General features: G+C 37.4%; 1 long non-coding RNA gene across 1 annotated transcript; it reads right to left on the bottom strand.

The window, feature by feature from the left end:
* Nucleotides 1–42,417: 42,417 nt before the first annotated feature.
* On the bottom strand, nt 42,418–64,028 carry LOC128911513 (uncharacterized). The gene is made up of 3 exons (XR_008467107.1): nt 63,837–64,028; nt 44,921–45,100; nt 42,418–42,620 (listed from the first exon to the last, which is right to left on the bottom strand). It is a non-coding gene; the product is annotated as an uncharacterized LOC128911513 (long non-coding RNA).
* Nucleotides 64,029–72,089: the final 8,061 nt, after the last annotated feature.

Below are 72,089 nucleotides of genomic sequence, written 5' to 3'. Positions count from 1 at the left end.
TGCGTGGTGAGAACATGATATGTTTTATCAGTGTCTGCCTGCCAAATCTATTCCACATAATATTTTGGGCTACTTTCAAACTAAAGTTCCTAGGAGAGGGGAGAGAGTCTGGTGCTCACATCTTTCTCACTGGTGACCTTTTCTGTCGCATATTTATTAAAAAAAATTCTTTAAATAAAACCAGAACTTCACATTAATAGCATGCATACAGAATTATTTATATTCTAATCTTTTGATAGTATTTAACTGTGGGCAAAGTTGGAATTTTATAACCTCGCTTTCATGAGACAAATGACTCCTACTGGGATGATGTAAAACAGATTGCTGTTTGTTTTAAAGTGCCGGAGATTATATGCTTTCCACTTACTGAAGTGGACAGTGAAGTGAATAAGAGGAGGGTCACCTGGATTTAAAAGTATATGCAAGTTGCAGCAAGGCTAATTCCCAGAAAATTGTTTTTATCTTTAGCAAGACTGGAACAAAACTAGAGCACTCGCTCAATTTTTCGCTCTTTTGTTTTCCTGTATTTAGTAAGCTAAAACCTGTGACTTGTATGATGGTTTAAGAGAGAATAGATGATATAATTTTTGAGGCAAGGACTCTTCAGGGTTCACTATGTATTTCCTGTTTATTATCTCTGTGCTGCTAGAACCCGTCCATAAAGATAATACCCAGTAAGTACTTCTCATCAGAGGGAGAGCAACCTTCATACAAAGAATATTTGTCGCAGCTTTGATCCAGGCCTGCAGACGTACCCTCCCTTGGCAGAAGAGGAGGGGGTTGCACTACATACATATGCATTGTGACGGAGCTGGACTCCCTCTGTGCAGAGACTGTCACAGATCATGCAGCTCAGAGCGGTTGCTCTAATTCATGTTGAGTTTATGGAGGTCAGACTGTGACTGAGAATCAGAGGATTTGTCCTGACATTGCACCTTTCCTGTGTTCTCAGCCAGAAGTGGAGCAGAGAAAAATTGCATCTACGTTAACTGTAGAAGAATTTTCTGAAGCTGTCCTAGAGGGCACTAAATCATCTGTGCTATCAATTTTGTAGAAAAGACAGCTGCAAAGCAGATGTAAGGACTTTAATAATCAAAATCATTAGCTTTAAGCTTGAGATTATTTGAACTACTTTGTTGTGTACTCAAACAGATGAGCAAATAAGGTGAATTATCTAATGAGCGCACAACTTAAATATCTGGTTTGTGTTACTTTTGAAAGACCTGGGCAGGAAGGTGGGCAGGGGAATATAGTGTGCAATTGGTTGACTTAGATAAGTAAAAGTTTGGTCCCATCATTCTGACTGTCCCAGTTGGAGGAGATGAGAGAATAGATGGCTCTGGATAACTATTAACCCAATGTCTCAACCCCATCATGTTACCAGTTGTAAAAGCGAGGTGCAAGCAGTATTTATGAAGTAGAGCTTTAATTCCTTTCTGAATTCTGTGCTGTATCAGAACTCTGTTATTTCTTCTTACGTTAACTATATTTTCAATAGCTACTTACATTTTAAATTAATAAAAACGAAAGCTCTCTCATGATATTATTTGTTGGAAGCCCTGCTTCCTTGTGTATCTTAGCATCTAGGCTTAAGGGAAATAAATAAGCCAGTTAAATACGCTGGAATTTTCCAAATGTGTGTCACAGGACTGGCTTCACTTACAGGAGATGGTGGCTAATTATGACTACAACACAGACAATAATGAGGAAATTATTTCACCCTCTGTTCACTTTCAAAATGGAGACCTTTTCTCAAAATAATGTTTTCCATCTGTTCTGAGATTTCACCAAGCTGCTGGATCAGGGAAACAGAAGTGAGAAGTTTGATGTCTTTGCAGTTTGATGTTCTCATTGTCATGTGAAATGTGGGAGAGTATATTGTGTTAGGCCGAGGAAATCAAGAGAATATACGGTACGCTTGGCTTGTAGGCTATAGTGGGATTAAATGTTTCTGGCTTGTGTTCTCATATGGGATGTATGTTTTTTAGGAGGTGAGAGGGAGAGCAGGACAACTTTCTAAAATGCAGATTTTGCATTAAAATTTTGTGTACCTATCTTTCTCTGTACTTTGGTAGAACTCACACAGATACAGAAAGTACTTTTTTGAAAACACTGTTATAAATTGAGACTTGTGTGGTTTCTTTAATACACAGAAAATATTTGGCAACTTCTGGACACTTACACTATGGTGCAAAATACTTGATTGTTGTTTGTGGCTTACAGGATGGCTCTGTACTAGATGGGAAGTAAGAATGATCATGCTTGTAAAAAAGTTTAAAAATTTTCAAATACCTGTGTCTTGAAAATAGCAATTGTTAATGATTAGTAGAATTAAATCCTATGTAGGAAATAACTGTTTGATGAGTCCTTTTAAAGAGCAAACTGTATGGAGAGGAACAGTTAAATGGATGTATCAGAATTTTGATCTGACACCCATCTTATGTGGACAAAGTATCTTAGATGTCTGGATAGTCATGGCCTATATTGCATTGTATATCACGACTGAAATGCCGGTGTACTTAGAGAAATGCCTTCTAGCCACCCACAGCATTTCAGGCTTCTGTGACCTTATTACCATTTCTCTCTCCATGAAAGCTGGTGATGAAAGTGCACTCAATAGATCTCTCACCATTATCCAGCCTGTTTCCTGTGATCTTCTTAAAAGAGTTAGGGAGAATTCCTAGCTGGGAAATGAATCTTAGGGTTAATGTAGTCTATCTTATCTCAGATCCCACAGGGAGAATAGGCTTTCTGTAATTCAGCTGCAGGTTATCCCTTCTTCGTGCAGACAAGATGGATGGGGAGATAGAACTGCTTGTTAAAAAAAAATGACTGGGGTAGATTTTTGGAAGAAAAGAAAAAATTTGATTCCAGTTGGGCACATGAGCAGAAAGGTTTGGGTGTAATAAATGGGACATTTTTAGAAATGATCGCTTTTTATTTAAAGTAATAGATTCAGAGAAATATGAAATCCACATTATTGAAAGTGATAAAACCACGTTGTCAGGGTCTGAATGTAAAACCAGGTTCCGCCTCATCCCTCAGTCATTACATCTGTTAGCTATCTCCTGATTAAATAAAAGCTCTTTTAGATTTAGTAACTTTGCTCTGGATATTGTGGCATCACTGTGCATGTAATGGTTTTAATAAATTTCATTTATAGAACTAAACAGAAAAGCAATCACTGGCAGAGGGGGCCCTGGCTGCAATATGTTAACTCTTTGGAAACCCATTGTCAGCCAGCACACATATTGAACTTCACCTACAGCACTACAGACAACTGCAAATAATTAATGTGGGTTTAGGTGGTTTTTTTTTTTTCTTTAATTGGAATATATAAAGTATCCCTACAGTGCCTGCAGTTGATCATACACAATTGTGGTTGCTTTCCCTTTACAATTGTGGCAAGAGTAGATAATTTTTAATAAAGGTAGAATCTCTTATGGAAAGTAATTTAGAGCAAATATTAATCCAAGTCCTGTCCTTTTTTTCCAAAAATCTCAAAGGAAGAATCAGGTGCATAAAATCTTTGGAAGATAAGAGCAATCTGAAAGAACCATGTAATAGTAGGCCTATGCTCTAGAGTATGGACCTGACCTGGAGCTGACTGTGAGTGTATAGATTTTTTTCACATCTGTGTGTTAATTTGTTTTCAAGTATGAAACCAAGGCTCTAGATCAAATAAACACTTTTTTGGTAGTAAAAGGCAATTTTTTGTGTGATCCTAGTGAATGGTTGTTAAGTCTGCTTTGTGTAAGTCTACAGAGAATATGTACTGTGCTAATTTTCAGCTGCTTGGCTCTAAACTCAGACTGAAAGGGGACAGATGTGTAAGCCTGGAGGTTGCCAGTTCAAATTCTTTATGTTAGCCAAAGGCTTAGTGTCATGTGTGTACGGAACAAGTTATACTATTATATATTGTGTGCGCTGCAGATAGAAGGGAATATATCCACTAGAGCAGAACCATCATTTTAAAGAGGATCTTCATCATTTTGTGACAGCAGGAAATTGCAAGATATCAGTGACTTTTATTCATAGGTGTCATTCTGTGCTGACTTTGTATGACAATAGCACTGTGAACAACCCTGGGATCAGGCCCATTCTGTGTGTGTCCAAAAACCAGCTATTTTATCAGATTGTTCCTTCAAAAACTTTGGAGAGGCAAAAATCAGAAATTATTCAGAAATTATTTTTAGGGAATATGAAAAGAGAAGGCAACTGGAGTGTAAGAGACTTTGGTGTTCTTTCTTTTTCCTCTCAGGTTCAAGAAACAGGATCTGCACAAAGAAAATCTTCACTTTTACGTCTCCTTTTTCCATGCACATTTCCTCTTTGCCTTCCTTTGTGTGTTGTATTTTCAGGGAGAAGAGAAGGCTTATTTTAAGTAAAATCTACTGCATAGAATTGAAAGGGGAATTTTACCCTTGAATAGTTTGATTATGTGCGTGGATAACATTGATTGCTTTGGACTTGGACACAAAATCTGTACTCAGCCCTTTCTGTGTTACCATGGCACAATAATGCAATAATGAAGCTTAAATGCTGCATGGTACCTCACTGGGAATGATGAAAACACTATACTTGCTTTCGTTATCACTACTGTGTTACACCTTGCTTCTGCTGATGACAACAGATATTTGTGTGGCTTACTTGCATTTAGTTAAGTTATTGGCATGTACTTGTGAGATGGTAGGCTCAAAATGACTCTGCAACAGGAGCCAGCTTCTTGGAGAGTTCTCCGGTGGGAGCTGTGCTGATTATTGAATTATAATCTTAGGGAATGAATAATTTTTTTCCCAAATGAAATTTCCTTCAATATATTTGGGGGAGGGGAGCACTGTGTTCAACAAAAGTTTACCCCTCTGTTGATATTGCTCTCTTTGTACATTGCTTTTGATGAAAGAGATAAAAGTGGCCATGAGAAATGGTGAAGCCAAGTGCCTTTCCATTGGACATCTGTGAGCTTTGGGTTAAAACTGAGCAGCAGAGCGTGACTCAATTTTAGGTAGGGGGCTTGGGGACGAAAAGCAACAGAAATCAGAAGACAGATATCCTTTATCCTTTCCGTGGTCAAGTTTAAATTCCTTGCACCTGGTGTCTTCTCAGGGCTCCTAGAATGCTAAAATACATTGCTTAACAGCCTACCTCACTTTTTGAGTTTGGAAGTCATCCTGTTATCTTTTTAAGAACAGGAGCTTAAAATGGGTTTTACTGAGTTACACACTAGAAAATAACGTTTGTTCTACTCTAATCAAGGTAAGACTTGGAGATGATTACCTAATTTAATTTTGTTGGTTTTTTTTAGAAATCCATGTGCATCTAAAGATCTCTTAAATAAACACTTTTCTCACTTCTTGGAAAAAATAAAAGATCTATCTTGGACTTTATAATTCTCATGTCAGAGGAAAAAAAGATAAACAACGATTAAGCAGAGAAAAAATCGCCTCTTTCCACAGTTCGTGTATATGGATCAAAGGTTCATTTATCCTTCCAATGGTTTATGCCTGCTTTTAAGTCAAAGACAATTTTACTACTGTTTCTGTGGCAAAACACAGGTCCTTTTATGGCAAATGTGACTGAAAGCTCACCAACCTATAAGATTGCACTAGGAGATAAGATTAACTGAAATAGTGCTTCATGGATTAGATACTTTGGCAAATATATGCTGTTCTCATGATTTCCATTACTTTTCTTCTTGCTCTTCCAGTTAGCTCTAAATTGAGCATTCAAGATAATTTTTAGCTTTCAGTTCTTTCATGCAGTTAATATACTTCAATTATGTAATGAATACTGTAGAATCATAGAATCGTTTAGGTTGGAAAACGCCTTTAAGATCATCAAGTTCAACCACAAACCTAACACTGCCAAATCCACCACTAAACCATGTCCCTCAGCACTGCATCTACAGGTCTTTTAAATACCTCCAGGAATGGTGACTCAACCACTTCCCTGGGCAACCTGTTCCAATGCTTGACAACCCTTTTGTTGAAGAAATTTTTCCTAATATCCAATTTAAACCTCCCCTGGTGCAACTTGAGGCCACTTCCTCCCGTTCTGTTGCTTGCTACCTGGGAGAAGAGACCAACCCCCGCCTCGCTACAACCTCTTTTCAGGTGGTTGGAGAGAGCAATAAGGTTTCCCCTCAGCCTCCTTTTCTCTAGGCTAAACAACCCCAGTTCCCTCAGACGCTCCTCATAAGACATGTGCTCTAGACCTTTCACCAGCTTTGTTGCCCTTCTCTGGACACCCTCCAGCACCTCAATGTCTGTCTTGTAGTGCCGGGCCCTACTGTACTACTGGATGGGTCTTACAGTCTAAGCAATAGTTGGTTTTGCACTCTTCCTCTTAGTGGCAAGGGATTTGAAGCAGCAATAAATAACTGGTGGCTTCTCTGGCTTTCAGGAACCCAGAAGGGGCACCAGAGAGAAATTATCACAGCTGTGAGGGACAGTCAGTAGAGTTATTTGAAGGAGAGTTTCTTTGAACAGTGGATCTCCTCTGACTTCCACTTCTGTAGGTGCCAAGCTACTGCTCTAACGCCTGGATATTACTCCAGTGACTGCAATGGCCATAAGGGTCCAGGCTGGGGAAATGTAGTCCAGAGGCTGTATTCACAGTTCTGGATTTTGTGTCTGGGTAAAAGACTATTAATAAGTGGGTAGAAGAGCCTACTTCCTGAATTTGCACTCGGTTATGTGCAGAGCATGCACAGCTTTATGAAATGAAAGAATGAGGCCTTTAATTAACAATTTTGTAAGTATATGAATAAGCTAAAGATGCTTTCAGAAAGTGGTGGATTGAGGCATACGGGAAAGGAATGGAAAAAGAACAGAGTGCACATGCAGAGGTCCTCTAGCAAATCGCAGTACTTTGGATGCCTAGATATGAATTGACTTGAATTCAGTCTGAAAGTGGAGAAGAGAGTCTTTGACCTTTTCAGCTGTTTCATATGGAGTTGCACTGCGACAGGGGTGTCCAGAAAAGATTAGCTGTGCCAAAGAGACATGCGTTGCCTATGGGCAGGGTCAATAGGCCAGCAAAGTCAGTCCAAAGCTTGTCAAGACTGATTACACATCAAAAGCGGCTCTTGGGTGCTATTTATTGCACCTTTTAAACAGTGTTTTATGGTGTGTGTTTCTTGTGCTAATAATACAGAGAGCAACAATGTTGATTGTGAAGTTTTTTATTTCATGACATTGCTAGACTGACAAGGGTAATAAAAGCTTTGATTCGAGGATGCAAATTGTTTTGTAGGAGAAAATATCAGCGAAACAAAATCTCATGTGTTTTGATGTTTTTTTTTCTGGATCAGCACTAAGTTAAGAAAGCAGTCATTAGCACTTTGTTTTATTTCTTTTCATTTTTGTGATTCCTCCTTTTCTGTTTTCATATCTTTCCCTTGTCAGTGCTGTCTAGGTACTGTTGTATTATCTTACTTTGTCCAGGAGGACTGTTAATTTTTTAAGTCACTTAGGAATGCATTCAGCTGGTAGGTTCAACTCAACAGAATAAAATTTTCTTCTCTGTATTTGATATTCTAAATGGGTTTGAATTTTACTAAATGTAATGAAATAACGCATTATAACATAATGCAATAAAACTAAACTAGCAGAGATTAAAGTTTGGTCCTGAAAGTTTGGACTCAATGCATAAATCAAGCATAGTATATTTTTTTTTTTATCGTACATTAGGGTTTTTCCATAAATTTATCACCACATTGCAAAATCTTCACAGGTTCAAAAGACTTTCTAGTGCTGAGCTGCAGGTGAATAAAAATTCCACTGCAAACAGAGAGCCAAAACCAACCATATGCACTTAGTGAGCTGTAGCAGTTCTAGACCTAGGCTCCTGCTTCCCTTGATTGACATCTTTTCTTCTAAAGGGTCAGTCAGATTAAGAAAGTGGTATACGTACTATAAAATTCCCTTATGTTTCTCTTCCACATGACAAATGGCTGTATTTATTGTGCTAGTATTTATGAAATAGAGCATTCTTGGAAATGAAAAAAGAGTTAGGCCATCCAATATTACGTGCTAGTCTGAGCTGCCAGTAGCTCTCTATTAAGTTGTGCCACATGTAACTTAAAAAATTCAGGTCCTTCTGGTTAATGTGTTTGCAGTAGGCATATTTACTTCATCAGAATTGCTCTGAAAGAAAAATTGCTAACATCCAAGTTGAATAATTACTTAAGAACAGATGTAAACAGGCTAACCAACAGTTTCTGCATAAAAGGATTTAGGTTTTTAGTCAATTAGAAATTGAACATGAATCAGCAATGTCATGCTGTTGTGAAGACGGGAAACACAGGGATTTATAAACATATGTATATAATCTGTATGACATGATATAGTCTTGCCCTGCTCGGCGTTGGTAAGGCGTCAGCAGAGAACTATGTATATTTGTGGCCCACGGTTTCAAGAAAATGTGGCCTGATTGGAAATCCAGGGAAGAGTGGTGGTGTAAATAAGAAACCTGTTGAGAAAAACTGAATTTGAAGTCCTTATGCTGATAGCAGCCCTTGGAGGTGTAGAAAGTCTACCACAAGTAATTTCTCTCCATATTTGTGGTGGCAGAAAATGAGGGAGTTAAAGTATCAAGGAAAATCTGGGTTGAAATCTGGGAAAAGCTTCCTGAAGGTGGTTATAATAAAGCTCTGGCCTATGAAGCCTCTCTCATTGTGGGTGTTCTCCAAACAGATTAGAGAAAGCAGTAAGAGGGACAGAAAGATGACATGAGGGACTCCACAGCTTCTTCTAATAATGAGCAGCTCTAGTACTGACGACAGAAGAGCAACTGAGTCAGAATATAAGTTTAATTTGTCAAATGTAGCTGATAATTATTTTAATATTCTTTTCTAATTTATTATATTAGACTCAAGAACTCTGAAATTACTTCCCCAGGTTTTGTGCATCTTTGAACTAAATCATGCAGTTATGAGGCACTTAACTTTCAATGGAAGGGAAACCACTGCTTCTACAGTTATAGCTGCTACTTGCTCACTGGGATTTATTTACCCTTTAAGTACAATACAGTTTCTATCTAGAAACCTTTTTCTTTGATGTTATCTATTTCTGTTGTGTGTTTTATAGAGGAGTTGAAGGTAATGAAGACATTATGCAATGTAAAGTAAGCTTTGCTATAATATTTCACACTGCTCATCAAATTCTGGTATTATTGAAGTCTGGCATCATCCATGTATTTGAGACTAATGTATGTTTTATGTGAGTGAATGTTTTTATAGTCCTTAGGGAGTTACTATTTCTCCATGTCTCTGTATGGCAAGGTGGCTGTGCTCTTCATTTGTGTGTGCTGTCTGTGATGACAGGGTAAACTGGAAAAATAGACTAGCATAAAACCTCGGAGTATTTACTTGTATTTTACAGGAATGCTGAAATGATTATGAGAGTAGATTATAAAGCCTATTCTGAGAGTGCAGTACTACTGAGAAGACCTGTGAGAAGATATTTTTATTTGCTAAGTGTGCAAGAGCGAAGGAGCAAGAAGGTAGTGCTAAGAGGGGGTAGTCTAGATCTGATCCTGTAATTCATAAAACAAACAAAAAAGTTTTTGGTCTGAAGAAATTTTTTCTTTGTTTGTGGTGGGGGTTAAAAAGAAGTTAGCACAACCCACTTCTTAATTCCCCTTTTTAGGATTTGCAGAGGATTCAAGTGTTTTATTACTCTTTTTCTGGGTGTGTCTGGGCAAATGCTGGCTTTCAGTCCTCCTGGTTGTAAATGGTTTCCAGTGCATAATATTATCCAAGTGCCTATTATTTAAGTCAATGAGCTGTCATCGTGTGGTATTTTCTATTATTTAACAGGAAAAGTTTAAAGCCTTCATCTGATGAATTTAAAAAAATGAAAAAACTTCACGGTCTGACTCTGAAATTGACTTTGGGCGAGTTTCCCACCGTGGACATGCTCCTGCTTCATGCTGTCTCTTCCAGCCTGCTGGCTGGGCCACTCCAGTGAGCATCCTCTGCTGCAAGTTACTTCAGTTAGCAGAAATAAGCTAGACATTCCAAGGTAGTGTATTGACCTTAGCAGAAGCAGGGTAGGGACCCAGTCACGCAAGCAGATCTGATGTGTTGGCAGCACTGGTAGACTGTGGTCAGGGGACTCCTTGAAGACCATGGCTATAGATAGAAGAAAATGCTTTTGGGGGGTTGTATCCTTCTCCTTTCACCCTGTTTTTCTTCTATCCTAGGCTGTACAGGAAGGTAATCCTATGTAGTTTAGAGACAGGTTTTGAAAGTCCTAGAAGCTTCCTAAACCAGATATTTAAGAACTGTCCTCTAACTTTCTGCCCAAGGAGCTGTGTTGCTTGTTTTTAGCTTAGTAGGAATGCAGTGCCCTCCTGCCAGCTCCAGCTCAGGAACTCCTGCTCCTGGGAAGTTCCTTGTGCTCCTGAGTTTTGTGCTTGGAGGTGTCAACATTCAGTTTGTCAGCAACTCCACCCAGTTTTAAAATAACCTCAAACTTATCACCTTTTCTTAATATCTCAAACCAGTATTAGTTTCTCTGCATATGAGCAATTGGCTAGTTACATCTGAATATAGCAAGTCAGGTGATAGGGAGATGATAAAGACCAATTGACTCGTGAAGCAGACTGCACTCATTTCTCAAGCAAATGCAACAAACCTGTACATTGACTTATGCCTTATCAAGGACTTTACAGGAGACCCCAAATATAAGATAGCAGTAGGTTTATACGTGTTTCTTTGTTCCTCGAAATTGCTTTTTCTGGCTGCTGTGAAGCTCCCAGGAAGCAGATTTTATGTTGCAGAAGCTATGTAATTTAGCTTCTATGTTACTTACCACACTTAGTGGCTGTGGGCTCCTTAAGGCCCATAAGGCCCATTTTAAAGCGGCTACACTTACTGGCTCTGCCTCATTTCACAGCTGCCATCTGCAGGAGTGTACTCAGCGGCTCTGTGGGGAGAAAGGTGGTATCTGGCTACGTAGTGACGAGTTGAAAGCTTTAAGGAATTAGAGAAGCTCAGGGGAAAAGGCAGTGTACCGAGTAACTTCACAGCTGGGTTTTTTTATTCTGTTAAGCGTTTATCACTTTCTTGAACTGTCATGAACTAGAATTTGGAAGTTTTTAGTGAACAGGACAGTTTGTAGTGCACAATCACAGAGATTGTAGAGAGCAGTCAGGATCAAACATCTTATACCATGATTGTTATCTCATGCTTTCTATCCAGCATGTTGGCAAACTGGCTTTTATTCAAATGAAGGATGGGAAGCCTACTTCTGGAGAAATCACGCAGTAAAATGCTGCCTGGTTCCTGCATTGCCTTTGCACTGTGTAATGCTTAAAGGCCTTCATAGTCATGTAACTGAGTGAGGGGGATAACGAGTAATCTGTTCGGGGCTCTGAAGTATGAAATCACTATTGCTTCCTTCTTTTTCCATTTAATAGCTTTAATAACAAATTTCAGTATTTATTTGATGGGCCAAAACAAGAGGCTGTATGAGGAAGGTTTACTCCAAACTAAAAAGTAAAAAAAATAATGTAACATGCTCCTCTTGAGCAATGACTCATTCTCATGCATTTCATTCACATTCCCTTTAAAGTGTATTTAGAATATTCCTAAAAGTATTGATTTTCTTGTAATTATCAACAGTCAGAAAAATAATTGTTCCTGAAGCCATTTAGATCAGGATTCAAGTGAGCATGATGAGACAGGAAAAACAGATGATGGAAACTATTATTTCCATTTTAGAGATACAACCTGGAGAAAATGCAAGATTGGTAAGCATGAAATACATGCAAGTACATCTTCAGTTTCTCTGTATGCTATACTTTCATAACAGCTATATATCTGTCTGAATTAGGATAATAGCACTGGCTCTTTGGAAAAGCCAAAACCGTCCAGAAAGTGTCAAGGCACTGTCCAAGCAAGGAACAGTAAAGCGTTTTTATCATGAGAGAAATATGGGTACAAAGAACTCTTATTAAACGTGTACAACACTATTATAATAATATAGCCCACTTAACGTTAACCAGTTAAAAGAACTGAAAAAAAGGTAAATACACCTATAATTTATCCTACTTAAGAATGATAAAGGATTTTCAAACTTATCTCTGATTCAGAAAACCTGTAAGCAATGAATAAAACCTATCCTGTGATCACTTCAGTTTTAGCTGTAACACGACTTACATAACTACAGTTTTCTTGAAAATTAAAAATTAAATTTCTGAGAAGTCATGCAACACCTTTGACAGAAGATATGATGCTCTTATGCAAATTCTGTGGTGCTTTACAAATGCCTTATCTCCCCCACCCTTCCAAATCTGGCAAGGTTTTGTCATTGCTTTGAGAGAATATTAATTTTTCTAGGGAGTAAATTTTATTTTCTTTCTATGTGAATGACGCTTGTGATGAATCTAAATAACAGGAAGTGGAACATGGATCTATTTAGCCAATGTCTTTTTTTTTTTTTTTTTTATTATCTGATCCAAACATCAGCATTTCTATTTGCTACTTAAAAATAAAAGGCAAAAGCAAAGGATTGAGTGTGAATCCAGATGCAAGTTCAGGGCAGGGAGGATCAATGTGAATGGTTAGAAAGGCGCTGTCAGATGCTTCTTAATGGGGGACACAATTGTTGGAAAGATCAAACTGGAGCTGAATTTATTTGGCTTTCAATAGGGGATAGTATTTCAGATAGAAACTCCTAATTGGTAGTATACAGTAAAAGTGACACAGTAAAAATGTCTGGCCTGTGTGTTAATTGCTCTGTCTGAATTAATACCAGCCGTATTATTTATTGGAATACAGTAATCAAACCAGCTGCTGACTGTTACAAAGGGGGGCCATTTCAATTAACAGGCATTGCTCCCAAAGGGGCAGTAAGGAGAAGTAAGCAATAGATGTATGCAGGTATTCAGGGAAGAAACTGTATGAGAATGGCTCATTCTTGCACCTGATCGAGATGTGAAAGGATTTATGCTTCGTGGAGAGTTTCAGTGATCTTCGGGGTGGTTTCTCGTATCCTTTGTTGCGTAGTTTACTAAGATTTCTTGTTGGCAGGTGGTCCGTTAGTATTAGCAGCCGATGTCTTTATTTCCCTGTGGAGAGAAATCAAATGCAATAAAGCCTAATCAATCTTGGTTCATCCTTATTTACTGAAATAGGAGCTTAGATTCTCTCTGACTCGTTGAGGGTAGAGAAGTGAATTTACGTCTCCAATTTCTCAGCCATGTAATGTTTGGATAGCAGTACATGCTGCATGTCCCGGGTTTGAGGTGATTCTCATTTACATACACATTTACATATTAAGTGACTGAGAGTGAGAGAGGAGGAGTAGTGTGCAGGGCTTTCCCAAAGGTGGGAGGGTTATTTGCTCTGTATTCCTTCCCTTTGCCACTGAAAATCTCCAAAATGCAAGAGAATTCCTGGTCCACCTAGAATCTCTGTGACTGGATGAATTTTGTGTCTTCTAAATAAGTGAAAAAACTAACGCTACAGTGTTTTGAGGCCAAAGTGAGGTACTCTTTGTCAGCGTAACTGAAAAAAACCCCATGTAAAACCTGTAGCCTCAAAGATGTGTTTGTTCACAGCAACATATATGTCTACGCTGCCAGAGTTTCTTCCTTCCCTTTTGTTTTATGTTCCTGTAATACAATCCTTAGGAAAGTGAATTGCCTTCACAGTTAGTGCTTGAGCAATTTTATATGTTCCTCTTTTATTTTTTTAAATTTTTAAAATTACAATTTTTCTTCTTTAATAGCTTGATTCAGGATCTCAGGATTTTCAAGACACTCTTGTCCTGAGTGTACCATCCCTGAGCATTGTATTTGTGCAGACTGGTGTTCTTCGTTTAGATCAAATATTTTACCCAAAGTATTTTTAGTTGAATGAAACGACCTGCCTCTCTTTTATTGGGTTAGGGGCTTTGCATGAAGGAAAGTTAAAAGCAAATGCAAAACAAACCCAACAACTAAAATTACTAATTTCCCAATCTAAATGAAGACTGTAAAATATTACCATATAAAAGTCCAGTATAAATGTCCAAAATCATTGTATCTAGGTAGTGGTTCATAGGTTAGGTATCTTGACCAAGAGACAGATAGCTATGACGAAAAGAAGACCTTTGACCTTACAGCATATCGTGTTGCTGAAAGAAAAGTGCCATTAGAGAATAGACTTCAGAGAAAAGACAACTGATATTTTGGTGTCTGAAGTTGAAATTTAGTATAATTTATGGGAACTAGGCATTTTGGAACTGAAAAAAAATCCACAAGAATTTGTTTGCAAAGATTCATTTTCTATGGAGACACTAAATCCACATGTTTGGTCTAAAATCATGTGAAAGTCAGTAGTCTAAATATACAAAAAATTTTTCTATCTAGAGTTGGCACTTTGACTCTTATTATGCTATTACATTTAAACATTCATACTCTTGTTGATTGAAATTGTGTTGAAATCCTATACTAGTATTTTCTGTTCCTTCTACAATGGAAAGCTGGCCCAAAGCTGAGGCTTTTTGAGGTTCTATTATTGCAATCAAATTCTTGATGTAATGAAACCATATTAGAGCGCGGGTATGTCCATACATATGTATGTGTATGTTATCGATATACAAAGTACAAGACAGAATGCCTAGTGATGAGGAAGGCAGAACAAGGTTAATTTACAGAATGCCTCTTGTTGCCCTGAAGAGTACCAGTGGCGGGAGTGTGGGTGGAGGTTGATTGGTTGAGGGTTTTTTTTGCAATTTTTCCCCAGAAAGGCTTTGCCTTGGTTCAAGAGATTAAGTATCCATCCATTTGACTCTTGTAAATCACTTAACTCATTAGTAAAATAAGATTTTTCTGAGGAACTGTACTTTTTAGCTACTAAAATATTAGTAAATTTAGGCGTAGAAGAAATTAATGGTTTGAGAGGATATAATCTTTGTTAATATTGTTTATCCCTGTGTTTTTCCAGAGTGCTAAAAGCAGTAGAATTCACAGATGTTTGCATTTTCGTCTTAAAAGAAGCTAAGCTTTAATTATGAGTCAGTTAAAAGTAGAATCCTTTGGCGATACAGATTTGCTCTGAGTGAGTTCAAATATCAAACGCAGTCTGGAACAGCATGCAGTAGGCTTAAGAGCATCTTTATCGTGATGAAATTCAATTTGAACTGTTCCTTATCAGGCTCAACTTGATTGTTTTCCTGTAATTTCTTCAAACCTCGCAATCAATCAAATCAATGGCTTAAAAAACTCAACAAAGTAGTATTTGAGTTATCAAAATATTATCATGAATTTGGAACATAAGAGGAGCCCTTTAGGTTTCATTTGGACTGGATGGATGAAATATCCTACTTTTCTGCTGAATTGCACCTGAATAGAATGGGCCTAAATGGCTACATTAAAGTACTGATTGGTTGGAAAAAAATGATATTGTTGGAAGGTCTTGGTTTGGCAAAATAATTAAGAATTTGACTTGGAGTTAAGTGAGTCTGGTATCGGGAAATTTTGATTTGCCGGTCTGTTGTTGCAGAGCTGGGGAGAAGCTGATACTTAATTCTTAAAAAAAAAAAAAAAACACCAAAACAGTTTCTTCATTAAAAGGGAATGAAAAAACATCATAAAACAAACAAACAGAAAACCTCCCACCAAAAAACATAATAAAGCAGACACACTCTGCTAGTATTTAGTGTAAGTTGAAATTTCTCCTTAAACTAATAGTATTGCTAATGAATTCAGCATATAAAATGATAATCCTGTGGTTTTGTTGTATCAGCCTTCCCAAATTCTAATTTCAATTTATCAATCTGGAAATAATAATAGTAAAAAAGACAAAAATGAGGGTGTTGGGGTTTTTTGTTTTGGTGTTTGGTTTTATTTTCTTTTTGTTGGTTTTTTTTTTTAATGTTAGACTTTTGAGTTGAGAGATTGGAGTTACATTTTCAGTTTCCTGGATGGACAGGAAGATTAAAAATTAGCCTTTTCTTTTATTTTTTTTTAAAAAAAAAGCTCCTATTCTTGCAAGAGTTTTTGTAACATGGCTTCAGGATTTAAGACTTTAAAGCACTTGCAATGCTAAGTGGAAGCTTTCATGAGGCTTGTATTACAAAATTTTTTTTTAGTAGAGAAAAAAGAAATTGATTTATCATATCAAATGCTGTATTCTTTAAACATAAAGTCTTGTTTTCATAGTTTCTTGTTGTTATCCCTGGCACTGGGTTCTGCTTACCTGTCTCATAATCTGTGACAAAACTCTACATAGCTACCATTTATTTCTCAAAAACAGGTGGCAAACTTCTTGGCATTTCAAAATAATCATATAAATTGATCTTACTGTGCATGGACCTAAGTAGGTGATTAGCAGAGGAAGTGAAAATAAAGTATGGAAATATTGAATGGCTTGAAGTACCTTGGACACTTAGCTTTTATGGACAGATTTATGTTCTTTCTGCCAAATTTCTCTTTACAAATTACTAGTATTCTGATTGCATTGAAGTCCTACGGTAGTTACTAAGGTAACTTAGAGGGTCATCTGTAGAAATAGTCCTGGAAGTTTTACATATATTTGTATATTTTAGAGAGTAGGTGTCTTTTTATGATTCCTCTTAGGTTAATTATTCTGATTAGGTTTCGCAATTAGTTGAAGAATAATGGCTTTTCCTTAATGGATGTTTTCTTCTTACTCTGATTTAACCCTCTTCTTTTGAATCTACTTTTTCATCAAAATGGGATGTATAATAAAATAGCAACATAAGTATTATATTCCAGTGCATTTCAGAAGTCTGTGAGCAGATGAATGAGTGACTATTATTATATATTCATAATTTTATTCACTTTGAAAGCAAAAAACTCAGTGTATTAGTTTTCAATAAAATAGCAATAGCTATTATAGCTGTGTTTTAATGATAAAAATATAGACCTCTAAGAATTTTGTTTGGAAGGAATAATTGGTCTACCTAGGAGCTAGGAGAAGGTGATCTGTCTGCACAATTTCTTTCGCAATTCACTTGCTGCCAAGAACAAGAAAAATGTCCTTTTCTCTTTTATAGTAGTATTTAAGTAGATTTTGAGAGTGTTTGGAGCTTTTACCTTGGAAAGTATAACGTACTAGAGAGAAGGGAGTGTTTCTACCTTTGTTTTTTCCTGTTCTGTGTTGTAGAGACAATTTTTCACTCAGCTAAAAGAAGAAAGTAGCTAGTGCTGTGTAAAACCCAGGCATTTTAAACTAAAGCTTTCATCTCCTAATTCTTATAAGCACAGAAGCTAAGCTTTAAAAATGTGGTTGTTTTCCCTCACGTGTGAAGAGGTATTGTTTGACTGTGTCAATGAGAAGTTTTAAATATCTGTCATGAAATGTGCTCAACAGAGTTTCTGCTCTTGTTTAGCTTGTTTGCTTTTTTTTGTCAGATAAATCCGACTATATTACCATGAAGAAATTCAAGGTTTAATAATGTTCCAAAAGGAATCCTCCTGGCTTTTCCTCAGGCAGCCTGACTTTTCCACTACCAACCTGCACATCTTGACTAATCAGACTGTATTGGTTTTACATGAATGAAGGCTGGTTATATGTTTATTAAAAAAAAAAAAAAAAGAAAAAGTTTCCTGAATGACATATGGTTAGTAATGGGAAAAGTATATTTTACTTCTCTAGATCAAATGGAGGGATTTGTATAAGCTTTGAAAAGGAAAGTTATGTTTTCCAGAAGCCACAGATAGTATTTACTGCCATAAGAATGGTTTTATTAATTAGATATATAAGCCAGAGCAAGCTGACCGAAGTTGTGTTTAGAGTTGAAGAAGAGAAGTCCTTGCATATGGGTAATTCGCTACTCTTGCATGGAGCACACTTAAATCTTTAGGCAGGTGATGTTGGGTCTGATGAGTCCCACTCTACCAGCTACTTCATATATTTCATAGGATTTTGCCCTTCTTCCTGAATCCTTTGAAAATAGTAATAGTATTTCACTAATAGTGTGGCAGAATGTTACGTCACAGACAAAAAATTGCAGTGGTTTTTTTTACCATCCAGGTTTAAAGAGACCTTACATTAGATAAGCAGGGGTATTTTGTCTATGGGTGATATTTATTTTTTTTTTCCCTACAGGTACATAATGATGTGTGGGAGCAGAATGCCAAAAGGGGAGTGGGAAGGAGTGCGTAGTGATTCCTTCCATACTGACTCTCAAGTGTGTGGTACTGACTATCCCACAGTAACGACTACATGTTGGACCTCTCTTTTCTGCTTTCTGCCTGCCCTGAGACTTGGCCCCAGAGTCTTCTCACCTGTTTCCCCATTTCTTGACTTATACTGCATACGCTGTATCCTCTTCAAGATCCATTCTTTGTGCAAGATCCCCTCTTTCCTCCTCTGTGGCTGCAAGGTATTCCCCTAGTTCCAAGGTACACAAACCTGGGCATGCTAGGTCTGCTGTGCCCTGTCACAGTTTTTTGGCAATGCCAAAGATTAGTTTCACTGTCACAGAGGCAAAATCTTCTGCCTCTTCAACTGCTTCATGAAAAGAGGGTGGAAAAACAGCAGAGAAGCATTACGGAAAAAGGTATTCCTGTTGCCAGCGTCATGGATGCTGCCATAGCACAGTGGTAAGTGCCTAGAACTTAAATCAGTTTCATTTGGTATCGCACACATTTAGAATTATGATATTGTGTTTTTCCTGTGTTGAACTGTACCTGAATTATTTCGATTCTTTGCTCTCTCTTCATCAGTCCTGCCCAACAGTAATTAAGCTACAGCGGGCCTTTCTGATGGCAGGGGAGTTTAAATATCAGTAATTTGATCTGCCCTGTTTACTGATCTCTGCTGTTAGCTGAGTTGAAAGCGAAATGTTTTAATTAAAACGATTGGCAATAAGTTGGTATAATGCCATAATTTGCACTGGGCCTCTTCTAGAAAATGACTTAACCTCTGCCTCCGTTGCTAAGGCAACTAATGGACATAATTGTAACTGGGTGTATGTAGACAGCAAGTGGAGGGCCTAAAGCTTTTTTAAATTGCTGGGGTATGATGATGCTAAAAGATTAAAATGTGATATTAGAAAAATATATCCAAAAGACTCTTCCGTACTTTAAGTTCAGTCTTCACATTTGATCTTCTGGTACTGTTTCACGTTTCAAACCCTTCCAGTTTGGACTCTAAAACCTTATGATGTCATACTTATTCCAGTTCATTAATGCAGCAGTGTATGTTTAATAAGTTGTGATATAATCTGGAAATGGCAATGGCTATTCTACTGGGATTTTGAATAATGTGTTTGATGGAATCTTATCACCAATCTATATTGAATCATCAAAGAGTTAAGAATTAGATCATACATTATAAAGTATCCTGAATTGCATTTTTAGACAAAAAACATGAAAACCACTTTTTTCCTCATTCATTTGCTGAACTTTAAGGTTTATAATGAACCTGGGCCCTATGATAAAATGGGATATTTTTCTGAAAGAGATGTAAGAGCTCTGAAGAGAGCTTAATAGGTGCCCTTGATGTGATACCTGTCACCGCTGCCCATGTAGAATTTGATGGGGTCTTTTAAATAGTGTTTGGACTCTATACATTCTGATTTGCACTGTTTCCCCCAGTGAGAGGAACATAAAATTGAATGTTTAGTGTGTTGTTCCTCTGTTGGAAAATAATCAGAACTGGAGTCCAAAGAAATTGCAATTCTTATTGAGAAGTAAGAAAGGGTGCACTTTACTCTGTGCACTTTCCTACTGACCTGATCCATCTCTAACATTTAGGCTCTTAAAGATGAAAATAAACAGAATGTAATTAAAGAGCATGACAGTGCAAAATGCTCGTCTTGGAAGTGTAGATTGAAGCTTGTGCAATCACCTATAAAGAGCTAAGGATTCAGTCACTGGAGGTCTTCCTCCTATAGCATCTTGTTTACCTTTCCTATATTTTCTGTACATGTTTGGTGTACTCAGAGGCCAAGACTGTGGAGAATAATGAAGTGCCAGGATGAGTAGCACTTAGCTGTGGAAAAGAGAGGCATCTGAAATATCATACAACGTAATCACATAGCTCATTTTCTTTTTCTTTATTCCTTTAATAGTACCTGGATTCGTGCAGATTAATTTGACAATTTGTGCGATTTATGACTTTATAGTATCATATAGAATGAAACAAATGACAAAAATTCTTTGGTTTTGTGTTTAAAAATATTGCTGGAAAGAAATTTTATTCCAGCTTTACGGAATTCCTAACCCAAATATAACTTGAAAATTAAGATCCCAAGCTGTTAAAAATTAAGTTACTCTCCAGTCTTACATTATTCTTGTTTTCAATGAGAAAAGGTAAGACTTTAACAAAAAAGAATGAAGTAGTTTTACTGAAAACCTTTTAGTGCTATAAGACCACTAATTACTGAAGTATTAACAAGTTGCTTTTAAAGTTATAGACAATATTTTCTATAACTCAGCTAACATTTTAAAAGAAGAAACTAAAAAAATGATTGTAAACATTTAGTAAAACGTTTAAGTTTGGGCCCTAAGTCTAGAACTCTTAAGCACTTGAAGTTATTGAACTTCATGGTAGATGGCTGTCTGACCAAAACGGTCGAACTTGCTTGACCAGTGAAAGGCCCCCATATCAGAAAATCATGTGAGGAAGGTTGCAATCTCATGGTGAAGATTTTAATAAATTCTGGACCTTTGTGGGTTTTTTTCCTCTTTCCATTATTCCCTCATTCCCACCTTATATACGTGTGTGTATGTATATATGTGGAAAATATCTCTATGGAAAAACATGTAATTTATGTTAACATTTAGGAAGCTGAAACAAGAAAGACTAACAAAACTATATTAGGGACATTGAGAATAAAACAAAGTGCTCTCAAAATGTAAATTTTGTAATGCAGTTTCCACTTCTCCATCTTCCACCACACCCCAGCACCTGTCTATAGAGGGTAGAAAGGGAAGTTGAAAGCAGGGAAGGAGGAGGTGATCTCTACAAATCAAGGAGGAGGAAGTGCAAGAAGGAATCCCATTTCATGAGCAGCAGCCTCTTGAGATGAGCAGGTTCTGAAATGCATAGTGGTGTACGTGAGCATGGGTCAGAGATAGGTGGGAAGGGACTTAAAGGCAAATGTCGCATGCACATGCAATTACAGAAGCAGATGAAAGGCAACCAGAAGCAGGAAGTGGGAGGAACGAAGGCTGATCTTATTCCTCATCTCTCTCAGGTTTTTGTTGCAAAATGTGCTGACCAGATAGATGTGCTGGTCAGCAGAGGATATAAATAACACCAGGAAAAGGGCAGACATCCTCACCTCCCCCCCAGAATCCAAAGGAAGCTGCACTGCAGCTGTACCGTGATATGGTGGTGTGACATGTCTCTGGCCTTGCTTGCTCTTAGCTGCCGTTATTGCCTAGTCAGTTAGAGCATGGCCCTACAGACAGTTGTGCTGAAGTAGGAAAAACTGCATGACCTCGCTTCCCCAAGTCTCAAGCCCAGACTTGTCAAAAACCTCTGGAGAAGGATAGCTGAGTCCTACTGCTCAGCCAGTGTAACTGGGCTCCCAGCACCAGATGGGTTATTCAGTTCCTTCACCTACACACGCTATGGTCTACATGCAGTCTTGCCTCACCGAGGAGGTATGTGCCATCTTCTTTTCCCGCTTCTATTTCAGAATACGCGTTTGCAATCACTTTTCTGCTGAGGATAAGCTCCTCTGATATTTATTACATTTTAAGGGAAAAATACCTCAGTTCCCTCCAAGTTGACTTTTGCTAGTAAAAGCCCCAAAAAGCATGAAAAATACTTGTTGATCTCAATAGACTAGTTAATAAATCACCCTTCTATGCGTAACTGTTAGGATAGAAAGTTAACAACTGGTGCAAATATTTATTCTTAAGTTTCTCATGCATGTAACGACATGTGCCTTGTGAATTAGAGAAGGACAATATAAGACAGAATTCTAGCAAAATGGACTTCTAAATGAAAATGTTAAATAGTTTTGAAAAAGAGACAGAGTATTCATTTGCTGGAGATCATGATAAAATTGTTTTTGAAGGGGAAGAAAAACTGAAAAATGAGAATAGAGACAGAAAATTGCAAAAAATCAGAATTCAACTAGTAGAACTACCAGTCTGATTAAATGAACAAATTCAGTTTAAATCAATAAAACTGTGCTAAACCTCTTCTTTTAGTACACAGTTTAATCTTTAGGTATTGAAAATTGCAACATACCTACTGAAATAAAATTGTTGCATGCTTATACTCTATCTTTATTGTTACAATAAATGTCATTTACTGTATATGGTGAAATGATACCAATAGATCTGCAACATATCAATCCTGAATGGTTAGGTATATAATTCTCATCACTTACAAGCCAGATTGTGATAGCCATTGCTGAATGGTCCTATTCAATGTGTGGACATCATTCTGAAAGAATTGTATGCAGTGAGAATGCCTGATATAAAATTCATTCTGGTGTTAGGGGCATTTAGTTGCAATTATATCCTTTAATCTTACATTTTAAATAGTACATACGGATGTGGCAGTGCCTGTAAAACCAGGATCATCTGACAGCCACCTCAAAATCTGTATCAAGGGTATTCCTGATTGGTTTGTAGAAACCTTGTAATTTCCTGTTAAACTATGCTGAGTTGAAGAAAATGTAGGCGTCTATTCCTCTATAAAATTTTCTGTGCTGTGCACTTAGTAAATAGTGGCTCTGCAACATATGTATTTTGGCAAAGCAAAGCAGTATACTAGTATTTGGCAGCCTTGATTTGCCCACACTTGTCTTTTCTTCACCTTGGAAAAAAGAGTGGATTATGCCATCTGTGTAGTACTTTTCCCCCTTTGAGTACAGTAATTCTGCATTTAGAAAAGTCTGGTTCATTGGTACATAAGCTGTAATGGCATGATTTGATTTCATGAGTTTCCAAAAGAAAGAACCTGACTTTCTGTCTGAAGCCATTGAAGAACACCAGTGATCAGAGCAATTTGGAGACTTTTGAAAGCCTATAAGATGAAATCTAGCTTGAAAGTTTATTTAGTGCTATTGGTATGTTCTGTTGCTAATACTTATTTTTTACTCTGGAAGGGAGAAATGTACAGAAAGGCTTGAGGAGAAGGATATAACATTCCCTAGAACATCCTGTTTAAGACCAGCTTTGCATGTCTCAGCAGCCAGAGAGAGAGGGAAAGAGAGACACTCCTTTCTAATCTTCGTTCCCGCAAGACTTAACCTACCTTTGCATGAGATACTCATCAGACTTTGAGTATTCCAACTTGGGCTTCTTATTAATTCCCACCAAAAATCACTACTGCCTGGACCTGTCTTTCTCCAGTTATTTTTCTCCCAACAATTAAAACAATATTGGAGCAGGTTATACCATCGCAGTTATACTTTTCATAGTTTCTCTGCAGTAGTATTCAAAAAGGATGTGGTTTGTTTTGGGTTTTTTAATGGCAGGGGGATTACAGTGTGGTCCTGAAGATTTTACACATGCTGCATTGCTCTGTGGTGCCACTGGGCACAAATTAGTTATAACCATAGGTGTCAATAGCACATTAAACTGTTTAGCAGAATGGTACAGTGCAATGTATTATGCGTATTGTATTGGAGAAGGAAGAAATATTTTAAGAAATGACTAGCTGGAACTGTATTATCCTTCAGTTGTTCATTACCCTAATTGGGCAAAGCTTGCAGGGAATCACGTAGGAACAAATTATAGTTTAAAAATACCAAAAATGTTACGGTTTATTGACCTCGTTATTCTGGGGATTTTCCAGGTTAAAAGCAAAAGTATGGGAAATTGGTCTATTCTCTCTAAGAAAGTGCAAAGCTTACTTTTCTGTATCTTAAGATATGATGCTTGGCTAACTTGTAGGCTGACAAAACCATGCAACTGTTGCATGACTGAAGTTCACCCATTCAAGGTCTTGGGGAGTGTTTGGAAGGAAATCACTTTTGAGAGTAGGTTGAAGAAATACAGTTCTGGGACTAGCTGATTATTATTCTTTAAAGTCTGCAGCTGTTTTAAGTTGCTTAAGGGTGTAAAATACTTAAGAGTCCTGTGGGAAATACTTTACAGGGCAGAAAGCAGGCAAGGAAGAAAAAAGAGGATGGAAAATACTTTAATTACATAGCTTTTCAACTTCTCACTTGTTTATCACTGTGACATATGTAGCATTGTAGAAACACAAGCCGTGAGAATTGTGTTTAATCTGTGTATTTGCCTTATGGATTCACTTTAAGGGATTCAATCAGTCACTTGTGGTTTTTTACCTATTTTAATTACAGAATATACCTAGCAATGTCATCACAAACCAAGCATAAGTAGACTGATTCAAGGTCTCATGAAAGCCCAAACCAAAACAATCCCATAGCCCTAAAATGAGGAAGGTGGCTTTGCTGAACTGTATACTATTGTTGCTTTCTAAGAGATTACTGTATCAAAAATGCCTTTTTTAAGCTATATTAGTTTGCAGATTTAAAAGAGCACTGTGCTGAAAACTGTAATTCTATGCAGGAAGGTGCATCCTTCAAACCAGGAGCATTCCTGATTTGCTAACTCCTGGGAATAGTTGCACAGTCTCACAGTCAGTCAGGAGAGTTTGTTGTGCTGGGAAAGTCCATTTCTGACCTCCTGAAGAGTTAACCATGTGGTGCGTGGATATGAAATGATAACTTGTAGCTTGTTGAGGACAGAGATATTTAGGTGCTACTGATGATTATTTTGGATGAATTAATTTCCCCTAGCACCCTCTCTGAGATTTTGTAGCTGCTGCTGTTGTACTAGAACTATCTAGTTTAAAGAACAAATCCATATCCATTATGTAACATGACTGGAAGAGAATATCTTTACAAGGAGTTGTTTGGAGAGGACTTCAGAAAATGAGCAATGGACTTAAAATAGTAGAATTTGTAGCTCAAAAAGACAACTGGAACTATTTTCAATGGCTGGTAAAATTATGTGGAAGTGCTTGAAGTCCACAGCCACTTCTACAAGAATTCTTTTACTAGGGTGACTATGAGTCATCTTGGGCTACAGGCAGTAATAACAACATTAAAACCCCCTTATCTAACTAAAAATGCAGCTTGAAAAGACAATTACCAGATGGCTTCTGATAAAATCAAAGGCAAGTCTGGAAAACCTGGACAAAATTACAGGAAACTTACAGTTGTATGACTTCTTCCAGATGCAGTATCTGCTGCTAAGCAGTTACAGGAGATTAATGTGCCAGGCTTTTGGGAATACTATCCATGAATTTTAATTGGGTGGTCATCCTGCTGCTCATCCCCAAGAGAATGTGCTGGAATAATTTTCTAGTACGACGCTCATACAGAGAAGATCAGTATAACACAGTCACTTCTGGAGTTCATAATAACAGTCAGCCAGGAATCACTTCATCTAGAGTGTCACTTCTTTCATGTTTTGTTTCTAGATTTGGATTATTTTTTGAGTACATGTGAGAGCTTGGATGCTCAGGATGGTCAGAGCTCCCAGGTGACATTCAGTTGCAAATAATTCTGCTCACCAGGAGGATTTAAAGGGCATTCTCCTTTTCCTGATTCCCAAGTCAGTCCTCCACTTTACCAGGCACCTTCTCCACCTTTATACCGAGTGTGATGTTTCCTTCACATACGCACGATATTTCAAAAAGTAGTGGCAGACAGAAGCACACATGCACCCCCTCCAAGAATAGGGCACAAATAACATACAGAGAACAAGTCCACAGTAAGGGGCAGGCCTACATGATTTCTTATTATCAGTAACCTTTAAGACAAAAAAATAAATCCATGACAACACAGGAATATGAGCAGGAGGGAGGAGACTGCAGGAGAAAGGAAACTTGGAGGCCAAGGAGTCAAGCAGTGGAGAGACGAATAAATAGTTTGTGAGCCAGTTATATTATTTGTAGGGGAAAGGCTACAAAGAATATATGAACTGAAGACTCTCAAATAGGCTAAAACGATAGGCTCAGTGAGAAGATGATGTAAAACAGAATGCATCGGGCTTTGTTATTAGTGAATTATAAATAACTGTGAGTGGTTGTCATCCTGGAAGAGAAGACATTACAAAATTGTCCCTTTCAGGCTGTGAATAGGTGCTACTGCAAGTGAACAGAAGGACAAAAGTATGAAGACAGGAAAAAAAATGTCAAAAAAGTGGACAAAGTATGAAGGATGCTCTGGCCTGCCTGTTTCCTATTCTGCCCTAGCGTGTCTAGAGACGGAAAGTTGGAAGCACTGATCTGGGAAGCTTTTGACTTCAGTCAGGAGTTCAGGAGAACTGACTCCTGTCAGCAATCAATCAAATCAAGCAATCTTAGCCGGAGGAGTGAGGTGCAGAAAACAAGCCCATGTATAGATTTTTTTCCCCACACAGATTTTCCTGTGCATTCACAGAGCCCTTTTTGACTATATGATCTGCAGTTTATGAAAACTAGCTTTGGTCACTGCTGCAAGAAAGGAAAAATGTAAGAGCCAGTAAGCTGAGTGTAAAGGGTGTGAATTACACAGCCAGTGATTTCGTGTCCCTTCTTTTAGTACAAGGCGTATATACAGAATTTCTGCAGGTTTTCTCAGAATAGCGTTGTACTGGTGAACGGTAAGGCATTAATGGTGGTGTTCATATTTAGATCTATCTTTGATAATGCATTTGATTCCCCAAGCACTTCACAAAGATCAAGTCAGAATGACTCATGCTATTTTTCCTTTGCTTTGTTTGTGTCTTGTCATTATCCATTAAGGCTGACCGCCCCAGCTTGGGACTGCTTTGATCAGGTAGAGAGGCCACCTATCCCCAGGAACAAGTGATATTATCTCTGTTCACTGAGGACACAGAAGACAGGATCAGTCCTCATTTACCTTGAAAAGATTGTTCAGTAGTAACTTCAGGGACGAGTCTCATCAAGAACTGGCTTGATGAGTGAGCCCTTTCACTTTCTTGTCCTCCCTAGCTCATGCTTTTTTTGGGGTATGTTTTTGATAGGTAGGTGTCAAATGCTGTGCAGAGATGCAAAACAGTCTTCCTGAGTCACCTCTGCTAGCACATGCTTTCTGGTAGCAATAATCTACTTAATGTAGAAGATTCCCCTGTACTCTGGGAAGGTCTAGGGGCAAGGATTGAGCAGTGCTGTAGGAAAAAGCACTAGAAACATTCAATAGAAAGAGAAGCTTAGACTTTATTAAGGTGCATATTGAGGAAAGGAGATATGCTTAGCGTTTTTCTATCAAGGAAGGTGATAGTGTTGTGAGGTGATGTTTTATCTTAGATGTATAGTCTAAACAGTTCTGCTTTTCCCTTTTTGTTTTCCCAAATAAAAGCAAAAATCCCAAATCTGGCAAAAGAACGGTGTTTTTCCCTTGCAGTTCTTGTGCTGTTGCTCCCATGCCCTTGCAGCTGTAAACTCTGGTATTGCTGTTATGGCAGATTCTCATACTAGTGTGCAAGTCACCCCATTGTACCCTTTTTTCTACCCCTTGATTGTAGCTTTTGTTTTACAGTAGGGGACCCAATAATTTGCCTGTACAGGGTTTACTGCCAACCAGCCATGCAGCAGCTGCCCCTCATCAAAGACCCAATCTTTCCCTCCCTCTCTCTTTTTCCCTAGAAGTAACTTTTACTTTTAGACTCAATATTTGCTATCAGTGATGGACCCTGCTAATAAACCATTGTGAATGTGAGCCCATTTTTGCTATCCTTTGTGCAGCACTCTGGAATTAATGTGTGTTAACCCTTGTTATAGAAATAACCTTTTATATTCCTATATCATATGAATGCATCCAGAGGCTAAAGCTGTCTGAGTGCTATTTCAGTGTCTCATGCTTCTGTTACACAATTCTTCTTAAGTGATAAGTTTAAAAAACCCTGCAATTATAAATGGAGTTTGTAACTGTAGTTTCTCACATGCTGTTGACATTCAAGGTTAGAGTTTCAGAGTTAGGGGCCTGTAAATACATAAGCATAATTGCAAATGTTATGAAATACAATTTTAAAAATTAAGTGTCATAATAATGTCATTATCATTAAAATACAAAATATATTCAGTACAACTAAGTACTACCACGTCACCTAAATGTTTGAGGATCAAAAGAAATAGTTAAGATTTCTTTAAGTGGCTGCTTAAATAGAATTTACAAGTTCTGCAGTGTCAGGATACTTATAACTGAGGCTGCTTTTCACATTAATCAGTGTTGTATTTCAGAGCAGAGCATTTCTAGTCTGTCTCAGTTACAAAAAAATGGTATTTTTTTTTTTCAACAACTCTGCAAATTAATTAATGCCATTTATTCTTCTGATTCTAACCAAAGGTTGTCAGGTTCCCTTAGCCTGTGTATTGATCTGTAATATAACCTTCCATTTCCTGCATCTGCTATTAAGTGGAATAAAATTCATAATGGTTGCACTGCTGAGCAGCTGTTCACCTATCCAGTATTGCCAGGTCACCAGGGAAAGTTGCTAATACTTGAGGAGAACTTCACTGGTATATTGATGTCTTTTGTTGTTCAATTAACATTTCTAATGTGGAAGAATAGAAGATAGTATTTAATACGTCAGCCAGCCTTAAGACAACTCTGCTTCCATTTTCTAATGCCAAAACCTAATACAATGTTTATGTCCATTAGAGTTAAAATACTTTCCTTATTAGCTGCCTAAGTGCATTTTTCCAACAATAATAATGAAGGGCATTCAGTAAACTAAAACTAATTAATCTCCTCAGTCTCCTTTTTGTATTTATCTGATGCCAAAAGCAATATAGTTTTTTCTCTAAAGCAGATTAAAACTAAGCTGTGGATGGTGCCTCCTTCCTAAACAAAACCTGCAAAATTATCAATTTCCGCAACTACTGCTATCTTTCCTTTCAGAAAGCTGCTGCTCATTACTGACTGGTGTTTTGCTTATGCAGCTATCTGCCAGCAAAGGTTAGGCATTATTTGCTTTATTGCTGCTAGAATGCAAGGAAGCTTCAGGGATCCACAAGCCAGGACTTGCCATTCATACAGGAGAGGAGCATTTGTGATTCTTGGGTAACTTAAAAGAGACTCTCTAGTATCAGACTCTGCTCCAGCCCACCCATTAGGGACATTTTGGGATACCTGTATGCTCCCAGAAGGCTTAATCTCCATGAGTAATAGGTGAAACAAAGTCATAAATTCTTGTTACTTCAAAACTTATTTGGAAGTGGTGGAATAGAGGAAAGAAGCCAGAGCACACAGTGGTGTATCATAAAAGACATTTCCTTGGCCATCTATGATTGACTTGTGTTTCTTTGATCCATTTCAGATTTTTAAGAATTGTATGGGACTCACTGACATAGGACAAAAGACTCCTACCTCAAGGCAGTGTCTGCAGTGCCAGGATCTTTCAGAAGGAAGAGTATGTTTACCCATATAGGATGCAGTAGGCTGTATAGGGATCTACAAGGCACACTGAATATTAGGTTTATGGTGAATTATAATTACTTCATTTTTTTTGATTGCTTGTGAAAGGATGAACAATATCATTGGATTGATTGTCTGTATGTGAATTTATGCCATTGTTTTGCTGAATTATTATGTATTAATACACCAATATTTTCATGTATTAACTAGGTATTAGTTAACATGGAATTCAGATATTGCAAAGGTGTTAATGATATAAATCATTATTAACAAAAAATAGGTCTTTTCTGCCTCCTCCTGTCATCCTCCAACCAATTACTCCTTTATCATTCCACTGTTCTTTTTCAATTTGGAGTGCAAAATTTGTGATTCACAGGAAAACATCAATGGTCATCTTCTCCTTCTTACCAAGGCAATAGCCTTGTTTTAAGTTTTTCACTATGGAACTTTTCTATAGGTTGGCCAACCTTAGCTTAGACACAAAACACTAACTTGAAGCGTTCCTTTGTGGTTCTTCTCTTTTTTTTCACAAAAGTTGATTTTGTTTTTTTATTTTCAATCTTATTCCATGAGCGTATCACACACTCATTTGATCTAGTGTCCTGTATGTACTGGGGACAAAATGATGCATCTTGGGAAGAATTGAAGATCAGGGCAAATATCTCTTTGAATTCCCCTTAATAGTTTCCTGGCCTCCAATAGTTTTTGTGGGATTTCCTGAACCATATAAAACATTTTAATTCAGTAACCCTCAATTCCTGAAGCAAAAACTTCAAGTAGAATGTATGCTACCGAAATTGAAATGTTTTCTGTATGGTTCATGCTGAAATTTTCTGATATTTTTGAATAGACTGCTTTCTTATGTTTTGTTTGGGGTTGTTTTTTTTTTTTTTACTCAGGACCTTCTTCAAGATTGAAGGAATTGCCTTTTCTTGTTTTACTTTAGAAAGTAAAGATGTGTTCATTTTAAGCTAAAATAAGTCAGAATGTTGTAATCAAGCTAAGCCTTGAATACACCTTCTTAGGAAGCAGGAAGAATGATTAAAAAGTTCTGACAAATCCTTTAAGGTTGCAGTAAAAGAATAAAAAAGAAAAAAAAATGTTTTTCTTAAGTTATCTTGTAGAATAAGACACTATGAATGTACCTACCGCAAGGTAGAAAAGTAGAACTGGATGTGATGATTCTTGAATTTTGTCTTTAAGGATATTTGTAAGACAAACTAGATACTCACTGTCCACAGATGCTCTATTACTTCAGTGGCTAACTGATGGGAAGAAAAAACAAGTGTTGGGTTGTTGTGGGTTTTTTTTGTTTTTTTTTTTTTTAAGTTTTGTCAATACCCTTTTGTCTCTTACTCTCTTTCAGAAGGGAATGAAGTGATCTGAAAGGAGTGTATCTGACCTTCTCCCATGAAATCTTTTAAAAATGGTAAAAATAATATAATTTTCCTTAGGGATTTCCCAAGAAGTCAGCCTATCACAGGAGGGTTAATGCTAGCAAATATCCTAAAGGATTCCTCCAAATGTTCTAGAGGATTTTAATCCTTTCTACAGAACTTGCAGCTATTCTTATGAGCCTAACTGTTCTGGTTATCCATCCACACATACAGACAATTTCCGCTATTTGTACTCTTTTTCCAAATCACAGTCCTTCTCTGTAAGGAAATTCACTCCTGCCGATCCTGTGGTATATTTTGGTTTGGAGTCCCGCATGGTGCATAGGGCTGAATGGTACTGGACAGTATCATGCAAAGACACAACTTTTTATCTGTGTGGTGTATGGGTAACTCCTCCCCTCATTTCTCTTCTAGCTAACAGAAATCATACTGCTAACACTTTAACACTCAAGAGGATGTCATCCTCTTAATATCTCCTTGCTTTAGTCTCCAGGGTTGCATCTCCACCCTTATGGTGCACAAGTTACACTGGGAAGATGGACTTAACCCAAGAGTTGTATTTGGGTCTGGGTGCTGACTGTCGTGATGAACCTTGATTTATTTATTTGTTAAAAGTTTGTGAGGAAAATGTTTCATATTTGGTTTTTATTACTTTCCATGTTCTCTGAGTGTCATGATCTTTAAGTGTGATGGTATGAGTTACTGAGCCTTTCAACACGTGCTGTAGAATGGTAAAATATAGCTTCCATCTTCCTTCCTTTTTTTTTCCAAAGCACTTTAAGCAAATCGGCAATCTAATTATTGATTTATAAAAGGAATGGAATTAATACAGCCTACCATACCCTTTCGCGGTAAGAGTGTTTAAAAGTGAACTATGCTTAAATTTCATAAAAGCCTTCTCAGCAAATCAGTAGAAAAATATTGATCTTGAAATAAGTATGTGAATTCTAATTGTGTTTTGTCTTTCCACTGGAGGACCATTACTTTATTTAGCTGGAGTTCATACTTTAATTTTATAGTCTTGGTGTATTGTCTATGAAGACTGCCTTTACGTTTGACAAGGCTTGTAACCACCCGGTTTTGCTGATCTTTTCTTTTCAAAAGAATGTATTGACATGTGAGAGCTAAAGAGAAGCTTTTAAGATCAAGTTACCATCACCAAAAGTCTCAGCAACATATAAGGTTGTTATATAGGGTTCCTGGTATAGACCTGTCTGTTAAGTAAGTCAGTTGCCAAGTACGATAATTGCTTCTTGCTGTACTTCAGACTTGCAAATCAATTTATTCTGATTATAAACCACCATCTTCATAACATACACTGTAATTACATATATATTTTAATCTTGGAAAACCACATACATTTGTAGGTTAATCCTGCTACTTTCACAAGTGGATTTTGACTGGTAAAATAGAACAGTCACAGCCACTTTGTAAGTTTTGAAATATCTTATCTGGCTATTTCAGAGTTAGAAGAGTTTGGAAAAGAGTGAGAGGAAAGAGGCTCTAACCATTACACAACTCTACAGCATTCAAAGGCGTAGGGAAAAGAGGGAAAGCACAGGGAATCTGAATGTTTAACAATGTTTTTGTAATCAGTAGTTTTGAACATAAAATTTTTAAAATAACTTTTTTGTTTAAATTGAAAATTCAAATAAAAAGTTAGCTTAAACATTTGCTTTGTAAAGCTAAATAGCTTTTGATAGAAACCTTTTTTTCTGTTTGAAAAACTCAAAGCAGCTTTACAGAATGTAGCGCAGGAAGGTTTCAATATTGACATGATACTTGATTTTACAGCTTTACACTTCTTTATCTTCCCATCGTTGCATGTTTATTTCAAGTGGAAGTTTCTTACTGTTTCCTATGTTTATAGTTAATATATAATTGTGCTTTGTTTTATACTAAGCTTATAAAGCCTTTTGAAATTAACTCTGCAGCACAGACATTTGTTTTTTTAACTGCTTCTAGTCCAGTGCTAAGTGAGCATGAGGTGTTCTCGAGGACAACTTACCTGATTTTTGGTGGGGAGAAAGTTTTCTTTGCTTTTTAGTTTCTTTTAATCTACCATTAAGCTGATACATGAGGGGTGAATGATGTTGTAATGTGTAATGTTGTAATGTGGACTCTGGGTACCCCATAAAAGGCTCTACTTGAGCTAGCACCAGAAACAGTATTGTCACCCTAGAACAATGGGTCACTTAAGTGTAGCATGGTGGTAGTATATATTGCTCCTAGAATGTATACTGACTGTGGTTCATGTTGGTCTCTTCTCTCAAGTAGCAAGCAACAGGACAGGAGGAAGTGGCCTCAAGTTGCACCAGGGGAGGTTTAAATTGGATATTAGGAAAAATTTCTTCACCAAACGGTTGTCAAGCATTGAAACAGGCTGCCCAGGAACGTGGTTGAGTCACCATTCCTGGAGGTATTTAAAAGACCTGTAGATGCAGTGCTGAGGGACATGGTTTAGTGGTGGACTTGGCAGTGTTAAGTTTGTGGTTGAACTTGATGATCATAGAATCATACAATAATTTGGGTTGGAAGGGACTTTGAAAGGTCATCTAGTCCAACACCTTGCAATGGGCAGGGACATCTTCAACTAGATCAGGTTGCTCAGAGCCCAGTCCAACCTGACCTTGAATGTTTCCAGGGATGGGGCATCTATCCGCCTACTCTGGGCGACCTGTGCTAGTGTTTCACCACCATCACTGTAAAACAAAAAAAGGATCTTTTCCAACCTAAACAATTCCATGACTGATATAACTGAGATCTTACTCAGGTAATTCTGCTGTGGCGTGCTAGGAATTCACATTTTTGGAACTTACTTCTATCTGTATTTTGTGCCATGTTTGCATTTCCTAAAAAATATGTTGCAGCCTAAATTAAACAAACTGACAACAATGAGCAGTTGTTGGGCTGAATTCCAGTTCTTCAGTTTAACTCTCAGTTGATGTTTTCCTGACTAAGAGCTGAATAATCTCTGTGTACATAGTGAAGAAATGCTTTCCACAAATCCAAATTATATTGGGTAATGTAGGTGCGTAAAAGCTCAGCCTAATGAACAAGTTACCGCAGGGTAAAGATTGCTCAAATTACTCTGCGTTAAAATTCAGTAGGGATTTAGTAACGGTTAGATTTAGCAATGGTTAGAATTTCATTTTGTGTAGGCAATTCTGGAAAAGTTACTTCCACTGCAGTAGGAGAAATCTTTATATCATACGGAATGAAGACTTTTGTAATAAAAAGCTAAGAACTCAGCATCAGTCACTCATTTCATACCGAACTTACTCAGTAAAAAAGTGAGTTAGAGAGGGAAAGAATATCTGGATATTTATATTCATTGAACTGGAGGAAAACAGCTTGGTCCATTACTAGAAATAACAGCTAGAAAAGAATAATGTGTAGCTTACACCACTACTGCTCCTTCTGGCATTTGACTTTATTTTTCTGTGCTTATCGTTTCAACTGCAACTCTGAAACACAATTTGGAGACTTAGTGAAGTGTAATAAAATGAAAATTTTTTTTCCCTTTGCTTGCCCATCATAAATACTGTGGTTGTTTTAGCTGGGATCCTCATGTCATGAAACTGATATCTTTATGGGAATGTAATTTCAATTTTAATATTCACAGTTAATATTGGGATCCTATTAAGTTGAATAGCACATTAATATAAATCTTGCCTTGAAAAACCTTAAAACTTGATGAACAAAGCAACAAGTGAGGGTAGTGAGGGAAAATATTATCCTCATTTTAAGGAGGAACAACTGACACGTCAGGAGAAAAGTGGTTTTACCAAAGCCACACTAGAGGGCTTGATGACAAAAACTGATACTCTGTTTCCTCTGAACCAGTTCCTAGTCTGTTTTGTTCGCCTGCTTCTCTCCACTGCTGTTTTTCAGATTTGTATTTTGTACTCAGATTATTTGTCTGATCACAGTCTCTCCTCAAAGAAAGTTGCAATGGCACCCACAGAAGACACAGCAAACTCTGATAAAGAAACGTGAAACCACAGCCTGAGAAACTTGAGGTTTGAAACACTCTTTGGCTGAGTTTGCCCCTGAGGGCTTGGGGACTTAGTGGATCAGTCTCTGTCCCAGTCCAGTGCCTGACCATGAGCTATCGTTCCTGTTTAGGAGGTATAAGGAGCTCAAAAATCTCTGATAGGTGCAGCTATTGAATACAAAAGTGAGTGCTGAGAAGAGCATGTGAACAGTCGTTTTCCTACAAATGTTTGTTTGAAAAAGTCCTGCTGAGTGTCACTATGAAACAGTGACTAGGGTTTACTCTTAAGTTGTAATGTTGCAGTGACCAAAAGAATCATTAAAAAAAAAATGCTTGGTAGATTTGAGTGCTTTTTAAATTTTTTTTAGAGTTATGATGTTTGCACATTTTAGATTTTGTCACTTTCATAGCACAGCATCTTTTCAAAACCAAACAAAAAAGCCCAGACAGTAGGAACCCAGAAACATACAAATGGATAGCTTTAGGATGCTGGTGGGAATACTGCCAGCAAGGTAAAAAGAAATATTAAAAAAGTGCCAAACATGCAGACCTGTCATCCTTTGCCTTAATGGGCACTTACAAATGTGCTACTTGCAAGAGATGTTCTTCCACAATATGATTGTGGTTATAAAACAAACAGCATGGTCAATAATATGATCTAATCTGATTGAAGAGGTCAGTTAGAAAATTATTACCCACTTTACAACCCATTAACATCAAACCTACATTACAGGAATGTATGTGATAGATTAAAAACTTGCTTACTTAAAGCAAGAAGGTCTAAATAAACTCCATTATAAATGTTTTTTTATATTTGAAGCAAAAAGAATTACCCCCTTGGTGACTGGAATGTAATGGGGGGAGTCAGAACAAGTTGCTGAGTTTGGCTTTTTAATCTCTCTGCCTGAATCCTATTTAGTAGATGTTTGGGGAAGTGGAAAAGACATTTTTGGTTGATTAGCTTCTGCTTTGTGATTGACACACTGAGGAGGCTGCAAGAAAGCAATTCAAGGGGAATTGAAGCTGTTGAATGGAGTTACTGGAATTGAGGAAGGAAAAAAAAAAAAAGTGCTTTGCTTGATACGGTGCAAATTATTTGCTGTATCAGGGAAGACCCAGTGACCCTTCTAATCTTGTATCCTGCCCACAATGTTGATTTATACCAGATGCTTCAAATGAAGATATAAATCCCTGTAATATGTTTACCTGTAATTGTATAATATTGTGCAAGGAGAGTATGTTCTTTCTTGACACCAACCCATGATCAGCACATGCCCTGTAACGTATGTACTGAAAGCTCCTGTCTTTAGTCCTAGCTGATGAAATTGCGGATGCTGATGCCAGTCATATAAATTAATGCAGGTGGATGGATAAGCATGTTGTGTGGAAAACCACTCATGGTCACTGAGTATTATAGCCTGAATATTAGCTAGTGAATTCTATGGTAAATTCTATCGGATCTTATGTCACAAGGTTGGAAGGAAATTCTGTTTGGCTCTGTAGTGCCCTTTATAACGTGTAGCATCACAGGAAGATGGTAACGCAGGAGAGAAAGACTGACTTCTGGCTCTAGTTTCCTGAGCAATTATGCGGGATCTACACGTTTCTATATCATCTGCTGGATCAGATTTTATCCAATGCAGGGTGTTATGTGATCAACTCATTTCTTGTCTCAACTGGCTTAGCTAGATGTCAACATACTTTTTAAGTATATTGTCTGATATTCCAGATCGTATTATGCTTATTTCCCTGTGTGATTTCTAGGTAAATATTCAGATGCAAGCTCACTTACGATGAGATGTTTCTGAGGGAAATCTCTGCGGCTGTGTTTGCCTCCAAGGTCCCTGGGGATTAAGGTGAGTTGGAAGGCAACAATTGTGGGTCTGCTCCTCTTTGTTTCTAATATTCCATCTAGACTCAGGCCACTGCGTGCATCCTCACCTGTAGTTAATATTACAGCTAGTGACAGCAATGTTTCGTGTACCAGTGCTGGGAGCGTCCTGTTTAATTTGCTCGTGATCTTTGAGTTTATCCAGTAGCTGGCTGTAGTACCAGCTTGACAGGTTTTGCTGGTGATGATAACCTTTGTACCCTCTCTGTGGTCTGCATGACTTCTGTAGCAGGTCCAAGAACTGGACAAGGCTGAGCTAGAACAGCCCTACAGAAGTGCCTGAACCCCCCCTGCATCAAAGCAGTGAACACGCACTAGGTCAGGTCATGGGGGTCAACATGAACATGTACAGAGTCTTCCCCTGCTGTGCTGGTACTACAATGTTCATGTCACTATTGTTTTCCCTGTCTCCAGACTGGAAGAAGCTCTTTAGCAAGATCAATTGCTTCTGTACTGTAGTGCTTCTGGCCACAGAACAGGCTGCTGTACCTCTGCCTTTAATGTGGGGTGGTCTGTGGAGGTTTGTACTGCCAGTGATTTGAACGTTTCCAGGCTCGCCAAGGCTATGCTAGAGGCCTATTTACATTTGACACAGAGCCTTTGAAGCACAGGGAGAATCTTTATGCCATCATTTCTGCCTGGCATTCCTACCTGCCGATGCTGCTCTGACTCAATGGCATTTACAGGTGACCTGACCGCTTGCCAGAAAATACTCACTTATCTCCTCAGTGGCTGCTGCATGTCAATGGAATGTGGTTTTTGGCTGCCTGAGGAGGATTTGGACGTCCATCAGGACCAGACTTGTGAGTGACACACAGTCACAGACGCTGGATCATATTCACATGGCAAGCAAATCCATCATAACATCTGTGAGAGCAAAAAAGGAGAGGCAGGGTGACCACACTGTGCAGCTGCAAGAATTGGAAAGTCACTTCCACACAGGAAGCCCCAGCTGAGTCCTTCATACAAAATCCATTATTATGTGTTCACTGTTTCAGAGATGTGTTTTCCAAGTTGTGATTTCCTTTTTTTTTTCTTTTTTTTTTTTTTTTAAGTGATAAAGGGGAGGAAGAAAACCTTTTCCTGTATTTCTGTTAGTGCTTATTCCGAAGCACTATATCCCTCACCTTCTGCTTGCTCTGTCTGGATGCCAGGCTGGCTCTTCCAGACCAAACCATAAGCCCTGGGCAACGTGTCAGGTTCTCTTTCCATAATTCCATAAGCATCCCTTTCATACTCTTTTTCCCTTCATCTCTCTCCAGGGATGGAATGGCTTGTGCCAGCAGATACAGCTATAAATGAGAAATCTTTCTGCAAGCTGAGGTAAGAACAACCGTGCAAAGCTATACCACTAGTAAAAGTAAACAAAAAGAAGCAGCAAAAGTAGTTGTCAGCCTTTAAACAGGTATGGTTTCAACTGCTGTAAAAATTCAACATTCAAAATAAGAACAAGAGGGGAACTACTGACAATTTTTAACCAAGGCAGATAGTAATGCAGCTGCACTAGTGTTAAGGCTATATTAGCGGCATTGTAGAAACAATCAAAGTAGGGGTGCTGATGGCTTCCATCTGCCCAAAAGGAAGAGAGAAGATCAAGAGAAGGAAAAGAAGGTGCATCTTCAGAGCAACAGAGGTGACTTGTCGCTTGAAAAGCAGTTTTGTATGGGGCAGGGCAAGAATTTAGAGCTTTGAAGCACAAAATAGATGAAGCGAATTGTACAAAGTTTAAATTGCTCTACACTTGATGCTATTTGAAAACAACTTCCTTTACAATTTATTGTATTTGTTTAAGAATATGGTAAAATGAAAAGGTTTCTGAACAAATTGTTTAATCACTGATGCCCTATTCGCACCTGTGGGGCTCTTTTATTGATGTACTGAAATTTAATAACACTCACTAGTGCTTCTGTTTCATTGTGAATACAAAGCATATAGAGGAATAAAATTAATTCTATACTACGGGACTCACTTTGGAGATTTCAGGTTCATGACCCAAACTGAAAGAATACATTATAAATGGGACATCCTAGCTGATGCTGACAGGTTTCTTTTATCACCAGTCAGTTTTCTGCACAAAGTTTTCATTGGCTCTGGCTTTCTCTCAGTGTCAAAAGGGAAGCGATTTGAAGTCCAACCAATGTATATAGATATGGGGGACAGTAGTGACACCGGTGACAGGGGACACATTGCTTCCTGGCAGAGGTGGCTGTTGTGCCTTGTCTGTGTCTCAGGCCACAGAAGTCTGTGGCTGTGTCTATCTGCACTGGAAGGAGAGAGGTGAGAATGAGCACAAAGCCATGGTCTTCTCTAGTGCAGTATCCAGGATTTAAATATATTTTTTTTTATTTATATTATCTTGGTTGGTTTGAATTATTGTAGGTGCATGTTTGTTATACTTAAATAGAAAACTTCAAGATTTGGAGAGTGTTCAATATGACTGAATTCCCTTGTCTCTTCTTATGAATGGATTTGTTCATCAGTAAGAGGAATGTGAGTAGACATGAGCTGAAATGGTAAAAAGAAATGCTGGTGCAGGAGTGAATTGATGTTTTTATGTTGCTGATCCTATTTAAACCTTATGCTGTCCAAAGGAGATGTGAATTGAGTTTGCTGGGAACATTTAACAGGCTATTTTTGTTGGATTAATATTGATTTCTTAAAGTTCATTTTATGTAATTGCCTTGACCTTGGCACTTGGGGGGTTGGGTTCACTTTCATACTCTTTTCTGAAAACTGGAAGTATCTTGGTTTTAATGTGATGCAAAAGAGGTAAAACTAACATCTCAAACAAGATTGTTAGTACAAAAATACATTCCTATCAACCTCTAGTTAGTTCTTTGAGGACTTTATGCTGTGGGGATGGTTCAGCAGTATCAAGTTTATCTCTGTTATACCCACCTGAAGTAATACTTTCAAAACAAATCAATATGTGGTTTTGCATTCAAAAGTGTTTAGAAAAGATTTAAGATGATGGTGTCTTATGAAGCTGGAAAAGTTGTCGCTTTCTGTTAAAGAATAGTTTTCGTTTCACTTTTTTTGTGCAATTTGTTGAGGCTTTCTATGAGGAGAAGGGAAGTTTTACTGAGAGATCAAAAATTACTCTGCTGTTGCACTGAAAACATGCATTAAACATATGGAGGTCTAGGCAATGTTTTTCCTTATGTATCAGGACTGTAATTTTGTGTCTGTTCCTTTAGGTCAAATCAATTTTGCTGTGAGCCTTCTTTGGGCACAGGAATCTTACCATTCTGGAGTCCAGAATTGTGGAACTTTGACCTAGTAGGCATGCTTACCAAGAGAACGTGTCCTTTTGCATTTTAGTAAACTGTGGTTTTGGTTTTCCCAGTAACTTTTAAACTCTTTTTCTTTATATTGTGGCTGAGATACTGCTGCTTGCTGGAAGGCCACTAATGTTGATATTTTAAAGGAATGGAAAAGTTTAACTGTAGACATAATACGTATATTTTCCTAAAATCCTTTTGCTAAGCATTCTTTTAGGCAAATTCATTATCAACATTTTTCCTCTACAAATTGTTGTATGCTGCAGTGGACAGTGGGAAGCCTTTACCAGCAGCATAGCTGGTTATTGTCTGTGAAAACCCAGGCATTTAGTGCGGTGAACATCATAACAACAAGCTATTAGCACTTTGCTGCTTCCAGCAAGAATAGCTCACTAATTCAGTTTAGTAAAATATGGTGATACTTTTAGTACTAATAATCAGATCTGGAGACTTTCAGAAACAACAATTATGGTGTATCATTTCTGCTGCCCCATGGCAAAGCCTTTAGGCGTTGAAACTGTTTTGGGAAACCAATATATATAGTATTGCTAGTGTTAGTGGTTCATTTATCTACTGAATCATTTCTTTGTTCACTGTTTTGCTCAGTTTCTGTTGTTCAGCCAAGACAAAGCAGCTCTTTTTATGGAAAGGAAATGAAAGTACATAACTAGAGTAAGATGTAAACCATAAAGCTTCTGACATAAACAGGAGCCAAATGGCCTTGTAGCAGCTATGCGTAAATGAATAGGTCATAGTAGGTTGTTACAGTTGAGAGTATAGCTCTGTCCAGGATTTGCCATGAGTCACACCTGGTACCTATGGAGGGAAAAGGTAACAGCTAAAGCATCCGAGCAATGTGTCAGATGGTATCTGAAGAAACCTGTTAGGAAGTCTCAAAACTTCAGCTTTCCTAGGTGTCCCTCAGAAAGCAACTTGAGATTGTTCTGAGGGAGAGCGAGTTGGTGCTGAGGCACAGGTATGTCCCATCCCAGTTCCCTTAGAGCAATGCATATCAGATGTTGGCTGTGTGATATGCAACTTTCTGCCAGTGTGTGTGTGTGTGCATGTCCTGCAAGTACTCAACTGCGGAAGCTACCAATGCCAGTCTGCTGCAATAGCAATCCCAACCGAGCTGAGAAGGGCACTTTCATTACCACACACTGAGTGACTTATTCAGTCTGGTTTTATATGAGGAGGCAGCCAACAGAAGATGAAGATACCCAGGAGATGAGTAGCTCCCATGGGACTCTCTGCAGTTCATGTATTGGTACCTCTGGGTAATGGAAGCAAACAAACCCTGACTGCCAGGAGAGGTTTATACTGAAGATGTCGGAGGACTACTAATGCCAGGAGAACCTCAGAAGACTTTGCTGAGAACATATACAGACCTAATTCAAGGTGTGCAGGGAAAGATATTTTGTGTGAAGTGTTACGTGAGAGGGATGCACAGACATGAACCCTAAGGCTATATAATCTTTTGGGTTATTAACTGTTCCATACACGTGGGCTTTCCTGATAGCCCCGAAGTGATAGAAAGAGTTCATATCTCCTCTCTTTGTTTCTGAATCAGGCGTCCCACAGTGGGTCTTTCTCCTGCTATGTTAACGTGACTGGTTAACCACTTTGGGTTAGTTCTTGTGGGTGAATTAACCTGAAAAAGTATTTGATGTTAGAATTTTTTAAAACTCCACCATGATTTTCTTTTCAGGAGAGAAGTTTATCTGAGATGTTATGAAAATTGAAATCAGTGCCATCACTCTCACTCCATTGATACTCAACAACCTTGCTTTTACTGTGGTTTATGAAACCTTACCACTGGGCACTTTAATTGCAGGCAAATGTGGTTTAGGCTTGTGCTGAAGAAGGTGGTGACTGAGTACGTTTTTGCTAAAAGCTCAGTTACAATAAACCTCAAGAGACCTGCACCTCACTACAGTTTTAAAGGTTTGTTACGCCCTACGTGGCATCTAAGAGAGCAAGAGCAAAACCCAGAGTGAGGATTTGTCAGTAGATGTGGGACATGTGGCTTTGTGAAATAGTCAAAATTCTGAATCCCTTACAGTGATAATAAGTAGATATGCTTCATCGGGAGGTTTCACCCCCTTTTCATTATGATGGTAGTAATTTTATGCCTAGCTTTTGTGGCAGATTAGCATAAAGACAGCTATTAAGATGTATGCAAGAAGGCAGCATGTATTCTTTGTTTTAGACATTCGTTTATGGGGGATGAACAGTTGGGCACAGGTTCAGAGGAAGAAAGGATGATCTCTTGAGTTAGTGATAAGGTAACAAATGTACAGGCAGGTTCAAGAACTCCTAGTTAGTTCAAAGTGAGATTACAAAGGACCTAATTAATAGTTAGATTAATTGTGTCCAAGGAGCATAGATAAAGTGTTGAGGCAAGTGGGCTCTGCAAGGAGCTGGGAAAGAGTAACCCAAGCTGAACCTTTCCTCTGCAAGGAGATGGGAAAGAGAAGAGTAATCCAAGATGAACCTTTCCTCTTGCCTTACCTTTTGCCCCGTGTGGTGTGTTTCTCCAAGTCGTCTATTTGAAATGGTACCGTGTGTGAAATGGCGTTTCAAAGCAATGCACAGATATTTCATGCCTCAGTTAATTTGTATTGACAATCCCTGTCTGAACAGCAAATTCCAGGCTTTTGTAGGAATCACGTGTAAGGACGTCTTGTATTGGACTTCCTCATGTTTCACGTGTCCCAGTTGTTTCACCTGTGGGAGACGGGGATGATAAAAACTTCCAAAGACTGGTCAATTTACTTTTTTCCTTACAGTGCATCATGGTGCTTACAGGTGAGAGGAGGAAGTACTGGATTCAGGAAAAAGCATCAGTATCCCTGATATTACTTCATTGCATACAGGTAAAGTACACACACATTTAGATTTTGTTGGATTGCAATTCCAACAAAGACTAAATTTATTTCTAGGTAAAGTATTTTAAGTAATGAAAATGTGTGTCAGTATCGGAGGCAAAACAAATGACTGTATAAATACTCTGATTTGTACCTTTTTTAGATGTTTCAGTTAAATTTACTGATATTTAAAGTATTGAAGATGAATGTTTTGAGGTAGTACATGTGTTCTTTTGTGTGTTTTTCAGTTTGGTTTACAGAATCAAAAAAAGAGCAAGGATATACAGTAGCCTCCTTCATAAACCTAGCAGATTAATCTAACTCACCACTTCCTGTCTAAGCTTTGATACTCAGTTTGGAAAGCTGTATAACTATATGCTATAAGCAAATCAAAGTGTTGTCTGGCACAATTATAAATTTGCAAATGGTAGGTATCGCACAGCACAGTTCAAATGCTTAGCTCTAATATTCGCGTGCTGTTAATGTAATTTAGAACAGTGACTGAATTAGGCTTGCCTTGGGAAATTAAGGATATTTCACCTTTTTCCAGAGGTGCAGCACTGACATGGATGGATTCACTGGTACAATAGCCAGTTAGTGTGTATGGCCTCTGTGGACTAGGCATGCTGAATTACCCTATTGTACGGTTTGCCGTATGACACCTGTGTAAGTATTGCTACAGGCTCTTCAGATCTGAGCGCACTCTATTTCCCCAGCAATTCTCTGTTTCTATGGTCCTCTGTACTATTAGCATGTCCTGGAAAAGACTTTCTCTTCTGAGTAAACTGCCAGCTGGCCAGGAGCTGATACGTAGGCATTAGCTGCCACTGGGGAAAATCAGGGTGAATTTAGTCATTTAGAATACTTTGGCGCAATGAAGTGCTGATCCCCTGGTGAATGGTGGTATGTGTGGATACAGTAGCGTTATTCTACCAGTTAAGTGCCAAAGAGCCAAGTGTTCCAATGTAGACTGAAAAGAAAGTCAAGTCTCAAAATAAATTGTATGGAGAAGAGCTGGGGAAACCCTGCTAGTGAAAAGGAAAGTATATAAATGAGGTAAGCATACCAAATATTGTGTTAAATGTTACAGCACAAGAGTATGGCACAAGATTTCTTGCACATATTCTTCTCAGATTCCTGAATTTGGTTAAAAATGAGTTTGATGAATTAGAAAAAGCATGTCTCACTTCTAGTACTTTCCTCCTGAGCATGTTCCTAATAGGGAGGCTGTTAAGTATCATGTTCCCAAAATGAATGCTAATGTAGTGACATCCTAACACATTGTGACAGAAATTTCATAATGCAATTGGAGTTAGTCATCTTATGCTGTGATTTATCTGAATTACTCATTTTCTTATTTTGAAGAATATATATATTACAGAATAAATGCCCTGAGCCATGCTTGTTGATAGTGTTACTTTTAATGCTCGTGTTACCATGAGAAAGATGCGCATTCTTCTTTGGGGAAAGAAATAAATATGTAAAATGATTTCTGTTTTCCAAGTGTAGGTAACTGATGGACCTACCCTACAAGAAGACATTTTATAAGTTTTCAGAATACTTTGTGTGTTAAATCCGGATGCTGTAATGTATGAGCTCTGTACTCTCCATGGACTCTAACTGGTTCTTCTGCATAATTACAATTAAAAGGACTCTGCAGAAGAATCTAAATTCTGTTTGTACAAGAAAGTGGTCTGCTGTAATATTGCATCTCAGATAGTTTCAGTCACACGACTACACTAAATAACTCTTATTTATCGCTAGGCTAATAGGGAGTCCATAAAAACTTAGCTAAGTGGAAATAGCATTGTGAAGTTTCATCTGAAGTTATTTGGCCAGCCAGTAAGGGAGAGAATTGTGGAGCTGTAGTAAAGACCTGTGTTGAACTAGAGGAGTTTCCTGAAGAAGTTTGCTTCCCCTTCTTTATCTGATACGAAAGTTAAGCTGTGATCTGAATGATCTGCAGGGAAGAGAACCCCCAAAGTGTTCAAACCTTAGGAGATACAAAAAAAATCTGGTTTGTTTTGTTCTGTTTCATTTAAAATTACTGAGGTCATATTAATAAAGGAATGTTTCTCACTTTGTTTTTACTGAGTGGGCAAGATCAGATAAAACCTACATATAATTAAGACTGCAGCTGGCTGCATATCGTCCACCTACCTTTGATCCTGAGCTGCAGAGATTTATGAAGGGGTCACATGCAAGGGGAATCCGAGTGGTGCTGACAGCAGGTCCCACACTGCCCTGACCTGCAGGCCACTGCTTGAGAAGTCTTGGTAAGGTGTGATGGAGACCAGACATCAGTTCCTCACAGATCACATGCTGAGAAACTGGAGCTTCCTGCACATATTGGAAGAGTATCAGTTGTGTCTGAGACATCTGGTGTCTTGTACAGGAACAACAAAGTTATGTGCAATGGTGATGTTTTATTTTCTTTTGTACCAAAATACTGACATGTCTTTTCACCTGGAAACCTCATTTAACGCTTGATGATCCAGGTGAAATCTGAAGGGAATTTTCTAATGGCTGCATGAATACTTGAGGAAAAAGCTACACAGGAAAGAATAGAGGAAGTCTGGGTTATTTGTTGTAAGTAATATTTCTTGGCTAGTCAGGTGTCCTTAACATTATTACTCTGTGCTTTATGCACAGAGATTTTTCTGTATGGGGAGAAACCAGAGAGCAGAATGCTCCGAAAGATCATCCTCGTCCGTCTTTGTCCCCTTTATGCTTGCACAACAAAAGCTTAAGAGTACATTAAGAATAAATGGCAGTAATGTACTGATGGGAATACTTTCATTCAAAGTGGACAATACAGCCTGGATGAAGCCCAACACTTAAGGGTATGAACCCTGTTGATTAATCCATAGGTTCTCTTTCTCATATGTAACGCCATATGCTGTTTAAAGTCTAGGAAGGTAGTTTGAAAATGGTGGTAGCTTTTAGGCAATAAAGATTTATCAAAAGGTGTGTATTTGCAGGCAGGGAAGTGACAAGCACCAGGATGTACTGAGGTATGATATAACTTTCTGGCATTTGAGGAGAGCTGCTAAGAAACTGCATCAGGGAGAAAGGCTTTTCTGTGAAGTTTTGGGAACATGGGAACAAAGCTGGGCCAAAAAATTATCCTTTTTGCTTTGCTGGGGAACTTCTTAACTTCTTCCAGAGTCTGAGAGCTGCTTTTTTTTGTTTGTTTGTTTGTTTTCCTCGGAGAAGTGCCATCTGGTTTTCAGTGATTTTTTTTTTTTTTCTTTTCCAAAGGAGACAGTATTTGGGATAGGGAGTGTCCTTTTGCCTTTGATTTCTGTGTGATGTTGGTTTACTGTTTAGATGTGTAATTTGTTAAAAAGTTTCTAGCAACTTGTGTTCATCTGTAGAAATGCTGTTGGCTACCAGTATCCTTTGTTTTTTATCATTACCGTTTCCAATGCTGACAATTTGTCATCTTTCAAAGATAAATTAATTATTTTTTTTTGAAGAAAATCAAACGATTGAACCTACCAGTGTTTGATAATTGATGGCTGTATTTCTCCATATTCTATGTAGTTATTCCTATACTAGCTATTGTAGTCATTACCCTTTTGGATCCCAAGCTGCTATTCATAGCAAAGACAAGAATCTGCACAAGAAAACACATGGACTTGATTAATATCCTTAATTACACTGCACTGAACCAAAAGATAATATTTCTTACTGGCTCCCGTTAATAATCAGTTATGTCTCAAAGCACTTGGATCAATAACTTTTTTTTTTCTAGGGTACTGTGCTTATGGTATTAGTATGGAAGTATTAGGATGAAGAAGGCTGCAAATATTAACTAAAATCCTTCAAAAATGTGCTATTGATTTACTGAAAGTTTGTCAAATTGGAGAGGTTCAAACACCTCAGCAGTTGGCATTTTTTAACAGACTATTTCTTGGAGGATATCAGGCAGCTCTGCTGAGTGCAGGGACATTAAGCAGGGAAATATTTTATATGGGCATGTCTTCAGCTCTTGACTGTTTGCCTGATAAGGCACAAACTAATTCCTACTTTGTGCTAGAGCAGCTCTTTGTTTAAGCAACTGTGGCTTCTTGAGAGCGCACATATATTACTTTAGGTACAGCACTGTGTCAACAGCGCTCTGGGCTGGGGCAGTGGGATCTTACCCTATATGTTGTATCCACATACAGACATGATTTAAAGTGGCTGTCCTTTGGCTTCAACTGTAAATTCCAGGTTAAATATGTGGTAGTCAGCAGCCTTCTCCTTTTGCTTTGTGATGGTTCGCACTGCTGCTGGCTTACTTACTGGCTCCTCTTGTTGCTGTTCATCCTTGTTTTGTCATTAGAGTCTCTAAACCCATTACTAAGCAAATTATCAATATGATGTGTCCTTAATATCTTTGTGATAGAGGATCAAGCTTCTAAAGGTTTCCATTCATCTGCAGAAATTTGATTACTGTGCTGCGTGCCTGTGTACATGCAAGTTTGAAACTGTCCCAACATGGAATTATTTCCCTACATCCTCAGTCCGTACCTGTCACTGTGACCTAACTCTAGCTGTAACACTGGCAATCGACAGGCTGCTCTTTGCTCCCTGCAATGTTAAATCATAAAGGCAAAACCTTGTATTTGCTGTTAGTTTTGTGGAGAGTCGGGGGGGGGAAGAAATCCCTGAAGTGAAAGTGATAGGATGTGGATAAGAGATTTTAATTGCTGCTTTCTCAGACTGTCTGTAGTCTGGTTAAAACAGATTTTCCTGCTGATTCGTATGAAAGAAGACAACGTTTTAAATATTGATGTGCATGTGAAGACTTTCTAAAGTGCCCAGATGGACCTCTCCAACTGTGTTTCTCTGATAATGTTTGTTGTGTTTTTTCTGATAGGCAGCCACTGGGCTCCAGTCAGGGACGCCGTCCCTCCTGACCATTGCTTCTCCCCAGGCAGTGTGGCTGGCTGACATTCTTCCTGCTGGCACCCAAGTATTTCAGGTACGTCACTAACATAAAACCAGAATGTATAGATATTTTTTTTCTCCTCTTCTTTGGTTCAGTCTTTTATTGTTTGATGAAATATTTCAGTTGAGCCATGACAAAAGCATTTTATTTTTAAAACAAAAAGATGCCCAACAACTGGGTTTTTTCAAGGTAACTGAAACAAAAAGAATCATCAAAATGTTTGAAGTCTATTATTTCAGTTGTAGAGATTATTTTTTCTGAAAAGGTTTTCCAACTGAAAATATAGGCCAAATTTTTATTTATTTTTTTTTTTTTTCAAACTTGGATTCACAACCATGAAGATTCTATGTTTGTCAGCCCAGGACTGTTTTGTGTGAACACATTATCCACACTTCCTTCTCTCAAACTGCTTAGCTCTCTAACCACGTGATTTCAACAGGGCAGCCATCTCAAGCCTTCTTGATGTAAAGACATTTTAAACAAGTTCAAAGGGTTAACACACAGGACAAGACGAAGGCTATTTCTGTATCTGGGACTTCAGTGGGAATGATTTACCATGAACAGAAGAGCATATCTCACAAGTAATCTTTTTATCTGTCTCTGCCTGCAGAAAAATTTATGGTGACCTAAGAACATCTATAATGGCACAATATACATGGCACCTTTCGGCTGATGAGAAATAGCAGTCTCAAAATGACTAAAGGGATTAGGAGTTTTAGCCTTGTTTTCAAAAATAATGTACTCATAGAATTGCTGACGATTTTTTCTGGTTTAATCATTTCACATATATGTCAGAACGCAAAATAATAGTAATGCAAATGGAAGCCTTATCAATCAGCTGGTTAAGTTTTAATGCTCCTCTGGTTTAGCCTTTTTTGGTCTCTGAAATTATTTCGACAACTTTCTGTTGCTTAACACAGCTTGAAGATGAGTGTTAGTTATATGAATCAAGTCAGGCTGGTATAACTGGCAAAACTAAGTGCAAAGACAGAAGTGTAATTTCAAAAGTATCAGTGGTACATTCAGAGTTAAATCCGATCGATATTTCACTCAGACTTCAGGTCCTATATGCCCAGGTTTTCTGAGTAAGTGGCCCTTGAGCTTCTAGGATGCTTAAACGCTCAGTATTATTTCCCTCCTTTGCTCTGAATTCAGCTCATTATGCATTTTAGACGTGAAAACCTAAATCCTGATCCCGTGGAGAGTTAGTATGGCTAATATTGTTTGAAAAATAAATTTTTCGGAAAAACTGGCATATTCTGTCAACAGAGAATTTTTTCATGAAAATAAGGGAGGGGATTTTGGAGTTATTTGATGGCCTGGTATTAGTCCACTCACATGACAATGGGAATCCTCAGTTCAGGCAGAATGCTCTTCCTCAAGGCAAGCAGCCCAGCAGCTTTCCTATTATTGTGGGGGAATATTTTCATCACGAAGCACTTGATTTGGGGACTGTCTCTGTAACAGGGTGGTTTTTGGTTTTTGTTTGGTTGGGGTTTTTTTTTGGGGGGGGGGGGGGCAGAGAGCCAGGGATGGAGGAGAAGAAAAATGTGATTGGCAAGGAGACTTTGTTTTTATGGTAGTGCTTCTTTTATTTATTGATTTATTTATTTAATCTATAAATACCAGATTTTTGATTCCTATTCTCCTCCTACTGTGAAAGAATATATTGGGGTTCCCAGTGAAATGCCCCTTGTACTTTAAGGGTAAGGAGATAAAACATTAACCTATGTCCATCTACCCCCACACACATGGCAAAGCCATACTCTTTTATTTCCAAGGTTTCATAAAACCAGTCATTAATGTCTTTATACTTCTGTACTCCAACATTACTTTTTCATTCAGTTTTCGTTGCTGTGACTCCACTACTGCCGTTCAACAATTTTGTGCGTTTCCTCAGGTGATACATCCTTCAGAAAGGCAATTGTAAAGATCAGTTATTATATCCTATGTGACCTTTTGGTTTATCATTTTAAATGACCTGCAGCAGACTCTGCCTGAGGCGTGCAGTTGCTTTGTGGCACAGTGGTTTCAAATGTCAGTATCTGTTTTCATTCTGCACCTATTTTGCATGTCGTTGTTTGTTAGCTTAGAATAAAGAATAATGTTGACATTTCTTCTGATAGACAGAGATGGCAACAGTCTCGTTGGCTGGCTCCAGATTAGAAAAATCTGTAATTTCCAATAGGGAAATGGTTGGGGATTTTTTTTCCGTTTTTCTTTTGTTTTCCCACAACATGCTCCTCAATTTATTATTTTTCATTCATTTTCTGTTTTCTTGCCAGAGGTAATTATTTTTCTACAGATCACTGTATTACTAACATGTAAATTCATCTGTCTAGAGAACACTTAAACCCTTAAACCAGAGAAGAATGCATTCAAACACACAGGTGGAGAGTGTAGGTCTGTGGTGCTATCTTTTCCCTTCAGTCTTTGCTGTATGCTCCTTGGATTAAATTACGTTTTTGCTGTATGAATATATTGATGATCTTGTTCATACTTCTGATTTCTTTCACCTAAATTGCTAAACCTATCCTTGATTCATTCTTTTTAACATGGAGGTTTTAAAAAACAATACCAAACAACAACAACAAAAAAAACCCAAAACACAAAAAATCCACAAAAAACCACCCAAAACCCCACAAACAAAACCAAAACACACCACCCCCTAGCCCCCCCAAAACCCCAACTAAACCACACAAACAAAAAAAAACTCCAAAAAAATGAACAACCCCACCACCAGTTGGCAATAGTCCCCTTAGAAATGTACCTAGAGTCACAGGAAAAGCTTTTATTTCTGAAGCGATGGTCTTAGAAACCTTTACCCTTGATCTCTAAAACCTCTTTTTACTCTGTTTTTCCTTTTTTTTTTTTTTTGAGGGGGGTAAATTCTTATCAATTTAAAAAAAAAATTATGCCTGTCTTTTATAGCAAATAAAAGATTTTTTTTGTAACTTAAAATGTGGATATATTTGCACAAAGTATTTTGGGTCTGCCTAATTAGTAATTAGCTAAAACCCTTTGATAATCACCAATGAGACTTGCATGCCTTTTTGTAGAGAAAATGCTACAAATTATAAAAGGTTTTAGGGTTTTAATTTCCTTGCAGAAAAACCCTCAGAGTAGGTGAAAAGGCTGTGTAACACTAAGGGAGGGTCATTAAAGTTTTCAATTTAAATTGATTACAAGGAAATAATATGCCAGAGGAAAAAAACAATAGATGAAAAGAAGTGTCCTAGATGGCAAGAGAAGATGAATGCTGTATGTTTTCCCCACCTCAGATTGTCCACGACAAAGTATGATTGTCTAATATCTCAAGATGAGGAGTCTAATACAAGGCCATAAATCACAGTGAACAGCTTTGCAAATAATAAAACAGTCTGCCTTCTTGCTAATAGGTCCCAAGTTAGGACCCTGAAATGTTGAAAATAAGGCTAGCATTCACCTCCGTGTGGGTGACAATGACTTTTGCATATTTTGCATCCCCAGATTGTCTGAGGAGACAGCTGAGAGCTCAACATGTTGCAAATACAGCAGATTTGTAGCCTGCTCATTAGTTACTTACATGCAAAGATTAATAAGAAAACTGTGGAAGATGTGATGTTTATGTATAATTCAACTAACATCCTTTAAACTCATATAACCCATATAAATCTAGAACTCAGTTTCTGGGAACATTGTTGTGTGGTTAGATTTCCATGCTTCCACAGAGAGTTTTAAAGCTGGAACTGGTGCTCCTGCATGAGACATTTTTACTGCATCTCTCTCTTTCTCTTTTTCTTCCGACTCTTCCTTTGCCCGCGTTATTGACTCCGTGAGTCTCATGCAAAAAAACCCCTGCTTTTCATATGAGAGTTTTGTGTGACATAGAAGAGCACATATAAGCTCCAATAAGATGTTCACTTAAGATTTACTTTTCTTCCCGTGGTTAAAATATGAAAGAATCCAGACTGGGAACAGCAGAACACAAAAGTATGAGAAAATATGTTCATAATCTGTGAGCATTGTGAGCTACATGACTATGAAGGAGATTAAGCTGTCCCATGCTTTCTGAAAGAATTACATCAATAGAGGGAGAAAATTAATAGCTTTGTTTTAAGCAAAATCAAATATCTTGTATGATGACAATGTTCAAGGGTTTATGCGCAGTCAACATATTAATAGTTTCCCTGATGGAAAGACGCAGAAGAGGTCCAAATATCAGATACGTGTGTTGTAATTTTTCACTAGTGGAATTAAATCAACTTGGCAGGAAGCTGTGGAAGTGAAAACAAAAGTACAAGGGTAGTTGCTAAGAAGTTATTACTCTAGTAACTATACCTGCATTTACCTGAATACAGGACACAACACAGGAGTAAACATAGCTAGTTGAAAAAAATTAAAATTTCCTTTTTTGTTAATCTTATATACAAACATCTAGTTAAATGGAAGCATCTTTGCTTTCTTTCAGACAATGGAAAAATAAGAAACAAAAAACTTCATTGTGATACGCTTTTATTTGTATGCCTTTGTTTGCATTGGAACTCGGAGTTTGTGAAGTTGGGATTAATTTTTCTTGCAAACACATTAAAAATGAAACAGCAAACTTGCTCTACTTTTTTCGGCCATTGTGTGTTTCTGAAGTTAAGAATTTGATCTTGAGTTCAATGAACAATGTTATCATTCTCCTAAAATCAGTAAAAAATACTAGATGCTCACAGCTAAAGAATAGTTACAAAGGAGAGTAGACAATTTACAGAAATCTGAAATTTTAGTACATCGTCACTGCAAAATTGAGAACGTGAAATATATTAATGTAAACAAACCCCTAAAACGTAACAGAAAAAAAATTACCTGAGTGACTGCTGAACTTTACAGCAGTGTTGTCATTTAAGATACAAAACCTCTGAAATCTATCAGTTGATGAACTGAACAGCGTTTGAATTTGTAGCTGTATATGATTAATATAAATTGGAATAATTTGGTGGGCTACTTAGTGAGAAAAAGGAACAACTTGATTCTCTTCTGAGCCCTGCTGCTATTAAACTGCTCTGCTTTTATTGCATTTGTTGCATATAAAATCATTTCCGCCGGGTTTTGAGATCTGAGGTGGAAAAGTACTGAGAATTATTACTGGCAGATACTGCTAAGATATTACAAGACTAGATGAGCCTTTGTAAACCTCCCCAAGTCTCCTCACACTGTCTTACTTCCTCTTAACAGTCGTCTTCATTTTTTCTACATATATCTCTCAATTCAAATAAACCAAAAAAATGTACTACTTATAACTGGGATAATTTAAACACAAAAGAATGCTTGGTTTTGGCAAAAAAGAAGGGAAGTGAGAATTAAGGGACCAGAGCTCTGAAGTCCTATTTCCTTTTCACAGATTCTAGAAAATAAGGAAAAGGAAACTTAAATCTTTTTATCTTTCTCTTTATTATCTTCTGTTATAGAAGAATTTAAACATAAATTTGGTCATTATGTAGCTTTTCCAGTGCTTGAAAAAACATTTTTCATCTATTTTTCATCCTTAGAAGCTGTGCCAGCCTTTGGTCCCCCTTTCATGACAAGAACATGATGGCTAACTGTACAAAACCAAAAACTTTTTCAATGTAAATCTGGAATAATCTCACATAAAATAAAAGTTTATTGAAAAGTTACACTTAAAATAAAAGTTGCACCTAAAATAAGAACTTTACACTCAAACTAATTCAAATAAACCATTGATTCAATTGAGATAAATTTCTATGTCCCAGAAAAAGTAGCCCTTGAGAACCTCAGGCTTTATAACTGTCTTTATAAAGCAGAAAATGCGTATTGATTGTCTTGATCACCAGTGATCCTTAATTGTTTAGGAAGGGAAGACTTGTTTCATGTACAGTTAATACAGGCAGCAAAAGGAAAATTCTATTTGTATGGTGTTTAAATGTCCCTGTCTTATCCTTGTTCTATAAGACAAAATCCTTTTCCTAATAGAGGTACGTAAAGAGATCAAGACAAAATACCATTGATTTACTGCAAATTAATCCTCCTACAAGGGAAGATTTATTTATGTACAACAGCTTCAAAATATTCTTTAATGTTACTGCTTCAGCTGGTTTGTCTTAAGTTTTAAAACGGTTCTCTGTAAAAGAAGCCCTGTCTATCTCAGATGTGGATTGTTCTGAAAACCTCGTTTTACAACTACTATACTTTGCAGGGTGCAGACTGTCTTTCTGGAAGAAGTCCTGTGCTCTACACAAGCCAAAATAGTCTCAAGGCTTGATGGATATTGATAGGCTAATTTGAGCTAAAATAGCATGGACCTCAAACTCACACCTCCGAACTGCATGTGGTTTGGTATGTGGAGTGAGTGAATCCTATTTCAAACTAGTAAATCCACTTCCAAATTTTAAATATTTTCCTTAATAAAAGCATTTGAGTTTAAAAAAAAAAAAAAAAAGTTAAAAAAATATCAAACTACAGAGAAGTAATTTAGAATAGAGCTTTCTGTGCGTCATCAGTATGGGTAATCTGTGTGAAAATTGTGAGTGAAAAATACCCATTTTCAGATAATTCCCCATCTAAAACCCACTTGAATTCTTTTTTTTTTTTTTTCCAGTGGCTAGCAGACGAAATCCCTATTTTAGACTCTCTGAGGACGAAATCCCTATAAAACTATTTGGGGTAGGAGAAAAGCAGGACAAGCTAGCTTTACCAGAAGCAGCTCCACTGACTGCATGTGTAAAACAAATACTGCTAGGATAAAAATTAATTTGTATTCTAATCGCGGTCATATTTCCTGTTGTCAGTTGTACAAAAACAGCGCATCAAACACCCAAATGAGTTAAGATGTGTTTTGCTGATTACTGCAGCAGATGGTACATCTCAATTAGGGAAAAATATTTTCTGTTGGCTTATTATACTTTTAAATTAAATTCAGTTTGAGTGGAAGATCAAACATAACCAAACAAAGGATTTTTTCTGGTTCTTTTATCATCAGGCTAGGTATTGTACAAAACAGTAATGTATTATATTAAGTAGTAACTGTGAATGGGAAACAAAGCTGCTTATTCTGTTTAATTTTTCCCGCCATAATATCAGTATGGTGATGTAACAAAATATGTTAAGAGCTGGAACCTGGCAGCTGAAATAAATTTTGTTTGATTTATACAGAAGTTACCTGGGATGTGAAAGGATGATGGAAAATACATCCATTGTGCAGGAGAAGTAGCAGGTTGTTCAGGAGGTGATGGTATCTACCACTGCCTTACATGAAGAGTGACTGGTTGTAGAAGCAATTATCTGACTGTGAGTGTTATAAAATGTTATTTGTTCTGCCTCTAATTTTGAGAGAAATGTCTTGTTGGCATAGTAAAAATTCTTAGCTCGCTTATCAGTTGTGTCAGGCACACTATCATGAAAAGAACATATCCCCCTTTCAGCTGGGATAGAGTTAATTTTTTTCTAGTGCTTGCTGTGATTCATATTTGGTATGAAAGGAATGTCAATAATGCATGTCGGTTTAGTTGTTGCCAGGTGATGTTTATATTTTTCAAGGACTTTTTTCAGCTTCCCATAGAAGATAAAGAGCATAGATAGAACGATGGAACGGCCAATGGAATAGACGTCGTGCTCAGTATATAAATGGGGTTAGCCGGGGAGACAGGGGTACTCGCGGTCTCTGCACCAGGAATTCACCAATTTACCGTGTAGTGAGAGTGACTTGTGTCTTGTACGTTTTTACCGTTATCAATATTATTCTTCTTCCTTTTCTGTTATTGTTCTATTAAACTGTCTTTATCTGAACCCACAAGTTTTTTTTCCCTTTCCCCTCCTTTTCTTCCTCTTCTCCCTGCCTTTCTGAGGGAATGGGGAGAACTGGGTGAGCGGCTGCATGTTCTGAGCTGCTGGCTGGAGCTAAACCACAACAGAACAGTAGTCAAATATAAAAATATTAACTTCTTATTGGTTTTGCTTATTTTGCTGAAGAAATAGTGCCAGGACTGCAAAACTGAATTGAAGAGGTATGCTTACTTCTGTTTGATTTGATCCAAAGCTGCTACCATGTGGAGTACAGTTTTCTAGGAATTCACTCAGCTAAGCCCTCTCGTCCAAGTAACTTAAGGCTATAATGTTAACTGCTACAATTAACACTGATTATACATCAATGACTTGGGCAGCCTTAGAATTATAAAAAAGGGATTAAACCATCTTTGATTTCACAGCTCCTATTGAAGAAGTAGAAATACAAAAATGTTTGTGTTACTAAGGCTGTAATGTTTACTCAGAGAAACTTTCGTGACACTCTTTCATTTGGAATAGATCCTTAACCGGTAAAATAGTAGCAATAGCACTTGCATTTTGCTGCTTGGAAGGCTACTCTCTTGTATTCTGAAAAAAAACAAAGGACTGTGAGGGATTCTAAAGGAAACGGGTCACATTTATTCCTGCTGCAACCTCTTCGTCAATGGATAATGAATTACATCAAAAATGAGTTTTGGCTTACATTGAAGATGAAACTGACCTTCTTTCAAATAACCACAAATGGGCAAAAGTGGGTTTCTTAGTCATTTTCTACCTGAATGCTAAGTGTTTAGTATGATACTTCATTTATCATTCTAAATATTTAATTGTAAGACAGCTCTTGATGTTTTAAACTTCCTGTTGCCATCAGGCCAATGCATTTCTGCCAGGTACATTTGGAACAGGCAGACCTGCTTTTGGCTAAACTATTTTCACTGACATTTATTTCTCAGCCTTTTTTCTGTATCAGCGTATTTTCAACTATCAGGAATATTGCATAGAAAAATTATAAACAAGTAATGATCTCAGACTGGTGTGGGAATATACCATGGCTTCCTACAATGGCTCCAGGGCAACCGTGAAAATCACAAATTGTTCTCTGTCTACTGTTCCTGGCTGTGAAACATAGTAGTCTGAAGACTTCAGATATTTGTGACTTTAATTATCTTTGGAGCTGTACAAAATAATTAAATAACATAATATGGTTGAAACTGAGACCATGGAATATTTTGTTGTAGTCCATTCAGCTGAAATTCCTTTTAAGTGTATTTTAGAATAGCAAATTATTCCTACTTTGTTTAGTTAAAAAGGCTTGAAATGTATCTGCAAGCATTTAGCAGCTATGAGAACTGTCTTTGGGGACACTGGCTTTATTCCTGGAAAATAGACTGTATTATCCAGAAGGTTTACTGAAAAATATGGATATCTTGATGGCTAAAAGCTTTAGTTCAGTAAAGACAAAATATTGTATGCTGGTTTTCTGCTAACCTCTGTGTATTAGTTGTTAGGCAAGAAGCACAAGGTTCACACTATATAACTGGCTGTTCGAGCTCTCATTACTGGAAAACATTTTCCAGTAGTTTTGGTAGAGAATCAGTGCTTGGATGGGCTATAGAAACTAAATTACTTTTGTGCTAAAGATGAATTTTCTGGGTCAAGTTCAAAGTATGTTGGTAAATCTAAAGGACTCAGTTGTTCCTTGGAGAAGGATAACACAGTTTTTCATAGTTAATTTGCCATAGTTAATTGCTTTTACTAGTCTTTATCAGAAAGTTCTAGTCACTTGGACAAGGTTTCCTTGTTCAACATTAAAGAGAATGAATACTGACTTACAATGAGATTAAATTCAGTGTTGTTTTAGGATATAAAATAATTGGAATTTGCTTCTGTAGAAATGGTTGAATTGACAAGCACACTTAAGTTCAGGAAAAAGTGATTCTGATAGTAAATATTGGTCAGGACAACAGCCAACGCTTTACTCTCAACCATTTCCTTTGACAATCAAAGAGAGTACCAGTGGACTTCTTTCATCTCCTTCCTACCTACTGGCACCTCTCTCATTTTTTTCTTTCCTTTTTTTTTTTTTTTTTAAAAAAAAAGCACTCTTTTGGCATGTTGGACTTAAAGAAAACATCCAGAAATGCAAAATTTAAAATGTACAATGTGAATGTCAGTGTTAATTTGCATGAGCTACACATGCTTTTATGCATGAAATCAGTTATATTTTATGTAAGGAGAAGGTTTAGAGAATATCAGTACAGCATGATGTTAGAAGAAATGTTTCATGTTCAGTTTTAGTTTTAGCAAGTGTAACTGTGCTCTCACTTATTTGACTTAAAACTTTCCTTTCATTTAAAGGACTGTCCTTCATTTTGCTTGACTGGTCCTGGTTTAAATGATGTCAGCTGAGCCAGATAACCTGCATGTCTGTCCTTTACGATGTCCTGTATTTTGGCCTTGATTAGTGGTGTTGCTTACACTGTCAATTATTAGTAGATACTGCTGCTGCTCTGCTCTTTGATCCTTTCAGCCCTTCATTCTGCCATGCCTGGTGAATAATGATGACGGGGGAGCAAGGTCTGCTTTGTTCAAGGATTGCAGGCCACTTCACATGCATTACTTCTTCAGCAATACTCTCTGATATTTATGAATGTAAAGCCTGATTCAAAAGTAGTGTAATGTCAAATGAATACAAATCCAGAAAGTACAATGGTGTTTGGAGCAGACCTTTGTACTGTGTTCTCTAAAGCGAAAAATAATGGTTAGTAGCTTTTAACTGTATACAATGACACTTTAAGTCCTGCGGAACTGAAAGCAAAGAATGGTCTGTGCCTTACAGCTTTACTCAGCAGCCTACTGAGTTCTGTCAGTGATCCATGAAGATGGATATTGGTCAATAAACTGTGCCAAAAAGAAGGAAAAAGGGAGCTAGATCTTAATTACCATTAGGGTTAGGCATGGTTAGAATTAAGTTTTTGGCCCCTGCTCTGCTCTTCAGACGTTTGTCTGAGATAACTCTTGTAAGCGTGTTTCTAATTTAAAAGAGGAGGGGGGGAAGTCACTGATATACTAGTAGCCAACAACAGTGATGAGCTTACTTGTCCTCAGAGGGACCAACTTGGCCCATGTCTGTCCTGCGAGTTTCCGAACGCTCTCTGGCTGCCAGCCTGCCTGGCCTCTGAGGCTGCAGCTAGGACAGCCGGCATTGAGCCTGGGCTTGAGCTCTCCCACGAATAGGGCAGGAAATGGGTCTGTGCAGATCTGTTGAAGAAACATGCTAAACACGACCTCAGTATCCTACTGATGATTTTCAGGGTCTCATCATGTATCACATACACATAGCCTGGTAGGTGAACGATACCATCCATTAAAAACAATAATGCCACCTTTTCTCCCAACATTCAGTTAAAAATTAAGCTTAAAATTTTAAATATATTTGTATTATTGTGTGCCTTTTTCCATTATATATTTGGACGCTGCCATATAAGATTGTATATTTAGACTCTCTTTGAGGCATTTTTAGCTATCGTTAAAACTAGTTCATTCTAAATTCACCCAAGCCTAATTATCCAAATAGGCTCTAGCTACTGCCGTAACAATTTGGCCTTTGTAATTACATGAGGTCTTTAAACCAGAAATCATTAAACGTAAAAAGCTGATATTTAAGTGTGTGTGTGTAGAGAGAGAGAGCAGGAAGTACAGAAGGTAAGTTGATATTTAAATGTGTGTGTTTGTATAGAGGGGGCACAAAGTACAGAAGGTAAAAGAACTGGAAACTGTTCAGATGCTTGCATGTTTCCTCTCTACTGCACAAATGCTTCCAACTACCAAGAAAGTTAATGTTAGCTAAATGTAAATTAAAATATGCATGTGTCCCAGTAAAAGAATTGGTACAGAAGAAAGAAAAGAGTGAGGAATAAAGAAAGTGTCTGTTTAGGCAATGGCACTAGCAGAAAGAGACCTTAAATAAGCTTCCATTCAACCCTTTTCATTGTAAATTTGTATACGGATTTCTCTTGTAAAGGTGGCTGAGCTAAATATTTCCTAATGCCTTCTTTTGTCATTGTTTCAGATTCCCACTGCAAGTGCATCAATATGTTGGCTTAATGCAAGCAATTTGCTCTTTTCTTCCTCATTGTGGTAACTGCCTAAAACCGCAGAGCCTTTTGACCCTGGAGGTGTTTTAGGTAGAGTCAACTCAGTTTTTGTGGCAGGTAGATGAAACCATTAGCTTCCTCATTGTCACGTCTATTTACGTAATTGCAATGATGCTTGTTCTTTCTTTACTTTCATAGTCCTATATGCATATGAAATTGCTATTTAATACTGTAAGTCTAACGGGAAATAAGGTAAAGATTTGGAAAAAAGTCATTGAAAGAGTCATACTGAAAAATATTGATGACCAAGTATCCTGTTTGCAGCATTAAAAAAAAAAAAAAAAAAAGAAAGAAAGACAGAGCCTACAGCCAGCCTGCAGTGCACCTGGCCTGTTGAGCAAAGATCCCCTCCCTTTCCAGCTGGTTCAGACTTATTCCAAATTTTTGTCTATTGGTCTTCTGTGTGGCTGTTACTGAGCAACAATAAATGCATACAGTTTTTGCAGGTGTTTTTTTCTCCTAATACTTCCTTTGTCTTGACTCTCACTGGATAGATGAGAAGAAAACAATATAAAAGGATATCTATAATAGAAGAATAGCTTTCTAATTTGTTTTTCGATTTTCAGTTTGAAGTAGAAAACCTTTAAAAATTTGAGTGTCCATAGTTTACAATTTATAGGAATAAATAATTTACCAGTATTCATAGTTTGCAGTCGCTAGGAATAAATAAGAAAACAAAAAGAGATTAAAAATTTTAAAAACCGATGTTTCATAAATATTTTTGGATCTTTATTCAGTTAGTATGTTTGACAGTTCCTTTGTGCGCTACAGTATATTTTTCCTTTAACAAAGACCATGGTTTTGGCAGATGTTACATTTTATTGCTTAAAAATATTAACATCCATGATAGATTATTATGTAGGCGACCATTCCAAAGATATTACCCAAGCTGGTAAAGAAAAATTGCTTTGCAAATTAAAAATTAAATACATGTTTATTTGCTGCTTCAAAATGGTCTGTCTCAACCTATGCCCTATTTTATGTGTGCCAAGATTATGTCAGGAATTAGGCAATTGAATATTGTGATAGAATATGATTTAAATTAGAGTTTGAATGAGTATTGGGAAAGAACATATAATAATACAAAGTGTGTTTCAAAAATCCTCACAAACCTAGTCCCATTAAACTGCACTTGCAGCGGTGGATCAGTTCTGAAAGACTTTCCATTAAGTGTGTGTTTCTGTGCTGGATTTTTTTGTCTCCTGCCAAGACTTGTGTATGTACTTACAGTACTTACTACTAATAGTTGTTTTGACTGTTTATGCAGTGTATACTCATGCAGCACACTACAGCTATTTGTATTTCAGTTATGCTAAAGACACTAGGAAAGCTCAGAATGACTAAAGACTGAAATATTATCAGCCAGTTGCTTTTGTTCCATGGGCATCCAATGGAAAGGCTATTCTAATCCAAACTGTTGCCATAAACTAGGAGGAAGGTGTGTATCTGTTAGGTTTAAAGAGAAACTGAGAAACCAGAATCCTGACAGAGCAACTGTTGAATTTCCACCCCCACCCCCCCAGTAAAACATCCATTTTTTCTTACGGAACAAATAGGATTATTTGGGGGAAAATAGTCTATAAGCCACCTGCCTACCTTCCCCCTTGTATGAGAATCTCAGCATTAAAAAATGTAATGCCATTTCAGGGACTGCAGAGAAAAAACTAGCACCGTAGCTGATTTATGGGATCTATATGTTTAAAGCTTGGCTAATTGACAGAGAGTTAAGAACTTAATTGTTAATAACTATTTGTGAAGGATAAACATTAAAAGTTAAGAATAATTTCCCTTCTTGCAAAAGGCAAAGAGGTTGTAACCTGGAATATTCATTAGAGAAAATTAGAGAAAGGAGAAATTTAGGCTGAACATCAAGAAAAGTTTCCTGACACAAACTTTTATTAGACATTGGAACTGAATCTCAAGAGGAGACAGGAGCCCGCTAGGTTCAGACATTTAAAAGAGACTGAGAAAAATGTCAGGAAAATGTACTCTAGGGAACCACGTACAGCTATTGCACGATTGGATATTAACCTAATACGTCTCTTTCATTTCCACCTTTCATAATTCCACGGTTCATTAGCCAGCACCCTCTTTCTTCTGCCTTCTGGTACCTCCAGGACAACTTTCAGGCAATTTGTAAAAGCACATTTCTTACAAAGCACGTGTAGCTTTTGTTCTGTGGCAGAACACTATTCAGCAACCCTTCCTTATCAAGCCACTTGTCTACCCAAACTTCTGCTGTTTCTGTTGTTTTTCTTTTCTACAGCTCTGACAAAGATGCAATTACTTTCAGTCCCATGAACACTGGTCACAAATATTTTTTTCTTTCTCAAAATAGGGAATTTCAGCCCTAATTAGAAAAATCCTAAAATGTACTGAGTTGGGGCTTTTAGAAGAAAAATGTGTGTGTTCTTTCTGCTCTCGGGCATTTTAAGACCTAAGCTGTCTAGCAGATGACTTGTTTCATGAGAATGTGAAACAAAAGAAAGACCTGTAACCTCTGTCAAAAAATTCTGAAAAAGGGATGCTAATTCTTAGAAAAGTTGTATTTTAAAAAAAGTTTTCATGAGTCCCTTGCTGAAAGACAAGGTGCCAGCAGAATTCATAAGCTCAAAGCCCGTTCAACTTTATGAGACTCTTGTTCACTCGTTTTATAACGACAGTTAATTTTCGGCCTTGTCTGAGGTGTCAGGACTGTCAGCTGTGAGAAGGAGGATTAGCGAGCAAGTCAGAAAGAACATTCTCCCCAGCGTGTCTCATGTGTTGTCAGTGGCCTTTCAGCAGAGCTCCCTCCCGCACAGCTGCTGCGTGACATCATGGTGTGCGCGAGAAATCCCCGCAGACTTTTGCTGGGTAATTTGCTGAGAAATTGTTTAATCCAGCCTGCTGTCAGCTTTGCACTTTTAACTATTTTGTTGCTTTAAAGGCTAGCAAACATTTGTTTAGAAATATGAAATATTTATATAGTAGATGCAAAAAACCTGTGATGAATGGACTAGGTAACATTTTTCCAACTTACTCTGTCAGTGTAGTAAGCTATTGCTTCAATGTGGAATTTAAGGAAATGTGAAATTCAAAGAACACAGTTCTTTGCTAGGTGGTTTTTATTTTTCTCCCTTCTGGAATGGGTATATTTGGATAATACGAGGCTTTCCACCTACAAAGGGATCACAACAAGTGTTTTTCAGCTCTAACCTCAGTCACCTCTATTTAATAGAGTGCTCTGTTCGCATGTTACCTTGAGAACTGGCTGAGGACCAAGGCTAACTTTCTGGCTATTTCCCTGTGCCTGTGGAGGTTAGTTGGTTTGCTACAACGAAGTATTTCTTTGCTGATCTGTATCTGAGACAGCCAACAAATGGGAGTCATAATGTCGATGTTGTAGAAAATCACAGTTTAAAAACAACAAGCTCAACAAACTCCTTCATCTCCCCTAATCGATATGGAGATTAAAATGTCAGATAAAATCCATTGGATAGTTTGTTGTGGCTGAAATTAAAGACAAATATATAAGAATATCCTTTACTTTCACGTTTTTCTCACAGCTCTTTACTGCTACACAGTTAGGAGAAATAAGTCACTTAGTAGAAACTAAATGTTATTGCTGCCAAAAAATATTATCTTCTATATACAATGAACATGTTAGCAATCTGAGTAACAGAGCACCTCAGAAATTTGAATGCTCTGTGGGCTGAATTATCTATAAAGGTTCCTCCTTTTTTTAGTTCGCCTGCTAAAAAATTAATAGAAACTGTAAATTTTTTTTTAAAGGCAAATTGATAATTCTAAGCATGTGCTAATTCTAATTTTTATCTGCCTCCGTAGCATAAGGGTAAATAAAAAGTGTATAACATACCTGGTTGGTAATACGGGTATTGAGATGCGAAAATGACTGTATTGCCCAAATAAAAAGGCAAAAATCTTTTTTTTCTTTTTCTGCCCTTACTATTGATTTGCACCACTGAAATAAATGTACGTGTTGAATCAATCTCCCTGAAGATTTAGAAGTTGAGGGATAGTTGTTAAGGTCTCTTTTAGATTTTGATTGCAGCATTGAAGCTGCAAAGTGCTTTAATGACATTGCAAACACCCTACCTTTGTGATGTAGCACAAGGGAGAGGGGGGAAAGGTATCCCTGCAAGTAGTGAGCGTGTGAAGGGGAAGGACACAAAGGCCCCTGCGGTAAATAGAAGATCAAAAAGAATCAGCTTACCAAAACCCAGTGAGAGACTTGGCTATTGAGAAAGAGATGCGGATGGTGATTTATATATTTCATCAAAATGCTTCATGGGACTTCAGAAAGTTCTGCTATTGAAGATTGGCGTCTTCCTTCTCCTCGCTGCCCTGAGCAACTGTCCCTGGGTATAGCTTTGTAAAAGGTTGTCAACTTCTAGTTCCCATAGATGTTTCTTCAGATAGTTCAGGCTGCTCTCTGGTTTGTTGGTAAATACGAATGAGAGTGGAAAGCTCTCAAATCCCTGTGCCAGACTGCATGAGAAGTTACGCATTAATCTAGTGACTCATGAAAGGTAAACCTTTAAATTTAAACCTAAATGAAGATACAGCACCTTTTATATTCAAGAAATTAATTACTTTTTGACCAAAATTATCGTTCTCGTCTTGGCTATGAGCCACATTCTAACCATGGCATCCCTGTGGAAACACAGGGAGTATGATTCTTTCCTGGTACCCTCTTTCCACATTTTTCAGAATTCCTGTTTTATAAGAAAAATAAGAAAATCTAGACCTTTGGCCCCATGCTTTACAATGCACCTGAGACATTCATTAATGGTCCAGAAATTGTGTGTCATGTCTTATTGGTTAAAAATCACTTATTTATGGCTTCATGCTTTTTTCTAGGGCTTTAGACGTTTACATTAACAGGCAAGAGAATGCTCAGTGTAAGATTATTAGGACAAATCAGCTTTAAAGTAAAGTTAGACAGAGCTTGCTAGTGGCAGTCTCTCTCTTCCCTACAACTCTTTTCTTTTTTAATGTTATTTCTTCAGCCAACTGGATTAATTTTTTTTAAAATTATTTTAAATGACTGTTTTCTCCCATCCATATGTGGTGATGGACCCAGCAGCATTGTCAGTTTCTCTTGTTTTTCCTCCTCCCTGTATGGAAAAAGACTTGTATTTTGTAAACTGAGACAGGAGCATGATGGTTTAATGATAAGCCATTTTGCAGTGGCTCTGATGCTGTTCATCCTGAGTTCTCATCTGCTGATGAGACATTAACCACCAACTGCCCTCTGCAACTCACTGATAAGCGCCCAGGCACACGGGTTTAAAACTAACTTTACACCCTAATGCAGGTGCTTGTAAGCGCTGTTCATACTCATTAATAGGTATAGTATTAATTTTAGTAGAGGACACTGGGAAGAATACTTCTATTTTGGGCTGGAAGCGATTGTATCTGCTCCATTTGTAAAAGCAGATAGTTTGATTAGAGTCTCTAAGCTGCATGCTGTGGCATCACTGGATCCCGACAGGGAGCTGCCATATTTTTTTCACAACTTTTTAAGAACTTATGAAGAAATTTGTTTCATTTATTATTTTTACTAAAAATTACACTGCTGCAGTCACGCTTCTTGGGGCAGTGCAGTTGTAAGTTATACAATGGGGTTTGTCCACACTTTAAATACCAGTAGAGACTTTTTACAAACTTCGTTTTTAATGAAAATGTCCCTGACCTTTCAATATCAGCTCTTCCCAAGACTCTTGCCCCGACTCTTTCTTTTGAGAAATCAAACTAACTTTTCCTAAAACCTGTGAACAAGAAAACACTTTTCCTTCCATCACTATAAAAACAGAAAGCGTGGGATTGCAATAAGCAAAGATTCCCATTTAACTAAAAATACATTTTGAAGTATTCTGCCAAATTGGACCAGTTTTAGCTGTTCCAATTTTTTAAGAAAGGTTTATTTCACCATTTTGTTCCTAATCTTGTTTGTTTACCTAAGTAACATCTTCTTTGAATGTGTATTACTTTCACAAAAAATATTAACATTATTAATGAATCTTTGTCATTATGAACTGTTTCTGCAACAAGTTGCTTTAACTTACTGATTCCAAATGATTTGACCAACTGATTTGATGTTTTAATTACATAACATTGAATTTTAAAAATTAATTTTAATTTAATTGTAAATTATTTTGCTGATCAATTTTTAAGAAAGTGTATTTCCCCCCCCAATTGTCTTTTAATATTATTTAGTCACAGTTGTAAAAAAAAAGTCATGCTTCTGGTTATATATATATGAGCATGATGGTGTTGAGTGTCATTTTAAATTACTTTAGTCACTGTTACTGATTTTGGTGCTCCAGTAGGAAGAACAGTTGATTGTATATTGTCTTCACAGCATTTTTGCAACCCAACAGAGGATTTGTTTTGAAATTTGTTATTGACATTTCCATGTGTGCAACGCATTAGCTGAAGCCATGCTTAGGATTTCCATCTAAACTGAAGCAGCACTTTATGCCTGTGTCTCATTTCCCTGGGACCGCGCTTAGTCTCATGTGAGTGGCCAGCCCCCCTCTGAGTGACTAAATAGATACTTTTAGGAGAAAGTTTAATAGATTAACATCACTGTCTACTTTTACTGCTAACTGTTTTTTCATTAGTCTGCAAGTCATTGAGACTGGCTCTGTTTTCTATTCCATTCCATCTGTTTGCAAGGTCCCTTCTTAGGCTTTGAGGGACGGTATTAAGTTTTCAGTTAAAATTTTAGTCATCTGAAGTTTCAGATTATGAACTTCAAGTCTGTACGTAGTATGCATTTGTTCACATTTTTGTTATGTTCTCACTGTGCTCTTTTTGTGTCCTATCACTCTTTTTTTAATGTAAATAATGCATTTTCATTTATTGCTGACAAGAGGAAGAAATACCAGTAATTTACATTACAACGCACACTGGCAAAAATGCAATTGAAAAATTTACCCTGTCTTTGCAGCTCTGTGGAGCAACCTCCCTGGAAAGGCACAAGTCTTCTAAAAACTCAGGACTTCTGAGCTGTGCCTGCTCCTACCCAACTTGCTGAGTTTGTACCTGCCTCTGGCTGCCAGCTAGCTGTTCACCACTTCCCCGGTTTAGAGCAAGTCTCTAAATCGTTCCAATCCCTTTCTCAACCAACATATTCACCTTGGGGAATGGAAAACAGTGAAAGCCTTCCCTAGAGATTTCATTATTTCTTTCAGTGTTATATGGAGGGTGCACAGAAACTGTAGAGCAATGTAAAAACAAATCTAGGGAGGAGAAAAACAGTCTCCTCTGGCTGCCCATTGGTGTAGATTTAATTTTGTGGTGATTTTTCAGTTACAATGTCGACGAGACATAAATTATCATGAGTTATAAATGGAAAATCTGTTACCTAATGTCTGCAGATAACAGCCTGCAGGATGAAGTTGTCTTTTGTTTAAAACAAAGCTGCCTGGTCCTTTAGTTTCCATGGAAGGATCAATTTTGGTATATAGAAAACACAGGTTTTGCCCTCCTGAATCAAATTATTGGCCTGTTTATTGGCAGCATTTGGGAATGTGTGTTTAAAGCAGGTCAGCAGAATTAATCTGTAATCAAACTCTTAGAAAACAAATAATCCTAAATTTAGAATACATTCAAAAAGTGATAATAATTTATTTTAAATAAGACCCCTTCTAAACAAAAGCTCCTCTTGTAGGTGAATGTGCAGGGCTATTACATATCTGAATAAACAGCCTTTGGATTTTATTGAAGGAAACTTCTAGATGTTTGTCAAAATCTTGCCTTTCATGCCCAGTTTCTCTGGCTGTGATAGTGCAAACTGCCTGACATATAGATGCAGCTTGCATATGCTTGATCTAGTAATTACAGTGCAGCTTTGTTTAGCAGTTGTTTTGAATTAAAAAAAAAAAAAAAAAGGGGAAAAACCACACAGCACAACCCAAACACCAAAACAAAAAAGAATCCCCAAACAATTTTACAAACTGCAAATATGAGACTGAATGCAAATCTTACATCTGCAATACCTATTTGAGATAGAGGTGCTCAGGGAAGTTTAGTACACAGTTAGCCTGCGTATCTCTTAGTGGTGATAGGGGAAGAATGAAAAATTTTGCCTGCTTTTCAAATCAATGCTAAAATGTTTATAGCTGGCTGTTGGATGTGGGTAAAAATTCTTAGTCGAAATACATTATGAAATTGTCTTTGTCAGACACATTATTGCTACAAGTATGCACTTGCTTTGTTGCTAAAAAAACATGTGACATTCTCTTGGATAGATTGTCTTAATGGGGAAAAAGGCATAGAAGAGACAAAGAAAAGACCTAAAATGTTTGAGTTACTGGGAGGGGGAAAATGTCACTCCTTAGCTTGGCATTAGTTTCATGCCATGGTCTCTCCCTGCAGCAGTTTTGTGGGGACTTTGCAGTTGATAACCAGAGGCACCATGTTGAAGTCCCAGTTTAGTGTTAATGATGGGATATCAGCTGCCATGTGCTGTACCTTACTGTTTTTCTCTTTTTCCTCTGGTTATTTTCTGTGGAAGACGAGGAAATCTGGGGAGAGGAAGCAGAAGCAGGCTGAAAATTATCATTCAGCACAGTTGTATTAAAAAGCCTATTAAACAATGACTAATGGCTGTTTTGGTTCCTGCTACAGCTTCACAGAGTGCCAAAAGGCTCCTACTGATTGATGATTTTGAGTTTGGCCTTCAGAGGAGTCCAATACGCAGTGACAAGCTGGTGCAGTGTGTTCCCACCATGGTGGGAAGTAGGCAGCAGGAGCCATGTTGCTGCGTGCCGGGCAGAGGTGAGTGATGCTGTAGTTTTACCTGACTGGATTTAATGTAGTTATTAATGTTTTGTATTACTAACTGTTAAGTCTAATTTTTTTTTTTCAGAAAAAAAACCAAACTGAACGTTTAAAGTCACATGTTTTAATTATGCTCACTGTGGCACTGAATAATACTCTGCTTGAAGTCAAAAACATGAAAGCTTCCATAAACATGTACAAAAAGCCTTCCAACAGAAACCTTCACATACTGACATTCTTGCCACATCTGAGACTATCCAAACAGAAATTCAGGAATGAAAACTCTGGGCCAAAATTGAATTGATACTGAATGACTACCATACAGTTGGTTGGCAGCTCAGCTCAGTAAAAATTAGCCAGGAACTGCAATGTTTCATCCAGTAATATCAACCAAAACAACCAGTTAGTACTGTAATCATCTCTTCCAGAAAGCATTAAAGTGCTGAAATGGCTTAAAGCCATGTCTTGGTCTTTCTGGGTCAATCATCATCTTACACTGGAGAGTCTGGCTAGGTGACTCTTCCTTTGCTCAGAGTTTGCCCAGTTTATAACAGAACTGGTTCCATGACTGGACTCCCACATGCTGAGGTAACTCAAATAGGTTTTAAATATCTCTTAAAGCTTAACAGGTAGCAAAATATGGTCGTATTTCTTAATTTTTTTTTCCTTGTAAATTGGATATTTTTTTTAGCTTAACTGTATCGCCCACCCTCATTTCAGTAATTCTCTCTGTGCTGTTTTTTTTCCTTCAATTTGTTTTTACAGACTCTTTTCTTTAAATTTATCTAGAATTTATAATATTAATTCTGTTCCTCTTGAAGGGCCGTAATCAGTTGTATCCCAATAAAAATTTCCTGATGGAATTATCCTACATCGCATTTTTCAATTGTATCATTTTGTGAGTAAAATCTTCTCAAATTTTGTGAGATTGTCTTGTCTCTGAATAAAATAGCAAGAAGCCATTACTATTCTGAATCAGTGCTGCAAAAATCTGATGTACTTGGAAACATTTCAGAAAAGTTTAAATTTTGAATTCATAAACAAGTGAAGTAGAACATAGCTGGTGTGTAAAAAGATGTTCCTAAGAAAAGGACTATGAACTACTTTGCTAAGATGTATATGGCCTCCCTCTACCTCTCCTCTGATGTTAGTGGAAGAAACATCCATTCTTGTCCACAAGTTTGTTTGTGTTCCCTAGAATTTTAGAGAATATATGAAGAAATTACCATGGAGGAATAAATTTATATATTTTCTTTTTCTTTTAAAGCTTGTATTTAATTAATTATTTACATTAATGTCTCTACTTGGCAATTTTTCAGTAGGACTGGCAAAATGTAATGCTTTCTGTATTAATTTCTATCTAGAAAGAACCATATTCTCAGATAAATTTAAGTTCATTTTCTGCCAAACAGTATGTTTTCAGTAATTTTTTTGTTTTGCAGATGTCTTGACTAATTCCCACGTCCATATTGGTCCATTGGCACTTCTAAGTTCAGCTCATTAAATCTCAGAAGTCTTCTCAGAAAGTCAGTTCGTGACAGGGTGTTGATTAAATTTGTTAACTGTAGAAGGAAATTGAGTCAGCCTTGGGTTATGGGGAACTCGTTTTCATTCCGTTTCACTCTGTAGGAGAAGATTTTGTCTCTGTTTCCTGCTTCACAGTAGATGTGGTTACCAAACATTCACATTTCCAGACAAGCATCTCAAGCAGTCAAAAGGTGAATGTCTCAAATAAGATATATAGATAGATAGATAGATATAGATATAAAAAAAAAGAATTTATTTTTTCTTGACCGAACTTTTTTTTGCTATGGCTTTTTTGTGTCAATGTTTTCCCTGGCTTATAAGTGGAAGAGGGGAAAGAAACAGCATATGCCATGGGAAACAGATACCACCTCCTTGTATTAGCATATATCAACTAATTTTCATTACTGACTTCTAAATGTTTTTTTTTGTTGCTTCTCAGTAGTCTGTTCTATCTGGTCCTGGGAACGTGTGCCTTCATACATACTGTCATAATCTTTGATAATACCAGCTATTTTGCCACAATATGACATGATTTTTTTGTTACAGGGGAAATCCAAATAACCTGCTGAATTGGTTTATGTTGCAAAATGATGGCAGGCATGTAACTGTTGCAGACAAATTCTAAAATGATAATTTGCATGGGACTAGCACTCTTACTCTGACAAAATATACACAAATAGGAGTGGGTTTAATACTTCAGTGTGTTTGTATTTTTTTTTCTTGTCACATTTAAGAGTTAATGACGGCTTTTTATTTCTGTGAATGAAGTTCTTCATAGGTTGTAGCAGAGGGAAGTTTATCGCTTACTAAGTCACTGAAATGACCTTGTTTCAGTATTCACACAGAGGGCCAAGACTTGAGCTTTGCACACCTTATGAAACTTAAGCAATGAAAAAGCCTGATATGTCCAGTAACTGGATGTTGGAGTTAGGGAGAGCTGGATCCTTATCTGAAGCAGTAATTACCACTTCCAGCATATCTGTTGTTCCTTTGAAACTCCAGGTCTCTCTTTAAAAATACATAGCTCTCAAAAGCTTGAGGTGCAAACTAGAAGTTTGTGGGAACTGGCTTCCATCCCTACCTCTGCTGTGATTTTAAAATAGAACTTTTTTTTCTTTGTTGTCCCATGGTGATTCAGGGATAATGTTCAGTAATACTTATTTCGGTTGCAGCATTCAAGAGAAACAGTGGGTCAACAGACCATATGTGGTCCTTGTATTTGTTTATTTCAATCTGTATGTATTTAGCGTTCATCTGAAGACAGGAGGCCTCTATTAATTTGATAGAGTTGCTGAAAAAAATAAAGGAAAAAAACCTGACAGTAGCCAGGTACAGAATTTTTATATTGAGAGCGTTTTTCTTGTTACCAGTACAGTGTGGGCAGTACTGTGCAAATTACACTCTCAGCTCTCTCTGTGTGTATCTGTAGAAAATATTATGTCTCTTGTTCTTCTTGTGTGCAGAACACTATCAATCCAAAACTGCATAACATGAATAAACATAACTAGCAACTAGGACAAGTCTGCCAAAACTTGTGTTTTTCCAAGGCCTGGGCCTCCAAAATGGAGACATGTTTTTAATTAGATATGTGATGACAAGATTAAGAAGGCAGGCACTTACTTTTACTTACCATAGTCCTACAGCTGTTATAGGCAAAAGTATAAAACTAGCTTTTAGGAGGAAAAAAAAAAGTGAGAGTAATAATTAGAATTGAATTCCCCTAGTTATAGCCAAATGGGTAGATCAGAAGGCAGATCATTTGTAGGAGTAAATTGGTATAGATCCGTGAAGTTAATTGAAATTAAGATAATTTAAACTTGCTGAGAATCTACTATGGTGACAAACACAATTGAAGGCTAATGCAATTTTTGCCATTTATTTCAGTGGGGAAGGAATGACACCTTAGTGTCTGTCTTCTGTTTGCCATGCGATGGGGCAAATATGTTACTTTTTCCATGCCTGTAAAACGCCGTAAGTTCCATTTAGGGGTGGACTAGCTTTATAAAACAGTCCCTTTATTGACTTTTGAGAATCAACCTTGGTTTGCAAGAGTTGTATGCCATATGTAAAGAATTTGGGGATCACTGGACAAAAGGTGGTATGGGGATGCAGATGATTTTACATTAATATAAATATTAATATGGTATCA

This window comes from Rissa tridactyla, chromosome 6 (genome assembly GCF_028500815.1).
Source record: "Rissa tridactyla isolate bRisTri1 chromosome 6, bRisTri1.patW.cur.20221130, whole genome shotgun sequence".
NCBI classification, from domain to species: Eukaryota; Metazoa; Chordata; class Aves; order Charadriiformes; family Laridae; genus Rissa; species Rissa tridactyla.
Note: the sequence above shows the minus strand (reverse complement) of the source record. Positions and strands in the feature narration are given on the sequence as shown.